This window comes from Pelecanus crispus, chromosome 7 (assembly GCF_030463565.1).
Source record: "Pelecanus crispus isolate bPelCri1 chromosome 7, bPelCri1.pri, whole genome shotgun sequence".
NCBI lineage: Eukaryota > Metazoa > Chordata > Aves > Pelecaniformes > Pelecanidae > Pelecanus > Pelecanus crispus.
The window spans coordinates 22,411,679-22,480,318 of NC_134649.1; the positions used below are offsets into that span (position 1 = coordinate 22,411,679).

The window sequence follows — 68,640 nt, forward strand, 5'->3', positions numbered from 1 at the left end:
ATCTCCTCAGCCCTCGCAGAGAGGGAAATGGATTTGATCTGCCCAAAGGTTGAGTTTTTGGGAGGGGTTTTGGATCCACTCCCAACCTGCAGACTTTATATTGGTTCTTTCTTCGCTGCTTTCCTTAAATTGGCAGTAAAAATTCAGGGAGACTAAAAGTCTGTGATTTGTACTTTGCACATGGGAAGCGGAACAATCTTTTGTTCATTTACTGTGACAACTGCAGTTCAGATTTAATTATTTACGATAATGTTCCAACGCGCATTAGGGAATGTTCTCTTAGTTCGTAAAAAATAATGACGCCTTAGTACTGAGTGGCACCTAGCTACAGGCTCTGCTATTGCACTGGTGGAGGCACGTGCAGCTCCAGGAGCAGAGCTGAGCCAAGTCGTCACCCCTTGCCTGTCCGGCAGCTGAAACCCATCCCTCCTGTGCCCATGGGAAGGGTGGAAGACAAGGCCCGTACAGCCCCTGATCCAAGGATGCTCACCTGTGGCTCACAGGCTCCCTTGGCTTCTGCTCTTCCCACAACCCCTCTTCCACCTCACAGGTTGCAAGCAGATTCAAAAAATAAGGAAAAATGACAGCACAAGATGTGCAGGCAAGGAGAGCAGCATTAGCATGCAAGGGCAGGCAGCTGCCTTCGTGCCAGGCAGTGCGCGGGGGTCAGGCGTGCTCCCAGCCCTGATGCTGAGCCTGGCGAGCCGAGGTGGTAGGCAGCCTGCTGCTCTTCTTCAAAGGCATCTCCCACCCCAGGGCTGGTCCTCCTGCGCCGTGGGAAATGCCAGCAACCCCCTGCCTCTTGCAGGGTCAGGATGAGAGACCATCCAGGACAGACTGGGCATCTGAGTATCAGGCCCATTGAAAGGGCTGTACGTCCTTACGGGCTTTTCTTGCCCCTCACAGCAGTAATACCATCTCTCTGCTGGAGAGACACCTCCCTGGTTCATTCAGAGGCAGGGTCTTTGCTCAGCGAAGCCTCCTCCAGTCCTGGAGAGCAGCACAGCCCTCCAAAGCCATCCCCAGCAAGCTGGCAGACATGCCATACCCACCATCCAGGAGAGCAGGGAGATCAAGATGGGGTCCCTACAGTGCTGGGAATCACAGCCAGGATAGAGGCCACCAAGGGAAGGGACATTAGCAGGGTCCCTCTGCCAGCACCCTGGGCTGCTGCAGCCCCTGCACAAGTGGCCAAGGCTCCTTTCCAATAGCATCAGCCCCAGCTTGATGCTCCCCAGGCTGGTTAATCCAGACAAGCCTCGTTGCCTTTCCCCCTCCCTCACCGCTTTATGGATTGCATTTGTCAGCTTTACTGCTGGAAAAAAAAAAATCATTCCTCTGTCTTAATTTTTCTTGGCTTGTTAAGAAGTACCCTCAGTGCTGGAGCAGCCAGCTGCGAGAGCACGGGCTGTCAGAGCAGGACCGCTGTGAAGGGACACCGAGGTGCTGGGGTGGCACCTAACTGAGTGTGGGGACTGGTGTGGCTAGCCTTCATTTTAGTACCTGCACATCTATAGCATGCCAGTGGGAATCTCTGCAGCCTATGGAGTCTTGAGAAAGTGATGAGAAATTGAAGTTGTCTCCATGGGTGTATTTTTATTCCCCACTAAGGCAGCCCCTCTCCTGAAATACAGCCCGCAAGCCCCATCCCCTCCCAGACCTGCTGGCAGCCCTTAGCTGCCCAGCTCTGTTGCACTTCATGTTTTGCTCTTTGTCCATTTGCACTCATATAAATACCTGCTGCCCCATCTCAGTATTTCTTCCAGCATTTAGTGCACCAGTGTATGCTGATAGTTTTTACTATGTCCTTCTCCATTAGTCACAGGAATTAGGAAAGACAGTTGGTATTTCATCATTAAATGTATCACATCCAATAAATTGATCATTATTCTCTGCTGATTAGCAGCTCGGTTTCCATCAGTTTAGAGCAGTTATGGTTTTTTTCCCCATCTTCAAGGAGTAGCACAGTTTCTCTTAAGATCTGTTATAATCAAAGGATTAGAGCTCTGGAAATGTCCTTTGCATATGCAGGAAGGTTTTTTTTCTGCTCTCCCTCTCTCAGAGAGAGCGTGCTTTGAAACCCTGGCTCCCAGCTCCATAATACTGCCCGTACCTGACCTGTTTTAATTTTAGTCTTGCCTGAATCTGCCACCAGCTCATTTAGTTGTAGCATTGAGAGCTCTCTACAGAGTTGGCCACAGGTCAGCTCACATACTTTTATTACAATTGCCAAATCCACCCGTGTCCTGCAGCTCTGACCCGGCTCCTGGCTGCCAGACGCCTTCCCATTCATGGCTGTAAACCCCTGGGTTCTCCTGCATCCCTCTGCTCCAGCCAGCCAGCACCTTTGGGATGGGAGACAGGAGCTGTACCCCAGGCAGATCTCCTCTTTTCTCACAGCCCCACATCACAGCACAGATGTTGACGGCAGGAGTTGCATCACGTCCGCAACTTCGCAGGCTGCAGAGAAAATGAGAGGTGGATATTTTCTTTTGGGACATTTCCAGCATTTCTGGCATGGCAAGTGATGCCCCAGAAAGAGCTGACCCAGCTGCCCGGCTAGAGCCATGATGGGCCAAGCAAGATGTAAGAGCATGAAAATTCCAATGAATATTCATTTTAAAACTTGCTCAAATATTCCCAAGGTAAATTCGGCTCTGTATTAATTTCACCCTGCACACTAAGCACATTGTTATTGCAGAGATAAAGCTGCACAGCCAGATAGAAATCAGTTTGGGGTTCTCTCTCACCAGAGCAGAAGGATTTAAATACCCCAGGTGGAAGGGCTCTGAAGCTGCATCCTACTGCCCTACACCTCTTCCCCCACGGATGTGACCATATGTGGTGGAAGTGCCATCTTCCCCACTGGCACAGCTGCAGCCAGGACTGGAGCAGCAGGTCCCACCAGGCTGTGGAGGAGCGGGTGCTTGCCCTTTCAGTCTTAATTTTTCCAGAGGTATGGAAAAACATGCTCTGAAAATAGCCACATAAGTACTCCCGCTGGAAATTCAATTCAATTAGTTTTGTTGACCTCCAAGGCAACCCTCGCCAAGGCTTTTGCTGAGTCTCACAAGTCATGAAGAACATGGCAACATAATTAGCCATCAGAGACCAGAGCGGTGAATCCCAACGGGAGGCAGCTTTTCCCCAAACACACCCATCCATGTGAGCTCCTCCTTCGATCCCAGCTCCTCCTTCACTGATGCTCTGGCTTTTCAGCACCCGAGGTCACCTCTCCTTGCAGCAGACCAGACCTTGCCCCACTTCATTGATGCTTCTTTCATCCATTCCTCAGAGCAAAATTCTCTGCATTTCTTTCCAGGCTGTGACTGGGACAATGGCCATGTTTGTGGACGTGTTTGTCATCAAGCTTGTCTTTCTGTCCACTCCATAATGTGAGACCCATGCGTATGTATACATTCATCATTCCTATGTGCTGCTCTGGCACTAATGTCCTCATGAGAGTCACTGGATTGCTTGGGAGATAATGATTTTGCATCTTTAATGGCTCCTTCAATATTTGTAACCGTCTCAGTCTTTGCCTTGGATTGAATCTCTCTCTTACTGGGAGGTCTCTAATTGTGGTATGATGTGTCGGTTCAGCCGGCTGATCATCAATCACTCTGTCAGCCAGGCCCTCAAAGCAGCACCTGGGGACCAATTCACTTTGGTGACATCTCAGACAGCTCTGCACGGTCCTGGGAACAGGGATGTGCACGGGAAGGAGGGGGACAGCAAGGACCAGGATGCAGCCCCACAGCTGACACAGCTCTCTGCAGCTGCATCCTGTTGCAGGGGCTCCAGCAGCAAAAAGAGACTGCAAGGATCAGAGCTGGGCAATTTTGGCCAGTGTTAGCAATATGCCAACTGAAAACAAGCAGCCGAGCTTCAGAAAGGCACGCGGCTTCTGCCTGGTATTAAGAAGTTTTGAATCTCTACCTCCTCTCAATCAGCCCTGGAAATCAATCCCTTCCACACTCAGGGTCAGCTTCTGCATGGCTGCTTGGCCCTTCTTAGTCCCCTTAAATAACAGTTCCTCACTTTCCATCTGTAAATTTGGGGAGTAACACCCAGATCTATGGGTAGCATTTAGGTATCCCTTTAAAGACACCTTGTATTTGTGATGGTGGTTGGGTCTCTCCATCCCATGCCAGAGGGAAGGTGGCCACCCCAGCTCTTCCCACATCCCATTTGTATCAGTATGAACTGGCACTGAAAAAACAACCCCAAACCAGGAGGGATGTGGGGAGGGGGCAAGTGATGAGCTGCCTTCAGGCCTCATCTCTGCCCCCTGAGAATGCCACAGCTCTTCCCCATCCTACTCCACTGTGTTCGGTAGCTTGTTCCGCTCCAAGCTCAGAGGGTATTTCAGCCATTTCAGTGCTTCTAATCTCTTTGGGAACATTGCTGAGAAACACAATTTCAAGCCTCCCAAGATGTGACATGACTTGTAATTCGAGGCCGAGGTGAGAGCCTACCACCCAAGGGACAGAAAATAAACAGCCTCCGCAAGCTTCTGCTCCCAGCCCTCCTCCTCATTCTTGGTGATCCTCATGTTTCCAGCCTGGGCACCAAAACCTCAGGCTGGGGTCCCTGGGCAGACCCCACCTTCGGCCCCACATCCTTGCACCCCAGCACCCTGGACACAGTAGGAGAGCAAAGCAGAGGCTGGGAATGCACCCGGGCAAGGAGGAGCGAGAGTTGTGGGGCACGGGGTCTGCAGGGAGGAGGTGCTGGCAGTGAGGAGGGCAGGGGGTGAGCTCAGGGAGCAGCCAGCCCAGAGCGGCTGCATGGAGAAGCCAGGGAAGCCATTTTGGAGCAGCTTCTGCAAAGCAAGAGGCTGTGCGGAGCATTCAGGAATGCCATCTGCTGACACCCAGCCCTGCTCCCCACCCCACTAAGATCCCCCCAAAACCAGCCTGGGTGCAGTTCCCCCAGAGCAGGAGCCCTCTGCAGGGATCCAGGCATCCTCAGACCCCACCGCACCCCAAAAACTAGCCTGTCCAGATGCAGGCAGGCTCTGATGCCCGCCCCCCTTGCCACTTCAGCTCCCACAGCTCCACTTCAATTAATGTCTCCACAAAAAATCAGTTGTTGTTTCATATCCATACTCGGACTCTCTCAGCCGCACTCTCCAGCTAAGCAGCTTGCAGGAACGCTGTGCCCCAAATTAAGCTATCTCTCCCTGCCCAGCCCAGCCCCCCAGCTCCCAGGGCAGGGGCTGCCCACGCCAGCACTGGGCGATGATGCTTACACACACCACCTAATTTGCCAGCGCTCAGGTGAACGAGGCTCAAACAAGAGGAGAAATAATGCTGGCAATTAGCCTTGACATTTCTGGGGCCAAAACGAGGGGGAGGAGGAGGAGTGGGAAACAAATCACAGACGCTAAATCTCAGCACCAGGCAAATCCAATTAAGCATCCCAAATTTCATTCTTTAAAAAAAAAAAAATAAATAAATCCATCATTGATTGTACTGGAGAACGCGATACTTTTGCAGATCTGAGGATGGGTGCCAGCCATCCCAGCACCTGAGGATTTGCTTTGTCCCCTCAAGCCCCCCGCGAGGGTCACCCAGGCCAGGAGAGGCAAGGAGGGGACATGGAGCCCACAGGGCAGCAAGGAGGAAGGAGCTGGCTGTGTTAGCACACACGTCTTTGTTTCGCAAACAGAGGAGGAGGTAATAGCCACACCGTGATTCTGCAAACTTTTGTTACCACACCCAGTGTTGCCAGCGATGCTCTGTTCACGGTTCAGATGTTAATTGCCAGATCCTTCCACATTTGTTAACAGAGCAGCACATGGAGCTCCCCAGCTTTTTGGCTGGGGGATGGTTTCATTACCATTTCCTATATGTTAGCTTTAAATCCCCAATAATCCCACACAACTGGAGCCCATTCCAAGTGAGCAGCGAAATCCAATTTAGGATCCTATTCTCTCCGGCTGTGTAACCAGAGCCTACTTCGTGCGGGCACAAAAATCCAATTCAGCTTCTTTGCCTCTCAGCAGCTGCCCCTGTGAGACTTGCCCAGATGAAAAAAAAAAAACCCACAAGAGCCAGATTTGGAGGTGATCCGAGCTGAGCTGACCCGAGCAGGCTGGCACTTGGGAAGCCAGCTGTGGGGCTGTAAGCAGTGCTGTTCCTGCATCCCTGCCCCACTTCCAGAGCTCTTGCAGGGTGTTTTCAGCAGGCAGGTCGTCTCTCACACCATGGCCCAGCTCCACTTACCACACATCCCCACGCCCGGCTCTGCGGGCTGCTCTGTACCAGACTCCATCACAGCCCAGGCAAGGATGTGCCAACACCACCACATGTCAGCACTTAGGAGATTTCTAATAGCCAGAGCCACTAACGACACGTAATTAGCTTGCACAGTGCTTGGGTCAGCAGCTGGGACATCTCCCAGAGGAGCTGCTGTCATCAGGAGCCAGGACAGCCCTTGGCTCTGGGGGGCAGGGGGCTCTTAACACCACAGGCACCCCAGTCCACATTGTCCTGGGCAGTATCGGCCAGGGAAGCCTTTCACCAGGGCTCTGCTGTAATTCCACAGAGCTAAGTACAGATCAACATCCACCTCTTCAGCTTTTTCCAGCCATTACCTCCCTTTCACACTGGTTTGATGTTGCATTGGGTAGCACAGGTCCAGCATGTCATGAGTGAGGGTGAGGAGGGTCAGGGAGCCTTGCACACCCTCAAAGCCCTCTGATGAGCCAGCAGCCCCCAGTCCTCTACCAGGACTGTATATGACTTTCAAATCGTACTTCACTAGCTGCAAAATACTGTGTACTCTGCATGCAAGGTCCACAAATAAGTAGCCCTGGCTGGCTCTGAGCAGAGCCCTTGCCTGCCCCTGCCATGCCCTGGGTTGTACCCCCAAACCCTGCCCCGCACCTCAGGGTATGGCTGCAGCATCCCCCTGCCCGGAGGCTTTGTGAAAACCATCATCCAAAGGATCCCGGTTTCCAGCCATCCCATACCAGCAACCATCTTGCCAGATACTTTCCAGGTAACACTTTCCCCCCCTTTAATGCCTATTCCCAAAGTAGTTTAGTCCTCCCAGTGCTTCTCTCCCATTCTTGTTTAATTCCCATTAATCCCTATTAACCACACAGCATTCAGAAGTCACCCTGGCACAGGCTATTTAAAGAAGATTCCCCCGATTTAGTGACTTACCCTGGCTTCCCCTGCGTGAGTGCCAGCCCTCCTGCTGGAGGATGCTGCTGCAGGGCTCCCACTACCTGCGCCCCAGAGCCACACTGGAAAAGCAGGGGCAGGGGCTCTGTAACAGTACCCATGAAACCAGAGCCTACATTTGCCTTGGGCAAGACACATTGGGCTTTAAGAATGTTTAAATTCCCAGTCCCCTGAGTCCCCCTCTTGGGCTTCCAGACTGGCTTTCAGCCACTTTCTTGCTAGAGCTGGTAGGAAGGGGTTTTGTCGCCCAAAAGGGCTGGTGTCCGCATGGGGCTGTGATGCAAGGACACAGAGATGGCCAGGAAGGGCTGTGAGGAGAGGGTAGGAGTCAAACCCATTATACCAGAAAGCACCGAGTGGATTCTGTCATTAGGTCTTGCTTCATTTTTTGTCTTTAGATGTTGTACTGCAAACTCACACTTCCCAGGCAAAAAGTCTTTTGAACCAACTCTCTCCCATTTCATCTGCTTACAAATCACCAAAATGGGACATTCCTGAGCATTTCTGAACGCCTGCTTTCAAACTGGGGAGATTTATCAAGTCTGACCTTCCCCACAAGCACTTTCTGTTTGACAAAGGAGCAGTTTCCAAAAAAACCCCCAAAGAAACAAAAAAAAAATAAAACCAAAACCAACGCACACCACACACCACCACCCAAGGCTACTCCGAAAATCCATCCTCATCCTCACAGCTGAGACCCAGCCCACTCCCTCCTCTTTTCAACATCACTGCCAGCTGGCTTATCCTTTCCTCTTCCTCCTCCAACTTGTGTTCTTCCTCTGTGGTTAATCCCCCCAGGGTCTGGGCTGGATGGGGACCATCCGCATCCAGCAGAAGACCTGATTTCTTGGTCATCTCTCTGCACGCATCCTGGCAGCCTTGGCTTATGCAGGAAAGTCTTCTGGGATGCACCTGGCCCTTTTAGAAAGCTAGAAAACAAAACTAATAATTTTCTGTGCAAGAATTAAATTTGATGCATCTTCCTAACAGCACGCAGAATGCGCAAAATCAGTAAGGATGGGGAATTTTCATCTGTTTAAGGAAACAGCATGGGGAAAGGGGATCCATCATTGCATGTGTCCCAGCAGGGCTGTGGGGAGCAGGTAGAGCTCCAGAAGTGGGGACTCCACTGCAGGGTAGGAGAGGATGGGGACCATGTATGGGGAGGTGGGCCCATGGGTGCTGGCTCAGCTGCAGAGATGGAGAGAGCAGATAGGAGCAGGGGGATGAGGAACATCAGCTGGAGAAGACTGAGGAGGTGATGGAGGGGCTGAAGTCAGCCCATGCCTTAGGGATGGAGGCTCTTCTTCTCTCATCCAAAACATTTTTCCCCCCATTTTCTTCCCCAACCAGTCAATTTCTTTCCTGGCTTTGCTCTTTTAAAGAAAATATTCCTCCTTTTCTATCATCTCTGTTTTCCTCTCTGCACCCCACTCCATCCCCAATCAGACCCCAGAAGCCCAGGCGTATGCCCAAGCATGCTCGGCAAGGGGTTTCACCAAGCAGCAGCAGCAACACCTCAAGTGGAAACACACAACAGAGGCTGATTTTTTGGGGGGGAAACAGCTCTATTTGTGCCATGTCAGCAGCTGACAGTTTTCCCAGGGCTCAGCAGTGCTGCCAGAGCTGCCAGTGGGTGGTGGGATCCCTGCAGGAAGTGAGCCTGACCCCAGGCTGCCGAGCTGCCACCCTCCCTGACATTTTTCATATTAGTCTTATTATCCCCGGCTCTGTAATGCACCCACCACCCACTGCCTGCTGAACCACTTCTCCCCAGTGCATTACAACCTTCCCATCAGGGGTCTGGGTTTATTATGGCTATATTGCTCACAGCTGCTTGGTTTTTTTCCCTCTGCCCAGTGGGGAGCTAAGAAGGAATGGGGGCACAAGAGGCACCTTCCAAAAATTGCTGCCATCATTGCAGCGTCTACCCATGCCCAGAGAGCAACTCGTCCACATCCCATGAGCATCACCTGCACTGACACTGCTGGTTTCAGCAAGGCTCCATGCGCACTTGCTAGGCGCTCCAGTCCCACCAGCATCTCCCCACTTGCAGCACATCCTTGGTTTCACAGTATTTGAAGCTTGAAGAGGGTCTAGATGACACAGGCATATTTTTCATGGCTAAATAGACCCATTATGAATGCCTGCCAGGGAATAAGGCATTGGTCTCAGTATGCTTATGAGGACACAGATATCCACATCACAGCCATTCCTGTTGCAACCATTGCTAACCAGCAGCTTCCACCAAGGGGAGATTTCCTTGCCATGAAGAAAAATCCAAGTGCCCACAGGTGCAAGTACTTCTGGGAGCATCTTCTCCACTGCCTTGTGCCCTCAACAGGGCAAAGCCCACAGCATGTTTCCTTCAAGTCAGTGCTGGGGTCCCACCAGCACAACATGACCAGGATCCTCCACATCACCAGTTTCTGCTGGGAGTCAACCCTGGCTGGGGCAGGGGGTGTTCAGAGAAGCTCTGCCTGGCTTGGGGAGAAACATATCTCCAGGATCATCTCCCTGGCTCTTTCCACGGATGCTATATTCATGGAAAAGGGTCAAAACCCACTGAAATGTGTCCTTGGTACAAGATAAGAAATATGCAGACTTCAAGGTTTGCAGTGATGTTTCCAGCTCTCACATTTAGATGTCTAAGCAGCCCAACAGTAAGCATGTGTTGGGCTTCACAGTTGACAGTCATCCTTCATTTCTGCCATCTAGAAACTGGTGCGCATCTTTGTAGACCGATACAGCTCATGGAAACTCCAACATGTCACCCTCCAGAAGGAAAAGCTGGTGGTTTGAGTAGAAACCAGCCTGTGACCATCTTCCTCTTGTGTTAGTTGAGTGCAGCCACCAAAGAACCCCCCAGATGCTACTGAAGAGGCAGCTGCTGCCCCAAAAGTCCTGGTTTTGACCCTGGATGGACGGGGCCTCCTTACTGCAGGATTTGGGTCCCTCTAGCACCGGTCCACATGCCCCACGTGTCCTCTGTGGGCACTGCACTGGAGAGGCAGAGGAGGTGATAGCAAAAAGCCAGGAGAGAAGCCAGCATGTGATGGGCAAGGTGAGGATGGTGGCACAGACGGGAAAAGGATGGCAACACAAGCACATCCTTGAGGAGCCACCACAGCCAGCCTTGCTCCATGGAGCCTAGGGATGAGACAGCCCCACTCTGCCACACAGCTGGGGGGGGACAGATTCTGCCAGAAATAAGGCCCTCGTTACTATGGTGATTAACATTGCCTTGCAAATGCGATCGTGTGCTACAAGATGGCTGTGACAGCGGTGGGCAAGCAGACAGACGGGAGACAATATCAACAGTCCCAGCCGCCCCAAGCCACCCCAATGGGGACAGTGCAGAGGAGACCTCCAGCAGCTTCCCTCCTCCAGCCCTGAGTGACATGGCTCGGAGGCTCCAGCTGACAAGCAGGTTTAATTGAATGTTTCTCCCTTTACATTTCTCTTTCCAGCAAATAAAACCGAAGTAAGATAAAAATATATGATGCTTAAAGGGGACACTGCCAAGGAATTTTTATCGGTTTTAATTTGCGTTTTATTCTTCGTTTGTTTGCAGCACTGTCTCTCCATGGCTGCAAAATAACATTTTCCCCCCTTCAGGGGTTTTGTCATATTTCCAGGTGGCAACTCTTGATCAAGGCCCCTTATCCCATCACTGTCCCCTGTGCAAAGCACCAAGGCCGGCTCGGCTGCTCCTGTGCCCGCAGAGCAAGGTGCATGTAACCCCTGCAAATTGCAATGGGGTGATGTGGTTTGTCCTACCCTTGTGATTATTATGGCAAGGCTGAAGGCTTAATTTATACCCCAGCTCCCAGAATTAACAACTGGAAGAAGAGTATTAGCTTTCGGTTAAAAGCTGGGGATTTGTATCCCCAGTGCTTGAGAGATCCCAGCTACTCTGCGCCATGTATTTTGACAGAGTTTATTGCTCTCAGCCCCATCAGGACCTGAAGGTGGAAATCCCCAGTACTGGTTTTCTGCTGGGTTTCTTTCTCAGGACAAACTAATGCCAAGCTAGAAATAGCCTAGAAATCTCTGCAACCTTTACCTACACCACCAGAACAACCCCAATTTCCCTCCTCCCTGCCCAGCCCCTGCTAATTTCCCCAGCTGCCATGATAAATGACTGTGCCAGCAAAGTGACATCTTTCTATCCTGCTCCAAGACAGATGGGTCCCGCTGCAGGGAGAGAAAACCCCTGGTGAAGCCTGAGCAGGAGTGAAACCACAGCACTGGGAGCTGGGGTGATGGGAGGGGGGCCATTGCACCTTCCTCTGTTTATTTATTCCCACCCACCCCATTAAAGCTCTGGGGGCTTCAGCACTTGTGTGAAGGAAGGAAAAGAAAAGCGGGTGCAAAGAATTGGGTCCCTGGTCATGTGTCACCTCCACCATGAGCCTGGCTGGAGACCAAGGTGTCCGCCACGGGACACCATCCAGCAGAAGGGTTTGGGGTGCACTCACCCTCCCACATCTCCCCTAAAGCAGCCACAAGCATCTTACCCTGCCAGCTCAGTGCACCCAGAGAAACCATCACCTTTCCAAGTAAAGAAGCCATCTCCATCTTTCTCCAAGAAGCTGGATGGAGAGGGGGAGCTCCTGGTGCCTCTCACATCACAAGCTTGGTGAGCACCAGGTGAAGCAGCAGCTGGAGCTTTCCAGGGTCAAAAGGCTTCATGCTGCTGCTGTTTCGGTGTGTGCTCCTGGCAGCCTGCAAACACATGCTTAGGAAGGAAGGTCACTGCAAGTAAACACCTGCCCACTCTGTTTTGGTGACACTAAAGACACACAACAAGGGGCCAAGCAGCAGGAAGGCTGTTTGGGAAGAAAAACAGCATGATAGCAAAAATGGGGATTTGAATGGGCACAGAAGGCTCACGTCTCTCCTTTTTATCTGGTCTCCCCTGGGGGAAGATGCCACCAATATCTGCAAGGTGAAAGACCCAGGACGGCACCTGCATCAAGAGCAGAGACAGGAGGGACCCAAGGGCTCTGGGGCTGCTTGTCACCCACCCCTGGGAGTCACAGGACATCACACCCCTCACCAGGATGCTGTCCTGGTGGGGATGAGCTGCCAGGAAAATGCCCTCCATCACCAGGCCATCTCCTCCCTTTTCCCTGTGGCTCAGCCCTACATCCCAATGCAAACACGTGCATCCTGCCCTCCCCAGGCACACGTCCCACCTCTAGCCATCACCAGTAGCCAGAAATTACTGGAAGACCAGCGCAGGCAGACCCTCAGCACACGGGCACCCCAAACGTCCGATTTCCTTCCTGGCTGAAGCAGAGGTATGCTGGAGCCCAGGCAGCCCCCCTGCTTGCTGAAGAGGTGGAGAAGCAACAGAGGCATCAGGAGCCCTGGGCTTACAAGCACCCTCTCTAGAGCAGGCTGTATCTGCCAGAGCAGTTCCCAACCCCCTCCCCATTTCATAGAATCATAGAATCATAGAATCGTTTAGGTTGGAAAAGACCTTTAAGATCATCCAGTCCAACCATTAACCTACACTACCAAGTCTACTCTAAGCCAATCAAGGGTAGACTAGACTAAACCATGTCCCCAAGTGCCACATCTACCCAGTTTTTGAACACTTCCAGGGATGGTGACTCCACCACCTCTCTGGGCAGCCTGTTCCAATGCTTGACCACCCTTTCTGTAAAGAAATTTTTCCTAATTTCCAACCTAAACCTCCCCTGGCGCAGCTTAAGCCCATTTCCTCTTGTCCTATCGCTAACTACGTGGGAGAAGAGACCAACACCCACCTCACTACAACCTCCTTTCAGGGGAGGGGGGGGGGGGGTGTTGCTGCAGGGCACTAGCCAGGCAGCACCGGGGGGGGCTCCAGGCCCTACATTCACACTAGCTTGGAGGGAAGACCCCTCCCAACTCAGCACGGGTGCCAGACCAGGAGTGGGGGGATCAGTCCCCAGGGTCCCCACCTCTGCTTAGCCCCAAGAGGGCCAAGGGCACAGCCTGGCAGCAGAGCCCTGCACGCCCCCGGTCTGTCCCAAAGCCCCCTGGAGCAAGGGCACCCCTCGGAGCAGGACTCCTTCTCCGGCAGGCTCGGGGTGAGCAGCCCCGCCCCGGAGCATCCGTGCCCCGGCCCCCCCGCCCCGGGAGCGCCCACCCAGCCCCCGGCCGGGGCCGGCGAGCGCGGTGCGCTGGTGCCATCTCCTGGGCTGCCGCCGCTGGCAGCCGCTCTCGGGCCCTGCCCGCTGCCTGCGCCCCTGCCCGCCGCAGAGCCCAGCAAGCCAGGAGCCTCTGCTCGGGATCGCAGCCAGCCGAGCCGGGCTGCTCCCGCCTTCCTCCCGCACCGGCACTGCCGGCGTCTTCCTCACCTCCCACCCTGCCCTGAAGCTCACCCTGCCCCCAGCGCCAGCCGGAGCCCTGCCGGCCCGACTACCCCGGGCCAGAGTTTGCCACGGTCTTGGACCAATTTTAGTGGGCTGTAGGTCTAGCTGGTGCTTGGTGAGAAAGAGCATCTCGTCTCTCAGCTCCGAGTCCAAGCCCAGCTCTGTCAGAGCCTGCTTAGATCCCGAGGCCTTGCTGGACACCCAAAATCAGCCTCAGCAGCCAGCACAGCTCACCACCACTCCCCCGGATGCTCCAAGGGCTTGCTGCAGCCCTCCCCATGCCCTCAGAGGGTTTCCCACTCACACAGCAGGGAACTCACTCCTTGAAAATACATCGGTCAATATTTATCTAGTGTTAAAAGCCAGTTCCTCTACCTGACAAGCCTTGTAGAAGCCAGTGAGCCTGCTGGCTCCAAATCACAGCTCAGTTCCTCTTCCAAAACGCCCTAAATCCAGGCTAAAAATAAATGGGCTTTATTGATTTCCTATTTTAAACTAACACTGGGGAGCAATGTGTTCAGTGCTCAAGGAAGAGCAAAGGGTATTAGTCACAGGGAAGTACAGTCACAACGCTCGGAACCCTCCAGGGGTGCAAATAAAGCCCATCTCATACCAAGCCCCTTGCACAAGGCTTGGGGAAAGGAGCAGGAGAGCTGTGGGTCTGGCCCACGGGGCTTACCCCATGGTATAGCACCGCTGCAAGACCCCAGCACAGAGGCAGCCCCCCAGCACTGTCCACTGCTTTTTGGGGACTTAAAAGCCCATCCCCATGCAAAGACGGCATGTGATGTGCCCAGGTAGGAACACCCCAAAGTAGCACCAAGTCAACAGAGAGGAGACATTTGCTCACTATGCTGTAGACACACCCTGATCCCCATCCTGGTCCTCAGAGGGCAAGTCACTGCAGGAGGGGGAGCACCCATGCTGGGCAACACAGGCAGCTGGGTAAGGGGTGCAGCCCCACCCACCCATGGGTCAGCCTTTCTGCCAGGGCAGGCAGGGCTGAGGACAGCAGGCAGGGGGCCATCCCACACTGCCCAAGGCAGACAGGGCCAGCAACAGCAGCCAGCATCAGCCCAGTGCCACAGCATATCCCCAGTGAAGGGGAGCAAGGGCTGACAGCACCTGAGCTTAAATGAAGCCCAGCGTAGGGGGCAGAGGGTGTCGGTGACAGCCCAGATGGGGCTCTTCAGGGCAGTTAGCACTCAGGGCCCCGAAACTCTGTGAAGAGCTGTTTGTCTCCTTAAATTAGCAGCATCACAAGTCTCTGCCAGACAAAGACTGTTTTGTTGGTGGTTGCAAAGAGACAAGAGAAAGACTTGGGAGGATGCAGGGCTGCACTTCTGCCTAATGCAGCAGGCAGCAGCCCCAAGTCCCTGCAGCATCCCCTTCCTCCTTGAGCTCGTTCCTTCACCCTGAGACAGGGCATGCTGGACATACTGAACAAACCCAGTGACGTCCCTCTCTACGCCCCTGGATGAGCCCAACCACAGAGATATTGCACACCTGCCCAGCTGTTTTGAACCACAGTCTCAAGGTTCACACCGCTTTCTCCCTGAGCATGTAGAGAGAAAATCTCCCCAAGGTGACTGCTGTCTGCATGGCACGTATGTGTCAAGGCAGGAGTGGGCTCCAGCCTGGCTGAAACAGCACCCAGCTGATGTCCCGCTCCTGGGGGAATGGGCACATGGCCGAGGCTGGAGACCCACCACCTCAGGCCAGATCCACCCAGCACCTCCAGCCAGGGCATTGCTTTGGCCAGGTCAGATCCAAAGGCTTTGCTTTGTTTCCTATTAAAATCCCTCCAGTGCTTGGGAAGACAGATGCTGAGAAGCTAAATCCCAGCAGCATTCATGAATGTGCTCCCTCCTGCCAGCACCGGATGGGATATTCCTTCCAGATGCTCACGGCGCGCTCCAAGCACGCTTGCTGCTCTCCTCCCTCAGACAGAGTTGCTTCCCCAGCTGCAGCCCCTCACCGCCATTGGGAACCCCTATCCTTTCTCCACACGCAGCCAACCCCCTCCACTGCCGGTGGTGGGTGGCAGGGTGGGAGCCCGGGGCCGGTGTGAAGCCCAGCCATGGTGTGGGAGGTTGCGTCGGTGGCAAAAGCCAAGCACAGAAGCTGAGCTCTGCTTGTTAAAGGGTGCATGGGGTGTCCCTTCCCTGCAGGTGAAGGCCAGCATCCCACTGCTCTGAATCGCTCAAGTCTCAAACAGAGCAAGCAGTGGGGTTGGAAGGGCTCTCTGGAGATTTATCTTGTCCTGGGTTATTCGCACAGAGGCTGTGGGACACAGGAGGTGGAAAAAAGCAGCCCATGAAATAGATGCCACAGACAGCTTTGCCCACGCCAAGCAAACAGGGTGCATTGCTATCCAGGGAAAGGGCTCCCGGCTTGGCCAGCCCATGCTGGGCTTGGATGCAGCAGACAAAGTGGGGCTCCCATGAGAGGTGGGGTGGCCAAGAGGTGCCTAGCAGCCCTCCACACCTCCCTCCACACCGGCTACCCTAGAAACACATCCGAAATAAAAGCTGGACTTGGATAAATAAATGCATCCGGAGGCCGGCGGGCCAGCCAGCACCGACAGGAGGCGGGGGAGCAGCCCTGCGTCGGGACGGACGGACACCACGGCCGCCTCCAACACCAGCCCACCGGGCTGCAGGGGAAGGAAAGAGTTTAACTTTTCTTGTATTTCCCCCAGCCCTCCTCAAAGCACCCCCCGGCAGGTTCCCTGAGCCCGCAGCCCCCTGCCCACCCTGGCAGCCAGGTCTCCCCGCGGTGGGCACTCACCAGAGGGCGAGGGCAGCTCCCCGCTGCCTGCAAATGGAGGTGGGGGCACCCAGGCATTGGCTCCCCACGCCGGCAGCGGGCAAGCCCCAGTCGGAGCTGCCTTTGCGGGGGAAGCATGCGGGTCTCTCCTTAGCAGCGCCGGTACCAGAGCGGGTTTCAGTGCAGAGCAAGGCTGCCATCCCTGCCCGAGTGCCCAGAGAGGCACCTCTCCATGCTGGCTCTGCCCCTCCGCCACTCGGCCAGATGTTGGCTCGGAAAGGGAAAAACAAATCCCCAGCTGCCGCCAGGGCCTGGCTGAGGGATAGCAAATGTGCTGGCCAGATGCGGGGCATGGGGGTGTGCTCGGGGGCTCCGCTGAGGGGGGCGGCCGAAGCAGCCTGCGGCAGGAGCGCGTGGGCTGCTGTGGGGACTTGGTGGGGACAGTTCTCCGGAAAACACAGGTTTGAACCAGAGGTTGTAATTTCCTTATTAGAGGGGGGGGAGAAAAAATAAATAAAAATAGCAGTGAAGGTTTTACTATGTCCTCACTGTGGCCATTTTTCTCTCTGATATTTTCCCACCAGCCTCCTCCCATTCAGTGCCGGGTGACACTGAAGCCAGCGTGGCCAGCAAGCAGCAATCCCTGCTGCCGCAGGCGGGTGTCCTGCTGCTGGAGCGGGGAAAACCCCACCTGCAGAGGCAGGAGAGGGCCAGTGAGCATCCCTGAGGTGGAGGATGCTCAGGGTGCTTGGAGCCGTCTTCTCCTTGCTCAAGCCATACCTGCTGCCCTTGCCCAAGGCCGATGTTCCCCTGGCAAATGGTGGCTCATCCCTGGTGCCACAGGGAGCAAAGCAAGCCTGGGGACAGGGAGCCAGGAGGAAACCCAGGGATGCTTGCTCGTGGGTTGGAGGTGGTGCTGGTACATCCTTCCAGAGAGGGGAGTGGGACCTCCTGTGCCAAGTGGGCAGGAGAGGAGTGGATGCGTTCACCCTGCCTGTTACCCATGAATAATGATGGAGACAGTTGAGTTCAAGCATCCACCCGAAGGGCCAAGCCCTGCAGGCCTCTGTCCCTCAATCAGCCCTTAACAAGGCAAAGAGCGGGGGACTGCTGAGGACAGACAGAAAGCAAAGTTAACGCAGAGGTCCTCAGTAAACCTCAAGATAAAAAGCAGGAAAGGGAATACTTAGCAAAATTGAATTTGTACAAATCAGCAAGTCTGGATAATATGTAACCCCCAGACTAAATAGAATTAGCTAATGAACTTACTGAGCCCCTGACAATTACTCATAAAAAGTTACTGAGAAAATGGCACATCCCAGGTTTATTTAATGTCTTCATTAATGATCTGAAAGCAAGAGTAAACAACAAATTAATTATGTTTGCAGATGACTGTAAGCTGGAAGGTGTTGCAAACACTGCCAAAGACGGCAAAGTCACACCAAGGGCCCTAAAGAGGTTAGAAATAAACCAGCAGGAAACAAGCCGCATCAGTGAAACACAGCACGGGGGGAAAAAGGACCTGAAATACAGACATCTAAGAGGAAGGAGGGGTGTGCTGCACAAGATCCAAGCAGGAGGCCAGGAGCAGGTTTGGAGGGGTTGGAGAGATGGGAGACAAGCTACACAGTGAAAAAGGAGAGCCCCGAAACCCACCAGGGCTCTGCGGGGCAAGGAGCAGGGACCCAGAGATGATGCATCTCTGAAAGGTTGTGACCGTGTCCTTAACACATGTGGCATTGGCTTTGCAGCGGGGGGAGAAGCTGGAAAGCTCTTTTCCCAGCGCCACGGTAGCACAGTTGGACCATTATGAACCCCAAGGGCTGAGGATCATCCTGATTGCCTTTACTTGTGCTGAGAGAGGTGTGAGTCCAGTTTTGGGCCCCTCAATACAAGAAAGACATTGAGGTGCTGGAGCGTGTTCAGAGAAGGGCACCAAAGCTGGTGAAGGGTCTGGAGCACAGGTCTTGTGAGGAGCGGCTGAGGGAACTGGGGTTGTTTAGCTTAGAGAAGAGGAGACTGAGGGGAGACCTTATCGCTCTCTACAACTACCTGAAAGGAGGTTGTAGCGAGGTGGGTGTTGGTCTCTTCCCCCATGTAGTTAGCGATAGGACGAGAGGAAACGGGCTTAAGCTGCGCCAGGGGAGGTTTAGGTTGGAAATTAGGAAAAATTTCTTTACAGAAAGGGTGGTCAAGCATTGGAACAGGCTGCCCAGAGAGGTGGTGGAGTCCCCATCCCTGGAAGTGTTCAAAAAACGGGTAGATGTGGCACTTGGGGACATGGTTTAGTCTAGTCTACCCTTGATTGGCTTAGAGTAGACTTGGTAGTGTAGGTTAATGGTTGGACTGGATGATCTTAAAGGTCTTTTCCAACCTAAACGATTCTATGATTCTATAGCTGCTTCAGCAGGCAGCAGGGAAGGTGGCACGGCAGCAGGCAGGCCGGCTCGCCGGGGGATACAGCCGGGGATGGGTAACATGGCTTTGGGACTGAGCCGCTCATCCCAGTCTGCAAGGACACCAGGAGCTGGTTTTGCTCCCCCAAGAATCCCTGGTGCCGGGGAGAACCATGGATGCCCCGCTTCGCCTGGAGCAGGCAGTGCCTCCAGAGCCACCCGTCACACCCCACGTCGGGCTCCTTCCCCCCTCGGCGGTGGCGGCTGCTCCTCCCTCGCCTCGCCCCAGCGGGAACAAGGGCGCTTTGAGCAGTGGGTGGGTGGCGGGTGGGTGGGGGCGTCTAGCCCTTTAAGAGAGAAAATTGACTTTGTAATCTGAGCAAATTCCTCCTTTCTGACAGGCGGGAGAAGTTACGGGTCCCTCCCTCGCTCCACTTTATTAAATATAGTAGTAGCAGCAGCCCTCGCCTGGAAGCAGGCGCTGGTGGAGGCTCTGCCATGCCCGGAGCCCGAGCCACTGCACCAGCCCTGGGGGCCACCATGGGTGCCCGAGGGGACATTGCCATGCTGCTGCTGCTGCTGCTGCTCGCCTGCCAGCCGCTGCCCCTCCGCGCAGGATCCCCAGCTGGAGGTAAGCCCTGTCCCGCCAGCCCACCCGAGGGATGGAGTGGTGAGAAACCCGGGGGGATAAGGCTCGGCTTCGGGTGCACAGGGTGGGCTGGGAGGGACAGGGACACAGCGGGGAGCGGTGTGGGCACCCATGGGTGCAGGCTGTCCCTCCCCAAGGTGCGGGGCGCCTATTGCCAAGCTGGCAGGAGCAAGGAGAGGCAGCTGCCTGTTTTCAGGCAGAGTGTTTGGGCCAGGGTGCCCTGTGGGGAAAGCCGAGGGAGGGAGCGGGGCTGCTCACCCACTGTGGCTCTCAGGGTGCTGTGTACCCTGGCCGTGTCTGATACTTGCCCCAGGGGCACACGCAAACGTGGTGCTGGGTGGGATGGGGCTCTCTCCCTGTGTGCATGCGGGGTCCGCGGGGCTTTGGTCTGCGTTGTGGGCAGCCCGCGGGAGAAAGGCACCTTCCCGCTCTGCCAAAGCCCTGTGCCATGGGGACGGAGCATGGGCACGTCCCGCAGCCCTAGTAGGGAGAGCCAGCCCTCCCTGTCCATGTTTGGCCTTGCTACAGTAGCTGCCTGTGAGAGCAGCCCCTCTTATCCGAGGAGCGGGGACTTGGACGGTGCTGATGGGAAGGAGGGAGCTGGGCAGCATTTGCCAGGGTCTGTGTCACCTCCCTGCTCTGCTCCGTCCGTCTGTCCTGTGCAGCCAGGGTGGCTGGGTGCATGGGGCGAGGGGCTTGCCTCTCCTGCCAGCACAGCCCCAGAGGGGTGCAGGATCACCCCTCGGGTGATGGGGCACGAGGGTCTGTCCAGGACTGAGGGTCTCTCCCAGGAGAAGGAGCCACGGTGCCACAGGACAGGCTGGCCCCAGGCAGCAGGGAGGACAGGGGACGGTGGCTGCTGCACAGGGACAGAGCGTGCGGAGGGGTTATTGCAGGGCACGAGCTGGGCGGGGAGCAGAGCGGGTGATTTATATCCAGTTTTCCCCAAGAAGTGGCCAGGTTTGACCACACAGCTCTTGGCATGGCGGTGTTCCCTGCCTCAGCATCCCAACGGCCATCCCGCAGCGCCGCTCCCACCCTGCTCCTCCTCCTTGTGCCTTCTGCCTCCTGCTCCCTCCCCTGCTCCGGGACGCGCGTACCTGCGATGGTCCGAGCCTCGGCAGGCTCGGCGGGGTCTGGACATGGGTCTCATCCTGCTCAGGACAGGTCTGCGCCTTAGCCTGACCCTCCAAGCTGCGCTCAGGGTCTAAACAACCATTTGCACTGGGTCAGTGGCATCCACAGCTTCAGAAGCGGAGGGGATTTAAAAAGCACTTTTTTTCCTAACTCACCCCAAAATAATATAACATCTCACCGAGCAGTTTCTCTTCCCCAACCCTCCCGCTGGGAGCCGGGGCTCTTACTAGCGGTAGGGCAGGAGCTTGCTTTGTCCAGGCAGCTTGCAAAAGACCACCTCTGGTCTTTTGCTCCCCAACAATCTTCTGCATCTGAGCCTGTGTCAGTGCGAGGAAGTGGAGGAGGAGGATGATCCCAGGGCCCAGCCCTGTGGCCCTCAGCACCTGCAAGATCCCTGAAGGTCCCTTGTTGTCTCCATTCCCTCCTCAGCGAGGAGGTGGCCTCCAGGGACACACTCCTCTTCTTCCCTCCCGCCTTGTTCCTTCTTTTTTTTCCATGCACCAAAATATGACGATGCCTGGAAAGCTGAGTGGAAAAAAATAATCCCTTTTGTTAATGAACAAAGTGGTCTTCTTCCTTCCAGCCCTGACCTTTCCATCCCAGGCAGGGATTTTACCACGTGGAGCCATTGCCCGCTCGGGTGTCCAGGATGGCTCCCGGGGCTGCCCTGGCACTCCCGTGCTCTTTCATGGTGAATGGGCTGGAGCAACCCCAAAAAACAGCACATGGCTTTCACTGGCACCTGGCAAACCTCCCAGATTCCCCCCAGGTAACACCACCCATGGCTGGGGCACAGCTCCAGGGATCAATGGGCATCCGCCTGGCATGGACCATCAGGGCTGGGAAAGGAAAGGGGCTTTACACCCATTTTCTGATGCTGGGGACTATTTCTGTGCCCAGCCCAAGCAGACATGCCAGCCGCAACCCCAGGTCTAGGCACTGGCCTCCCGCAATCCCCATCCCCCGGGAGCATCCCTGCTGAGACCATCAGTGCGGGTGCCAGGCATTCCCAGGGGGTGCCTGACCTGGGACATCCCTCCATCCCCATCAGGGAGAGCCACACCAGCCATGAGCAGTGTGCTGGGCATGGGGCTGGGGCAGGCTTGTTTTTAGGGGTGAAGCCTGTGTTTTGCATTGCCTCAAAGCCCAGGTTCAGGGGTCCGGGCATTCTGCCCAGCCTGAAATGGAGTCACCATGCACATCAACAAATACAAGATTATATAAAGAAGAAAAAATACTCATAAAACTTGTCCTCTTGACATCTGAGTGTGAAGCTTTAGTAAACTGTTTTTAGACAGCCTGGCTCTCCTCCAGTTCCCAGGAGATAACCCACAGGCTGAGCTCCCCCTTTCCCAAAAACCTTCTCACTGGGGGTTTGTAATGAGGAGGGATGCGGAGGGGAGAAGGAATTGGATGTGGAGTGTCCCTGTGAGTAGCGTTCACCCCGAGCTTCCAGCATGGGGGTGCTAAGCATGTGACCCCCAAGTCTCAGGTGGACTCCCAGCAGTGGTGATGGGGGTCCCAGGTAGGCGAGAGTGACCCCGGCTTGTCCACGGCTGCCCCGTGCAGAGTGCCTGCTCGTGGGCAGGGAACAGTGTCGGCCCCAGGGTACCCAGCCGGGACCCTCCTGCCTTATCTGGGGTTATCGGCTCTAGGGAGCAGTCTCGGCTGTTCCTCTCCTCCACTTTTGGAAATCTAACCGATTTATTCAAACTTTCTTTTTTGTGAATGCGCCACATGTTTTGAGGTCATAGCTCCAAGCAGCTGGAAAAGTTTCCAGCTGATGGGAAAGAACAGGAAAAAGGCTGAAAAGGGGGGAGAATGCAAACTGGTATCGTGGGAATCGGGGAGGAATATTCTCGTCTCACTTTTATATTTAGCAATAGAGGGCTGTGGGCAAATATATAAGCACATTCCTCCAAGATTGCAGGACAGGGTTAAGCTCACCCGGAGGAACTAACGTCAGGTTGAAGGCTGGACAGTAACAGGACTTCAGAGGCGGTAGGCTAATGCTGTCTGTGTGCCTAAATAAAGCTCAAAGCACAGACTGTTCGCAACAGACGTTGGCTCAGCCCAGCCTCTGCTCCCAAGGGCTGCTCCCTCAGCCCTTTCCAGGTGCCTGGAGGAGCCGGGCTCCAGCTTGTCTCCTTTTTGGGAATCCAGCCTCCCTGAGCGTTAGCATCACTCCCAGCCCTCAGCTGGGAAAGTCCTAGAAAATCTCCGACTCATATTTATACACTTCGCAGGTCTTGCCTGGGCATCCAAGTCACCCCAGCAGGTACAAGGCAGGTCTGCAGGCAGCACAGCCCAGTTTGCAGTCAGCCCCTTCACCACCCCATATCTCCAAACCTCTTGGAGACACAGAGCAAGGAGGCTGCTCATCAGAGACCCCTCATTACCAAACCAGCCCTTCCCTGAGACATCTCCATCGTGCCCAGTGCTTGGTTGCACATTGCCATGCTGCACATGGATGGGATGCCCTGTAGAGTTTTTCCAGGGTAAATGTAACAGAAAAACTGAGGTCAAGAGAAACCCGTTGTGATCTTTCTCCCTGAGCTGCTGCAGTGGGAGTGGACATGCCTGCATGATGTTCATTCTGCTTGTGAAGTTTGCAAACAGACCTGAGGCTTTTTGTTAATGTGCCACAACCAGAGAACCCACTTTGCCCTGATGCAAAGCCAAGGACTGCTTTGCAAAGCAGAGCCCAGAGTCAGGACAGCTCTGGATTCTGCAAAGCCAGGCTTAAAAACAGAGGAGCAGGACTGCTGCAACTCTTCTCGACCCTGGGATGGGGAGGATGCAGGTTTGCCACCCTGTTTGTCACTTGATAGCTGTCACTCATCCTCAGGACAGACCAAATAGGGCCTCTGAGCATCATCCTGACAACTGGCAGCGAGGTGGGGTGAAAGATGTTTACATCCTGTGCCCTGGATCCAAAAGGGTGATAAATTCCCATTTTCCATCCTTCCTCCCCGGGTGTGTCACCTGCACTAGTTGTGCATCGCTCTGTGCAATACCTCTGGGAGCTGCCCTGCGCCCAACAGCTGCTCTTGGCTGCCTGACAGCCGGACAGACAGTAGGAGACAGAAAGCATCCTGGGGAGGGGAGGGCGCTGCCAAAAATTGATGGGAGCGGCAAAAGTCATGGGGCAAACAGCATGGTTTGAAGGTGGCCGGTCCCATCGTGTGCCTCTAAGCCAAGGAGACAGAAAAGCAACATTCATCCATCACCGTGACTCACTGGCTGTTCAAGGAGCCTTCATGGGCTGTGAGTCAGCTCCGGACGGCACCCGTGATTCCTTGCTGATTCTTTTGCCCAAATCTTGGCTTTCTGGTCATTGTTTTTCCTCCCTGCTGCGGGCCGGCAAGGGGAAGGTGTGTGTCAGGGTGGGGGTCAGAGCCCCCAGCTGCATGCGGTGCCATCGCCAGGTGTCTTAATGGATGCCCCCCATCCTGTTATCATGCCCCTAAGTCCCCCCAGTGCTCTCCAGTGCATAGGCAGAAAGCGGGAGAGGGGGGGTCAGGAGGAATTTGCCATTCCCTTTCCCAGCCTCCAGCTAGGCTTCAGCCAGGCTTTGAGGTTTTTGTACATCCCATCCCACCCCACAGAAATTTCTGGGGCCCACCAGGGTCATTTCCTCTGGGAGCTGGGGAGGAGAGAGGAAAGTTTTGGCTCGAGGTAGATGGGGCTGAGAAAAGCCTCCTGTCCTGCCCTGCAGCCCTGGGAGGGGATGTGCGCGCCTGCTTCCACACCCCCACAGCCCCACGCGGCCAGATATATGTCCCCCCTGTGCTAGAAATAGAGCAGGCATTTATTTTCTCTATAAACATCACCCTGCTGCTTGTTCTCATAGATGGAAAAGCCAGGGGGATAACAGGCGTGAGGAGGAGGAGGCAGGGTGGAGAGGGGGGACCTCTGAAAACATGGGAAGAGGGAGAAAGAGAGGAGAGGGGAGGAGAGGAGAGGAAGAGGAGAGGAGAGGAGAGGAGAGGAGAGGAGAGGAGAGGAGAGGGAGAGGAGAGGAGAGGAGAGGAGAGGAGAGGAGAGGAGAGGAGAGGAGAGGAGAGGAGAGGAGAGAGAGAAGAAAGAAGAGAAGAGAAGAGAAGAGAAGAGAAGAGAAGAGAAGAGAAGAGAAAGAGAAGAGAAGAGAAGAGAAGAGAAGAGAAGAGAAGAGAAGAGAAGAGAGAGAAGAGAGAAGAGAAGAGAAGAGAAGAGAAGAGAAGAGAAGAGAAGAGAAGAGAAGAGAAGAGAAGAGAAGAGAAGAGAAGAGAAGAGATTTTAGCTCTAGAAAGGGGAAAAAAAAGAAAATACTCATTTTCTTTGCAGTTAGAACTGCAAGGCAGACAATTTAGCATGTCAACCCCCAAATGAGAAAAAAACCTCCTCTTTCCCCATCCACACTGCAAACACCCCTCCCTGTCTGTGGAGACACTTTTCTCTGCCCCTCACAGCACTCAGCATCACCGAACACCCATCCTGGCCATGGGCCTTGTGACCCTGCAGGTCACAGGGTGCTGTGGATGCTGCAGATGCTGCCCTGCCAGCATGTATGTGGCCAGATCGCCCTGAGCTGCATATTTTAAAAGCTCCTTCCCTGCCCCTGGATGCTGAAATTAAAGCCGGCAGGTAGCTCCTGGCAGAGCTTCAGCATTTCCCTCCGTGCGCTGGGCTGTGCGCTGCTCTTGTGCCTGTCCTTCCCTGACTCGCCCCGACTTTGGCCGATAACCTCCCCCATCTTGGCACTTCAAGAGCCGTTTGACACAAGCAAGGCTGGGAAACGTCTGAGCCCGGGAGGCTGGAGACGGGCCCCTCTCCAGCGGCGGCCGTGCTGTTTGTTGACAGCAGGCGAGGGTCTCTCCGGTAACGTCCAGCCGTTCCAGGGATGCCTGTGCGTATCCCCTGGCCGGGCTCTGCTGCTCCCCACCGCTGGCTCCCGGGAAGGCTGCTTCCCTCTGCCAGGGCTGGAGATCAGCTCGGGAACAGGCAGCGGCTCTGTTGGGTGGGCAGGGATGGCATTTGGGGATCTGCAGGTGGGACATGCGCCCGGGGTGCCCCGCTCCCGTAACCCAGCCTCCAGTCCAGGCTTCCCTCGAGGTCCCCCTGCTCCTCCAGTGCTGGGCTGGCTGGGATTGTCCCCTCGTATGCCACCGCGTGCCCCCTGCAGCTTTGCAAGCCCTTCCCTCGCTGGGTGGGAAGCAGCCAGCACAGAGCCAGAGTAGGCAAAGCTGTGGGAGCGGGGGCCGGGATGTGCAGGGTGGAGCTGGAAAACCTGCCAGACAGCAAGAGAGGGAGATGGCTTGGGAGAAAGAAGAAAGAAAGAAAGAGAAGGGGAAAAAATAGAACAAAACCCGACTTGGGATGGTTTGGAAACCATGTCCTCTGGGGCTGATACAATATTTCCACGACAACTTCTCCTGGCAGCAGAAGCCTGAGCGAGCCTGAGTCACCCTGCAGGGGATGGCACAAAAGCTGCATTGAGCCTCCCGCTTTCCCAAATCCTCCCACTTTGTCCCCCCGCTTCACTTCCCAGGGCAAAAACTCCAACCACTGCTTCCAGCTCCGGCTTATTCCTTAAGTCCCTCCGGAGTCATTTAGCCACAAGTCATTAAAAGCTCTCCATCCCCGCTCCCACTCATGTCAGGCTTCGGGGGTGCTCACCCTGGGGATGCATCCCCCCAGGTCTTCCTCAGAGCACCACAACCTTTGTAAGGGGGACGCAGCCGATGTGCAGCCAGGGCCACGGCAGTGCCAGCTATCATCTCCTTGCTCTCCCCTCCGTGGCTCTGCATCTGGCTGAGCAGGAGAGCGCAGGAAATACCATCAGCTTTAGGGCTGCTTGAATCATCGTAAAACCACGCTGGATAAGCGAGGGCTGGAGCTCCAGAGCTCCAGCCAAGCCTCCTGGACCCCGCTCTATGGGCTCCAGCTATAGCAGCTCCTTCATGCTGCTTTGTAGGGATGGGGGAGGCAGGCAGGAGCAGGCACACACGTTGGGCAGGGGGTTGAGGGCTGGCAGGACATGGGGTGATACTGCAAGCCCCCCTCCCAGGCAGTGCAGAATTAGCAGGGGGCATGTTTTTCCCTGACCCCAAAGTCCATGGGCTGCAAAAAGGCATTTTTTTCTCCCAAAGCTGTCAGGCAGGAGCCAGGAGAAGGCGAGCGGGAGAGCAGCTGGCAGGGGAACAGGGAGAGGAACTGAATTAATAAACACAGGCGGAGGTTTTCAAAGTGGTGCAGTTGCAGCCAGAGCTAGGGGCGGATGGTCTGCTTTGGGAGGCAGGGGCCAGCGGGACGGAATGGGGGCAAAGCAGAGCACCCCAGCCCAGGGGCTCTCCTCCTGTGCCTGAAACAAGGGTGATGGCCTCTTCTGGCAAGCACTTGGCTGTTGGCAGCCCTGAGGAGGGTGATCGGCCACGGCTTTGCTGGCCGTTTCCCGGGCGCTGCTTTCCAGCAATCTCTGCTGGCCAGCCCTCCTGGAAAGCGCCGGCCCCAGGGAGACCCACTGCGAGGGAGGGCCAGGTGGAGGGTGGGAGGCGAGAACCGGAGCTCTCATTCCCATTGCCGAGCTTTGAAAACCACGCACAGCCCTGGCTCGGGGTGTGGGAGCTGCAATCGCAGGCTGCAGTTGCAGAGGGTAAAACGTGGAAGTGAGGATAAAGAGAACAAGCCCTCCTCCATGGTGGGAGCTATCACAATAGGGATGGATACGTGCTGATGCCACCCCACCCTGTAAATCTCAAGGCTGAACCCCAGGAGCAGGAGAGCAGGGCGAGGCTTCTCCCACGGCAGGGGCTGTTTGCTGGGCTGGCTCTGCCCTGTCCCAAGTGCCTGAGTCTACCCTGGAGGCAGCCCCGTGCTGCCTGCAGGGGAGGGTCCTGCCAGCATGAGGGGGACCGCAGGGTGTCCCCAAGGTCCCCACCAGGCTTGGATGCCATCGCTGCAGCCCAAGACCGGCTCACATGCGACATGTCTGCATTGCACTGCGATTTCCTCGCTGTGGAGACCCGGACGGGCACTCAGCCCTCCTGCTGCACCCAGGCACCCGCTCGGGACTCTGGGCGCGCCTGAAGGCAGCAGCCCCCCCAGTCCTCCACCCAGCACCCCCTCCTCCCAGCAAAGCCCCAGCCAAACCCGAGGGCCGCTCCATAGTGGCTGTGTTTGCCTTAGCCTGCCTCACAAGCTGCTCATTTCCTTCCCCAGCCATAAATAAAACCACGTCATAAAACGAAGGGAATGTGTAACATAATGAAGCCTTTCTCAGAAAGCCCATTGGATCCCTTTCTCCCCTGGCCCCTCCACCCTGCACAGGGACGGGGGCACAGCCCAGCCCTGCCACCTCCCGGGATGCAGCCAGGGCACGGGGAGCCACGGGTCCCCTCAGGCATCGCAGAGCCAGGCTCAGGATTAGGGATCCTGAAGCCGGGGGCCACCCACGGCGGAGGCAGGAGGGCTGGTCCTGCCCACCCTGCCTGCGCTGGGAGTGGGGACAGGAGATCATGCACATGCTGCGGGGGGAACCAGGAGGGGTTCAAGCTGCAAGCAGCATCCCCAGGGCTGGGCGGCTGCCCCCAAGCCTTTCCAGTGTTTGCATCTCTCCAGCCCCTCCGGTGTTTGCACAGCGGGTGGGCGCAGCGCAGCGCGGCTGGCGACGGCCGAGCTTGCTACCTTATAAAGTCATTAAAATAAAAAAAAAAAACCAAACAACTCAGAGGGCCTCGAAACAAGCTCCTGACGCCGCAGAGGAGGGCTGCACCAGGCTGGCCATGGGGCGCCTCGGCAGCACCCCATGCCGGTGGTGGGGGTTCAGCAGCACCGGGCACGCTGCAGACACAGGGGCTGCTTGTTGGCATCGGCCAGCGGGCGGGAAGGAGGGCAGCCGGCGGGCTGGGCTGCACCAGCAGCCGCACAAGCCCGGGGCTGTTCGGGCAACAAGGAGCCTTCACTCCCCGGCTGTTTTTCCACCGTCAGAAAACCGGTGTGGCCGGGGCGGGAAGTGGCTGCGAACACAGAAAGCCTTTCAGGGGGGCGCGTGTGTCTGCACGGGGCTCTCCTGGCACCCGCTCCAGTAATTGAAGAGCTGCTTTAATGAATTCCAGTCCTCTCCCTGCAAACACACACAGGCCACCAGCCCTGGCCCCCACCTGCCCCCCACCACAGCCTGAATGAAGCCTTGTTGAGCGGCCAGCCCCTCCCCGGCGCTGTGCCCCCTCTCCCCAGGCAGGGTTTGCTCTGCTCCTTCCTCCTCGGCGTCAGCATCCTCCTCAGGGCAGAGCTACAGGAGTCCCTGCAGCCCCTCGGGGACTCGTTTGTGTCCCCCATGCACCTCCTCATGCACACCCCAAAATGCATCCAGCTGTCCCACCGGCAGGCCTGGGGATGCCGCAAGCTGGGGTAGGAGCCTGTGGGCGGGAAGGCATCCATCCACCAGCTCACATTTCCCCCTGCACACTCAGGAGATGTCTCCCCACTCCGAAAAATCCTTGCGTCCGGCACCGGTTTGCTCTCCAAACTCTCGTGCTGAGCTTTGCAAGTGCTTTGCCTTGCTGGGGCTGGGAGTTGGCTCCTCTGTCCTCCTACGTGCTGGGAAGGAGGTGCGAGAAGTTTATGTGCTGAGATGTTAAAACATGGAGGAGAGCCCAAACCAGCCCCGCTGAGCCCCAGAGCACTCCGGGATCCCCCCAGCCCGGAGCCCCCGGGGCAGACAGGGATCCCTTCCCCCCCGCAGTGCCTCCCAGCACCAGGCTCTGCTCCCCGGGCTGCCGGAGTCGGCTCAGTCAGGGGCTAGGGTGCCAAAAAACTCCCTGAACACCAAAAAACAGTAATTGGAGAGGCCAAAACTGCTGTGTTTTCAACTGGAGGAGCAGACAGAGAGGGCCAAGAAGTCCCGGACCCGGCGCGTGGCCGGAGGCTGGGGCGGGTGCTGGGACGGGTGCCGGGGCAGCGCCGGCTCACACAGAGCCCTCACTTGTTCGCTGGCCCCGGGAGGAGCCGAGCACGCCTGGGGCCTCGCTCCCAGCCCCTTGCTCAGAGTTTTTGGCTCGTCTTGGGTTTTTTTTCAATGCAAAAAAAAAAAAAAAAAACCAAATGACACTGCAGCCTATAATCTGCTGGCTGCTGGCCGGCTGCTTGGAAACTGTGACTGAGGCCCTTCTTGCCTCAGCAACGCCTTTCCATCGGCCTGGCAAGGCAGGGGCAGCGATTTCCTGCAGTACATGGTGAGCTGGGAACATCAATTAATTTTAGCCGGGGTAAGCAGGACAGCCAGGGTGCCCACCCGGACCCATGGCCAGGATGTGGAGACCCAGTGGTCCCCAGGACAGGGGAGGGAGGGCCAGCTCGGGCATCCCTATCCAGGGATGAGGCTCAGCTTGGGTCACGACATGCCTGTGGCATGATTGTGGCACCCTTAGATCACCTGCAAAAGGTGGTTTTGGGCCACGGGAGTGCATCTGAATGGGGGTGATGCCGGGATGCTGAGCTGCAGCCAGCCCACAGACATGGCTGGATACCCAGGGGGGGTCCCTGCCCTCTCCTTGCATGCCCAAATTGGAGCCACCGTCCAAGTGATCAATCGGGGTGGTGCACCCTGTGCCGCGAAGGCTCCTCCAGGGTGAAATGCATTTGAAAAAGACCCCAAAAATCCAGCAAGCCACATTTTCTGCATCTTTTGCAATGTGGAGGGTAAGGAAGAGAGGAGAAGAAGGTGAAAAGCTGCAAGTCTCTTGTGAAAGAGAAATGCCACAGGTCGAGTGGCTTTCGCATCCTAGCTGGGCTGCAGAGTAGAGGAGCAGAGCGGCCCTGAAATAAAGCAGGAATTTGGGAAGACAAACAGCAGTAATTCACACTGCTCTGCTGCTGGAGAAAAAACCCAGCACCTCTTGGAGCTGGGCAAGGGTCCCTCCTCCCTCCCCCAGCAAACAGCTTCATTCCCCTGGGCATCTGCGCTTTTGGTAACTTTATTGGTAGTATTTTATGAGAGAAAGAGAAGAAAAACATCTCTGGCAGCTTCGGGAGAATGGAGGCGGGACAAAATGTGCTGGCTGCAGGAGCTGCTGCCCTTTGTCACACTGGAAAACAGGCCGGCTGTGCTGGACCGGCTCCTCCAGCCCCCAAACATGATCGCCAGCTCCTATGGGAGATGCTGCCTGGCCCCTGGGCTGCCAGAGGAGCTGCTGGTGGGTCCGGCCCCAGCAAAGCTTTCCCTCCCCATGAGAGCAGCTTCTCAGTGCCCATCTGAAGAGCATGTTTTTGGGATTAGGCGAAGCCACAAAACCGAAACGTAGCAAAATCCTGGTGGGAGCTGGAGCACAGAGCATGCACACATGGGGGAACCTCGACAGGAGCCAGCACATAACGTGCATGCGATGTCTCCAGGGTCCACAATATATTGCATGCATGTGTGCATGCCTTGCTAGGGCCCGAGCATGGCCGCCTGTGTCTGTGCAAGGAAGGAGAGGAAGATTCCCTTTTGCAATGTGCTGCGTCATTCCTGCTCACCAAATGCTAGGACAAGGTGGTGCCGAGAGCCCCAGGCAGCGCCTGGCAGAGCACCCACCACCCTTGTCCATCAAGCAAGGCATGCCGGGGCTGGCTGGTTTTGCAAGGACCACTGGAAAGAGGGAGCAGGTCAGGAGAGGACAGAGCCCTTCACGGCCGTGCGAAGAATAGCAAACCTCCTCTGAGTCACTTCGGCTAGGCCGAAGAGGACAAGGAAGCCAAAGTGCCCCATGCCAACTGCAGGCACGAGGGCCAGGAAATGAGCAGGCTTGAGTAAGGCACGCTGGAAGCCCTGCCCTGGGCTGAGCAAAGGGCTTAGTATTGAAGCAAGCACTAGATATTTCCATGCTGCCATTTCTTCCCTGCGCAGAGCGGGTGGGGTGACGGTCCTTGCAACACACGCATTATTCTCCCAGACCCCAGGAGAAAGCCAAGGTATTTTCTCTGCTGCCAGCGGCAGGAAATGATTTTTCATGGGGTGTGGGCAAGGAGTCTTCTCTGTCCCTGAAAGGCTCAGAAGAGCATCCTCTATGCAGGACACTGCAGAGCTCAGCTCAGAAGAAAATGCAAAAAGCCAAAGCAGAGCGCTCCAACTCTGCCCATGCCAGGCAAACTCTCACTGTCACCTCTAATGATGGGCTTGTTTCAAACCCTCCGTGACTGTGGCTGCTTGTTGTTGGGTTTTCACTTGCTGCACCACCCCATGAGCAAAGCCTGCCTGCTGGAGCAGGGTGACCCTGCCCAATTCCTGCCCATTCCCACCCTGGTCAGCCCCACAGAAATTTGGGCAATAGGAAAAAAAGCAGCTGTAAGAGCACACATGGGTGTTTACACCCAGACTTCGTCATACAGGAGGCTGGTTTCATCCCAGCACCCAACCTCCATCCCTGCCTCCTCCAAAAGAGAGCAGGGGCTGGGCTGGGACCCTGGGAGAAGCCCAAGCCTCATCCTTGTTGTCGCATGGCACCTCAGCAAACTGCACGTGGGACCCCAAACCCAAGCATGGGTCTGATGACAAAAAGTGCAATAGTGAAGTATAGCAGGCAAGCTCCGCACGTATAAACTCGAGCACAGCGGGCTTTACGGACTGTGACTACATATGAACTGAAAATACGCATGTTCACCCACACACACCCCCCCGACATATCGTCCCCAAATATTTACAACTTACAGGTCTTCTGAGTGTTTATGCCTTGCCCTGCAAGCACAGAGTTAATTTTGCCATGAGTTGCTCTGGAGCTAACCAGAATGGGTGGCAGTGCATCGCAGACACACACATTTAATGTGCACTGAGCCAGCAAAAAAGTATAAGCACTGTAAAATTAAGCCTTGCCACTCCCTGTGTTTTTAATTCTGCCCTCTCCCACATATGCCCTGTGACACAGTCTTTCATTTCATGACCACATGCCATTGCACTGAGTTCCTGCAAGGCTGATGTATACTGGGTGTTGAACACGTTCCAGTTGCAGCTTCAGGCACCCTGTTTGAGCTGAGGTTTCCGTACAGTCTCACATCCACATATGGATCACAGGCACACGCATTTGTTCCTCCAGCACTGACGGAGCAGCCACCTTCAGGGTGAACATCAGCAATGCTTGGATGACATGAAGAGCTTTTAGAAAGCCATGTAAAATAGGGAGAAGGGCAGAACATGGTGTTGGCTCACCCAGTGGCATCCCGGGGGCTCCCATACAGCATCAGAGAGTTCAGCAGTGATTGGCACCAGCCGGGGCATCCAGCCAAGGCATAACACAGCCACCACTGGAAGGGTTCGTATTGCTCCAAAGGGAGACAGCTGTGGCAGAAGTGGGAAAGACTCATTAGGGTAATGTCTTGCCTCCTAATGCTCAGGAACTCAGCCTGATGATAGGTGCTACTGCATCTGCCCTAACCACGTGACATGGAGGAAGGTTCCTCTAAATGCTGTATGTGCAAGGAGAAACACAGCCTCTGCCTCCACACACCCAGCCCCTAGAAACTCCTTCCCCTAGGAAAATCAAAAAACAGACTCCCCTGAGGGTCTTTCCAGGCTGCGGGGCTCCAGCACCCTGTCACAGGACAAACGGGGAGCCCAGGAGGGCAAGGACTGATAGACAGGCTCAGGGGGCTCCAGATTCACAGCACCCATGCAGACAGGGCTTGTGGCGGGGGTGTCCTTCCCTCCCTGACCCTCTCTCTTTTCTCCCCAGCCTCTTTCTTCGGGGACAGCTTCGTGGAGATGCCGCTGGCGGATGCTTCTCACACGGTGCGGCTCCACCTGCAGCTTTACACCAGCCAGGGGAGCGGGCTGCTCTTCCTGGCCGCTGGCCAGCCCGACCACCTGCTGCTCCAGCTGCAAGCCGGCACCCTGCAGGTCAGCACCCCCCCCGCAGGCTAGGGTCTATGTGTCAGGGCTTCATTCAGTGCAAGGATGAAGGGGCAGCACCTGAAAGCAGCAGCCCATGGGGCCAGATACAAGCCCGGACAGCTGAGCTGTCAAGACCCCTGCCAGGGAATGTTAAAAAGTTTAAGAAGGGGGTGGACACAATCTTGGGAGAATCAGTTAAATACAGAGAAACAGGCTCCAGCTGGGAAGGTCCTTACCCACTGCCTACAGTGATACTGAGGAGCATGATGGAGACACCCAAACACTGGCACCCCATGAACATTGCAGTCAGACATGGTGCACAGCACCCTCAGGGTGCAAGGGGTTAGTGAAGAGAAGGGATAAGCCGAGAGGATCCAGAGAAAGGAGAGGTTTCCATCAGCAGACTCCCCCATCCCACCGTGGGCCAAGCCCAACTGGGGCATGGGAAGGGACAGAAGAACAAAATTCCCTCTTGTGGTTGTGGTGTTGGCATCCACCATGAAGGAAAAGAGCAGGGAGCACCCAAGGCACACACCCCACCTCTCCTGCAGCCTGGGCTGGGCCACCAACCACATCTAAACCAAAGCAGGAGAGCAAGCAAGCAGCTGGCCAGAGGTCTCCCTAATGCAGACCGTGTGTCTCAGGGTCCATCAGCTAACCCTCTACTTAGGCAGGCTCCAGGCTGCTGCTTGCGGGGAGCAAAGCCTGCTATTTCCCCTGCCTGTTCCCAGGGCAAGGGCTGGAAGCAGCCCAGGCTGCAGGGATGAAGGGCAACAGGCAGGTTGGAGCAGGGAAAGAGGAGCCAGCATCTGGCAGGGCTCCTCCATGGGGGGAGAGGGAAAGCCCAGCAGTGGGGCAGCGGGACTGGGAGATGGAGGACCCCAGGGAAATAGCCTTGAGACTGGAGTTTGCTGAGAAAGAGTGAAAAAGGAGAGAAATTCAGAGAGCAGGACAGAAGGCATGCCCACAGGGGTATCTATCTGGGGAGGGAAGAACATGCACAGAGGAGGAAGAGGGCAGGATGAACAGTAGTAAACAGAGGGACCAAAACACTTGTGAGCCCCCAGGAACAGTCCACACTTCAGTGGGTATTTCTGATAGGTGGAGTGTCTCCTGTGCTGCAGATAACACCTTGCTTGAGCTGAGCACTTTCCATGTCCTTCCCTGCAGGCCAGGCTGCAGCTGGGCTCAGAAGAGGTGATGCTGCAGTCCCCAGCAGAGCTGCAGCTCAATAACCTAGTGGTGCATGATGTGGAGCTGCTGGTGGAAGATGGCAGGATGATGCTGACCATCGACGGCCTCTTCAACAGCTCCGTGGACATCACAGGACCTGTACGGGAGCTGGACATCCAGTACGGCCTCTATGCTGGTGGGACAGGCAGCCTTGACCTGCCATACCTCGCCAAGGCCAGCTCACCCTTCAGAGGTTGCCTCCACTTAGTGACATTCAATGGCCTGGATGTCCTCTCCCCATTGTCCTCTGACGGCAGCTCCAAGATCTTCCACCAGGTCCAGGAAGGGTGCAGCACGCAGTTCTCTGCAGACCCCGAGGACCCCTTTGGGTTCCTGGGGCCACACTCCTACATTGCGTTTCCCATGTGGGATGCAAGGGAGGAAGCAACCATTGAATTTGTGATAACAACAAGCATCACCCAGGCACCCCTCATCTACCACGCAGGGCTGGAGAATGACTTCTTCTACCTGGAGATCTCCAATGGGCGCCTGAGAGGGTTTGTTGAGAAGGGGAACGGCATCATTGTCCTGCACAACAACGTCTTCATCAGTGATGAGCAGCAGCACTATGTCAAAGTCTACACGGACATCCACAAGTTTGAGATCCTGATTGATTACTACGCCTCATCCACGTCCAACCGGGGCATCAACAACTACCTGGACCTTCAGGGACACCTCTTCATTGGAGGTATGAATGAAAAAGCTTTGCAAAGGCTGAGGGAGCACCATCTTGCTTTCACCTCTGTGTGGACCATGACCAACAACTCATTTGTTGGCTGCTTGGAGGACCTGCGGATAAACCTGCAGAGGATGAGTCTGCAAGATGCCGTGATCACATCGGGCATCACATCAGGCTGTGGAAAGCAGGAGCACTACTGGGACTATGACGAGGTGTATGAGCAGGATGAGGCACCCACCTCCCCATCTCCAGATGTCTGGTCAGGAGCACCAGGCCTGGTGGTGGAACCATGCCAGCCAGACAACAGCTTCCCACCTGCCTTCGCCAACATCAGCAGGCTGCTGCACATCAGCCCCATCATCGTCTCTGAAGGGGGCATGGCCTATCTGGAGTGGAAACACGCCCAGCCAACAGTAGATTTGAGCCTTGCAAACATCCGGCAATCCCAAATACTCTTTAGCATCACCAATGACCCTAGGCACGGCCAGCTGGAGCTGGACATTCCTGGGTCCAGGAGCAGAAGGAAGTTCACCTTGTTGGACATTGTGAATCGGAAAGTCAGATACGTCCACGATGGCTCTGAAGGGCCCATGGACCAGCTGATGCTGGAGGTGACAGTGACTGCCCAGCAAGGGATCCCAGAGTGTTTGCGGCAGGGGCAGATGTACCTGCTGCCCATCATGATCAACCCCATCAATGATGCCCCACAGGTGATCTTTCCCCATGGGAACCACATGACAGTCCTAAAGCACACACGGAAACACCTGACCACAGACATCCTGCAGGTCCTAGATGATGACACATCCTGTGACGACCTCGAATTCCAACTGCGTGGTGGCCAGCAGATGGAAGAAGGTTATGTGGAGTACGACTTCCACCCTGGCGTGCCCATCGAAGAGTTCTCCTGCAGCGACCTGGAAGCAGGAAACGTAGTCTATGTGCACCAGGGTGGGACAAACTTACAGCTCACCTTGCAGGTGAGCGATGGCACAGTCCCAAGCCCCATTGCCACCCTGAGGATCCTCGCCATTGACCCTGACATCCGCCTGCACAACAACACTGGCCTCTCCATCTCCCAAGGAGGGGCTGCACGCATTACCACAGCCAACCTGTCAGTGGAGACAAATGCCGTGAAACAACGGGTCGCCATCCTGTATGTCCTCACAGAGCCCCTAAGGTATGGTGAGGTCCAGAAGCAAGGGAGTGTGGGAGGGGAATGGAAAAAAGTCGAGTCCTTCCACCAGCAAGACCTGGAGCAAGGGCGCATCCAGTATTTTAGCACAGACTCGGATCACTGGCTGGAAGATGTTGTGGAGAAGCTGAGATTCGAAGTCCAGGTTGGGCAGAAGATCTTGCAAAACAACACCTTTCTCATAAGGATTAAAAGAGCCACCATTAAGATGAGGACCATGGTCCCCCTCCAGATGAAGAACAAGCGGCACAGAAATATCACCAGTAAGGAGTTGGAGGCAATGTTGGAAGATCCAAACTCTGCCCCAGTCCCCTTCCACTACATGATAATCCAGGCTCCCAAAAAGGGAAACCTGGAGCTGCTCGGCAACAGGCTGACCGAGGGTTTTGGATTTACCCAAGATGACCTGCAAAGAAACCACCTGAGCTACAGCTCAACCATCAGGAACTCTCAGCAAGCAGAGGACACCTTCCAGTTTCGTGTCCATGCTGGCGAGCAGCACTCTCCTGTCTATACCTACACAATCAGCATTGGTGGGGACCCTGACGCACCAGCCCTGACCAACGTCCTCCTGACTGTGCCAGAAGGGGGGCAAGCCATCATCTCCAAGGACCACTTGTTTGTACAGAGCATGAACAGCATGGACTACCTCTATGAAGTGATTGAGGGGCCAGCACATGGGAGGCTGGCCTGGGCTACATCCCATGGCTGGGCCTCTAGAGAGGAGATCACAGAGTTCACCAACGATGACATCCTCCACCGCCGGCTGCTGTACCAGCACGATGACTCCGAGACACTGGAGGACGACATCCCCTTTGTAGCGATCAGGCAGGGTGAGGGCAGCGCTGAGCCTGATGCGGAGGAGGTGAGAGGTGTTTTCAGGGTCTCCATCCAACCCGTCAATGACCACACCCCAGTCCAGGTGGTGAACAAGGTCTTCAATGTGGTGCGCAATGGGCAGCACCTGCTGACGACAGATGACATCGCCTTCACTGACAAGGACTCTGGCTTCTCCGACACACAGCTAGTGCTGGCAAGGAAGGACATTTTGTTTGGCAGCATTGTGTCTGTTGATGACAGAAGCCACCAGGTCTATCGGTTCACACAGGATGACTTGAGGAAGAAGAAGATCCTCTTTGTCCATTCAGGGGCTGACCGGGGCTGGATCCAGCTACAGGTCTCAGATGGTCTTCACCAAACCACAGCCCTCCTGGAAGTACAGGCATCAGACCCCTACATCAAAATAGTCAACAACACCGGTCTAGTCATCCACCAAGGCAGCCGAGGTAGTATTGACTCCTCTGTCCTCAGCCTGGAGACCAACATGGACATCAGGTCAGATGAAGAGATACGGTTCCTGATAACGACCCCCCCAAGGTGGGGGACTGTGCTGAGAGGGGAGCAGCCAGTCATGGCCTTCTCCCAGAGGGACCTGCTAGCAGGAGAGATCTCCTACCACCACAACGGGAGCAGGAACACCCGGGATGAGCTCCAGTTCACTGTAGAAGCGAACGAGGTGGCGGTGGAGGACACATTGGCCATCAGCGTGTTCTTGGGCACCCATCCCAGCCCCCTGCGCATAGTCAACCACAAGGAGATCCACGTCTTCCAGGGGGAAGCGGCTGGGATCAAGGAGGAGTACTTACTGGTGAGTATCCCCTTCTCTAGTCATTCCCTAAGCCAGCATTACTTCCCTGACCACCAAACCAGGACAGCCACTGGTGGCACTCCATTTTACTTCCACCTGCCCAGAGCAAGGGGCTTGTGCCTATGTCAGTCTTTGCCCAGGGGTAGAGGCAGGGTTCAGGCATAGCCTCAGCAAGAAGGGCACTCTTGCAGCTCATCCCACAGCAAAGCCTTGAGGGATTGCACAGTGGTGGGCTGTGGAGCAGCCCAGCCTTACACGCACCAGATCCCTACTCATGCCTTGTCTCGCCCGTACTCCCAGGTGACCCACGAAGAAATCCCTCCCCAAGACATAGTCTACCTGGTGAGCAGTCCCCCGGCCTCCGGCTTCCTGGCGATGCTTCAGCATGGCCAAGACTCAAACGAGCAGCCCAGCCTGGACCCCATCCAGTCCTTCACCCAGGAAGACATCAACAACGGCAGAGTCCTCTACCTCCACTCCAAGCCAGAGGAGGACCATGACCGGTTTGTTGTGGACATCACGGCCAGCAGTGCAGACCCGCTGGAAGGGGTGGTGGTGAGCCTGACCGTGCTCCCCATCACCATCCCCCTGGATGTCCACAACATCACAGTGCTGGGAGGTGGCTCTGTCACCCTCTCCACGGGCACCCTCAACATCCCCAACGCCTACTTCACAGCTCTCGGCATGGAGTTCAAGGTGCTCGAGCCCCCCCGGTTTGGCACCCTCCTGAACAGCGAGCGGCCCGAGGACGGCGGGCTGCACAGCTTCACCTGGAGTGAGGTAGAGCAGCCAAGGGTGCCCGCTTGCCCACCACGCTGCTTTCCCAGGGGATTTGGGAAGAGCCTGGGGGCGGGCTCCAGCCCCCAGCGGCACTGGGAGGCTGGGGAGGACTGCGGGGCTCTTCTCCCCAGCAGAGCTATTTGCCCTCAGGATGGTGGGGTTTGGGGTGGCGGGTTTGCCCTGCGGACAGGGAACACATAAACCCCCAAGGTGTGTTTAAATGTCCCTGGGGATACAGGGTGGGAATGCAGGCAGAGCACCCAGGCTGGGCTCCAGGTCTGCTTCCCATGGGGATCCCGCTCCCTCTTTGTGCTGGATCCATCCCGCAGGGATGCTGCAGAGCAAGTGGTAGGTGCCCAGCTCCCTCCTTCCTCCCAGGCTGGTGCACAGGTCCCCTCCTCAGCAGGGCTGGTGGCCCATGTCCTCCCAGGAGGGTCACCCAGCCCCTGCCCCTCAGGTGGAGAACAAGCAGATCCAGTACAGGCAGGACGGCCCCCGGGCCCAGGCCGACAGCTTCACCCTCCTGGCCAACGCCTCCGAGATGGACCGGCAGAGCCAGCCCAGGACGCTCTTCATCACCATCCTGCCCCGCAGCTCCAAGGGGCCGCGGCTGCGGGTCAACGCCGGGCTGCAGGTGAGAGTGGGATGCCACGGGGACGGGCAGCCACCCCAGCGGGCCCTGGGTGCTCAGCGCTAGGACACCCCGGGGCTGGCCAGCCCAGCGTGGGGACCCCACGGGACCCACTCCGAGCCTGGTCACGCACCCCCGGGAATTCGGGCACAGCAGAGCTGGGGTGCAGATCGGAGGCAGGCGATGGGCTCCAGGGAAGGGAGGGGGTTTCCCAAAGGGGCGAGGCTTTGCAGGAGGTGGAGACCGGGCTGTCCCTCCCCGCCGCCGATGCTGAAACCGTCCGCAAGATGGGAGCATCGCCCCGCAGCACCGCGCCGTCCGCTCGCACGATGTGCTCGGCGGCGCCGGGCTGCCACGGCGGCAGGCAGCTGCCTGCTGGCAGGCAGGCGGGCAGCGGCTCCTCACCTCCACCCTTCTGCGGACGGGCACCCTGCTTGCCCTTCCCCAGGTCCCAGAGTAATTCTTGGGAGCACGAAGAACAGCTTGCCCAAGTCTCATCAGCACAGATTGGAAATAATTATTTAGGCAGCCTTCACACCTGTCCTTATACCCAGGTTTCCTATCCCCTCTGCAGCAGCATGCAGTGCATGAGATTACTGATATGGGCTAATGCCCGTAAGTCAGAAGCAGATAGGTCTCACCTGCTGCTGGAAGGCCGACCTGCTGTTTCAGACACCTCCCTGCCCCATTCAGGATCACTAATGCAAAATTGCAGCAGAGAAATTATTAGAAGACCTGTAGGAGTGCCAGCCCAGCAGGATCGTTCCCCTCAACCCCCCCAGGCTATCCTCACCCATCCCGGGATTTCCTAGGCTGGCAGCAGGGAAAGCAGCTCCTTCCATCAGGATCACCACACCAGGATCATCACAGTGGCTTTGGGAAGGTGTCCGGGAGCCTGGGCTCTGGAGGAGATGCCCAAAGGGAAGGGTACAGGCTGCCCTGCACAGGGCCAGGCACCACCCAGAAGCGGGGAGAGGGGCCAAGGCTGCCAGCAAGGCCTGGGGGGTGCCCCCATCTACAGCCAGCCCTGGCTCTGTGCCTGCCCATGCTGCCCTCAGTTACACCCCCAGCCCAGGAAACTTAACCTGCTCCCAGCAAATCCCTCTTATAGCACATTAAGTGGTACCTCCAAAATCTGCCCCAGCTGTGCCAAAATCCTGCACTCCCGACAAAGAACGGTTACCCTGGGCTGCTGGGCCCACGGCAGACCCCTATGCCCACTCCAGTGGCATAGAAAGTCCTCTCCGCTCGCTGAGGACCAGCACGTCCCTAAAGGGCTGCTCTGCACGGGCTCTGGCAGGGTGGGCCCGAGGCGGGGGAAGCAGACAGAGCAGGCAGCTGTGTCCCCCATGCCATGCATCCTGCCCAGGGCGCAGGCAGATGCACAGAGGCGGCCCTGTGCAAGGGGAGGAGGAGGCTCCCTCCCTGCCTTGTGTTTAGCCAGCCCACTGGCCCAGTGATTGGAAGGCACTTAGGGAAGCGTGTCCTTCCCTCCCAGCCACCATGCTAAAAAAAGGGTGAAAAGAAAGAAAAAGCTCCCAAAATAAACTCTGAGGCAGCAGTCCATCCGCCTTTCCATTGGGATCCCCCCAGGCCCTGGGAGGGGTAATCGCAGCCGCCCGGCTGCCTGCAGGAGGGGCTCTGGAGCTGGGAGAGGCTCCCTGCTGCGAGCAGGAGCAATGCTAAAGCAGCCCGGGGCTCAGGAGGGGCCCGGCCCTGCTGTGTTTGTGCTCTGGCGAGAGATGACTTCAGCGTTTAAAGGTCAGGCGGGGTCCAGGAGAGAGATTGCACAAAGCCTTCGTCTGCTGCCTGCGCTTGCCAGCGCCAGGGGTGCAGAGTCCACGCAGGGCTGGGGAGACAACGGGCAGGGTTCAGACCCTGAAGCGGAGCCCCCTGGAAAGGACCAGGCAGATTTGCCCCAAGCAGCTTTTTGGGTTGCATCAGGAGAAAGGATGGCTGGATGCCATCAAGAGAAAGGCTTCCACTGCTGCACTAGAACACACGGCCATGCTCCCGGCGCTATTTCTCTGCCTCCCCGTGCGCTCTCCTGGAGAGCAGAGGCGACACGGAGGCTGAGCAAACATAATAAGCCAAGTAAGCGAGAGCAGGAACAAGGCAGAAGGCTTTAATAATTCAGAGAGGATGGGGAGCATGGCGAAGCAGGTCAGGCCAGCGGCAGGGTCTCTGGGTGGCGAGCAAAGGCGCTCCAGCCACCACGTGTGCCCGTCCCCAGCAGGCAGCGATGCTCTGGGGCTGCCAGTCCCCCCTGCCTGCAAACACCTCTGGGGGCTTTGGCCACGCAGAGGTCCCGTGGTTTCCTTGGCACCAAGCCCCAGGTGTAATTGCAATTCACCAGGCACTGAAGTGACCTGGCTGTGGATGCTGGGGACGGGGAGCAGCCCAAAAACCTCGGTGCATGCACAACAGAGCAGCAGCTCCCATGGTGAGGGCTTCAGCTCTCACACCAGCCATGTGTCTGGCAGCACTTCCCCCATCCCGTCTCTCCAAAGCTGTGTTTTTGAGCCTGCCTCCCGCCATCCCACGGGGACTGCCGAGGGATATTAATTTCACTGTCGGCACCCACACCCACTCAAGAAATGTTCTGGGTTAGGCCAGCTGAAAACAGCAGAAAAGAGCTCATCTAACCCAACACGGCCAGCTGAGCAGCTCCTCCAGCGCCCGGGTGTTGTCTTGTGGGTTTGCAGGATGCGGGCCAGGCTTGCGATGCTGTGGGATGCAGCGCATCCTGCCCCTCCACCCTGCACGAGCTGTGGGAAGGCTCGGTCCATGCGCTCCGTGATTTTGGGGCATCCTGAGGGCAAAAGGCAGCTCTGGGAAGCATGGGCAGAACCTGTCTGGCAGTGCAGGATTCATCCCCGTGGTCTGCTGAGACTGAGATATGGCACAGGATTAGGAGTGGAGAAAATTGTTGCTTCCAGCTGGAGAGGGGAGATGCCAGGGCTTTGGTGTGGCAGTGTCCCCGGGGGATGGGTGGGCACTGTTGGTTTGGGGGAAATGGCCCTGAGAAGCTGCAGGGTGGCCCTCAGCTTGGCCACATACTTGTCATTCCTGGAAGGTTTTCTGGGTCTGCTCTTGGCCTCGCTGCAGCCTTGTGAGGGGGCGGTGGGAAGGGTGCTTTGCTGGGAGCACAAGCTAGGAGAAACACCCAGCTGGGGAGAGATGGGGCTGCAGTCATCACGTACACAGCAGTAGTGCAGGGAGTTCAGGGCTCAGGGACCCAAACAAAAAGCCCTTCTCCTGCAGAGCAATGGGGAGAGACACATCAAAGGCACAGCCTCTACCCCAGCCCCTCAAGCCGCACCAGCACCATGCCGCCTTCCATCTCCAGCACTTGGGGAAACTGAGGCGTGGAGTGGTGAGCCCCCACCTCTGTCCTGCATATGTCATGCAGATGCACAGACCCAGCAGCACGGCACGTGCCGGCAGACACGGCAGCGGTGCAGGGTGACGCAGGGCTGGGAAGAGACCAGATGATAGGGCATCAGCCAGCACACAGACAAAGCACCCTTGTTGGGCTGGGATGTGCTCAGGCACCCAGCGAAGCGGTCTGAGCTGGGATGGGGTCCGGAGCAGGCTGGGGAAGGGGACAGAGGTGCTGGGGGCATCCCAGGGGGATTACAGTCTCTCCCTATCCCCCAGCTGCGGGAAGGCGCCACAGCTGCCATCAGCCCCCACATCCTGAGTGCTGAGGACGAGGACTCCCCGGTGGAGGAGGTGACCTACTCCATCCAGCCCCCAGCCAACGGGAAGGTTGTGCTGAGGTCCACGCCTGGCGCTGAGGTCCGGCAGTTCACCCAGGCTCAGATAAACAACGGCCTCGTCCTCTTCGTGCACCAAGGTAGGGCAGTGCTGAGGTGCCCCGGGCCCCTGGCGTCACCCCCAGCCCGAGGGAGGGGACACCACCAGAGGGGAGCTCTGTGCCACCAAGGCAGGTGCTAACCCCATCACACAGCACCCCGGTCCAAACTGTGCCAGGTTAATGGGGGGCTGCAGCCCCCTTGCCCCCCATAAATGCCCAGCTCTGTGCTTTCCTCAGGGCCCCTGGATGGGGGCTTCGCCTTTGACCTGTGGGATGGCGAGAACCTATCTCCCGGGCACTTCTTCCTCATCAGGGCCCAGAGAGAGCCCGTCATCAGCCTGGCCAAGAAGCAGAGCCTCACTGTCTGCCCAGGTGGGTACAGGCATGTTTCCCATCCTCCCAGTTTGATGGCAAACGAGGCCCTTGGACCCTTCCACCACCCCCTGCCCAAGCACTGCCAAGAGATGCCCGTGGCAGAGGCTGCAGGCGGGTGGCGAGGCGATGGATTAAAGTCCGTACTGGATGTGTTTTCCAGGTGCCCTGCAGCCCATCACCAGCCAGAACCTGCAGGCAGTGAGCAACAGCCCTGCCAGCTCCACCACTCTGTATTACAGCATCGAGCAAGCCCCACGCCTGGGCAGGCTGAGCACCTTCCAGGGGGAGGAAGTCAGGAACTTCACCCAAGCCCAGGTGAGCTTTTGCCTCCCCCAGGATCCCAAGGCACAGCCCTTCACCACTCCCCACTGCAGCCCAGGGGTCCCAGCCCGACCCTGCTGCCACCATGGGCAGAGGCACCTGAGCCCTGGCAGGAGGCAGAGCGAGGCTGCAGCCACACAGTAACTTTCCCAGCTCTGCCAGTGGCTGCTAAGAGGGATTAAGAGCTGCCGCCCCAGCGCCGGCTTTACCACAGCCACCAGCTTTGGATTTAGTGCTGGGGGAGGCTCAGGGAGTTGTAATCCCCTTTTCTTAGGCTACCTCCCTGCTGCAGACCCAGATATCCTGGCTGCTGCCTAAGGCAAGAGCCAAACATGATGCTTTCACCCCAGCTCCAAGCAGATTATTGCTATCATGCTTCTCCTACATAGCCAGGCTTTTGCAGAGCATGGTGAAGGGCTTATTTCTAACCCTCCATCAGAAGCACACAGGTTTGCCCGCCCTGCAAGCTACCCCATGCTGTGCTCACCCTCGGAGGCAGCTCGGCCTGACTCATGAAGATGCTGGGCAAGCTCAGCCCTTCCTCTGAGCCTCAGTTTCCCCAACTGCTGGACAGAAACATCCCGGCAGAGAGGTGCCATGAGCTCTCGATGGTGGCTACCATGCCATAGCTGGTGATGATCCCCATTTCTTACCTAATTAGGGCTTGGCTGCTCCTTCCTACAGCCAAGACGAGCTCAGGGTGCACACATTGGCTCTAACACAGCATCACCAAGGTCCCCCCTAGTGCTACAGTGCCCATAACACCAGGGATGAGACAGATGCACCCATCTCCCACATGGTATCACCCACTCTGAGTATTTATTTTGCCATTTAGCAGTGCTCAATGAGTTTTTTTTACTTTAGGTGGACAGTGGGTTGATTTTCTACCAGCATGAGATGCCAGAGAAGCCCTTCTGGCTCACCCAAGATGCCATCCGCTTCCGCGTGGTCGCTCCTATGACCATCTCAGATTCCTTCATCCTCCTTGTGCTGATCTCCTTCGAGGCCAGGTGTCCCCAGCGCTCAACTCAGCTATGGAGAAATGCAGGTAAAGAAGGAAGGGAGAAGCAAGGGACAAACAAGCTCTCCTGAAGTTTGTACAATCCCCCCACAAACTTCGGGAGAGCTTGTTTGTCTGAAGACACCACCGTGCAATTTCCCACAGCCACCCAAGCGCAAGCTTTGATATCATGTCAAGCAACATCTAAAACTGCATCCATCCTTTTGCTGGCTCTCTATGCAACTCCTTCCTCCATCCTCTTACCAAATGAATAGGTGCCAGTTGCATTCTCATCCCTCTCCACTTCTTTGCAATCCTTTTTCTGCTATATCTCATTCTCCTCTCCAGCAGATCCTGGCTCTTCCTAGGGATGACAGACCTTTGCATTTTCCCTTGTCCCCCCAGGTCTCCAGCTCACAATGGCTCAACGGGCCAAGATAGGCACCTCAGTGCTGGATGCTTCCAACCTCCTAAGCCAAATCCCGGCCCCTGAGAGGGCTGCACATGATGTTGTCTTCCTGGTGATAGAGCTGCCAGCTCATGGGCAGCTATTTGTGGCTGGTATGCCCCTGGAGCGGTCACGGCCATTCTTCCTCCAGTCAGACCTGGCCACAGGGCGCCTGGCATATGCCCATGGTGGAGATGGTGTCTCTGATGACCATTTCAGATTTAAGGCTTGGCTTCGGCCCCGGGTGCAGCAGTCCATCCGTCCTCCACAGGAAGGGGTGGTCATCTCCGAAGCTTTCAATATAACAGTGACCAGGAGCGGCAGCAAGCCACCACAGGTGGTAAAGCAGCAAGAAGTGCTGCGGGTCCCACTAGGCTCCATGGTGACCTTGTCCCAGGAGTACCTGGACGTGGCAGACCCATCGGGGTCCCCAGAGGAGGTGGTGTACAGTGTCCTCCAGAGACCTCTTGCTGGCCACCTGGCCAATGCACGCAACCCACAGGAGCCCATCAACCGCTTCACCCAAGCAGATGTCAACACAGGCCGCGTGGTGTTTGTTGCCACTGGGAGCCATGCCCCAGTGTCCTTAGCCCTGAGCCTCTCTGATGGCCACCACCTGCCCACCTTGACCTCACTGGAGATCGAGGTGCTGCCTGCGGTGAGCACTGCTGCCAGCCCGGTGCCACTGGAGGTGCCCCAAGACCTGAACAGGGCCTTGGTGTCTCACCATCACCTCCTGGGAGCCTCACAGCTGGGGGCAGGCAATGTGCTGTACAGGATCACCAGGGACCCAAGGTTTGGCCAAGTGCAGGTCAACCAAAAGCCGGTGCGGGGCTTCTCGCAGAAGCAGCTGGACCATGGGGAGGTGATGTTCACCTTCACCCGCCTCACCTCTCCTGAGGACAACTTCCAGTTCCTTGCCATGTCACGGGCAGCCAACAGAACCGGGGTGGTAAACGTGACCGTCCGCGCCTTGGTGAAGGCTCAGCCAGGCAGTGTGTGGCCCAAGGGCACCACGGCACTCCTAGACACCAGCATCCTCGACGCCAGTGAGCTGGCCAACCGCACAAAGAGCATCCCAGTCTTCAAGATCCACAGGGCGCCCCATGGCAGCCGTCTTGTGAGTGTCTCCAGGGACCCAGGACAACCCACCACCCCAATCGAGACCTTTAGCCAGAGCGAGCTGGAGCAAGGGCTGGTTGGGCTGGAGGTGCTGGACGCTGGGGAGAGTGACCAGCCCCTGCAGAGTGACAGCTTCATCTTTGAGCTGACAGCTGACAGCGTGCCACCAGCACTGGCATCCCTGGGGTACAGCATTGAGCCCTACAATGCCTCAAAAGCCTACAGCGTCACCCTACTCACAGCCCCCCTGGCACCCTCACCCCAGGGCACAGCATGGAGCAGCCCCAATGCCAGTGAGCTGGGCATGCCCCCCACTGTCTGGCTGGGCCCCAGTGCTACCACTAGCCCCAGTCCCACGGAGGGGGGCACCTTCCTCAGCTTCATTGAGGCCAACATGTTCAGCATCATCATCCCCATCTGCCTCATCTTCCTCCTGCTGGCCCTCATCCTACCCCTGCTCTTCTACCTGCACAAGCGCAACAAGACGGGGAAGCACCACGTCCAGGGCACAGCCTCCTCCAAGGCCAAGAATGGGGCCGTGCCAGACCAGGAGACCTTCCGAAGGACGGACCCCAACCAAGGCATCCCCCTAACGACTGTCAATGCCCTGGAGGGCAAGGGCACAGGTCCCCCGCCCCAGGGCATGGGTCCTGGGGCACCACCAGACCCCGAGCTCCTCCAGTACTGCCGGACTTCCAACCCCCCCTTGAAAAACAACCAGTATTGGGTGTGAAGGGCTCGGCACGGGGGCACGAGACCACCTGGGGGTCCAGACCCTCCCGGAGCACCACCGGCCACCTCCTCCCGGCTCTCCTCCTCCTCCCTGGGAGCTGGCATCCCACAGATGCAGGAGGACCCTGGGGATACGGGGGCTGCTGGTCCAGCCCACCCAGGAGCCCCAAATCTCCAGGTGGCTTTGGGCAGGGGAGGGGGGCACTGCATAGGCAAGTGGGGGCAGGCAAAATGCCTGATCATCCCTGGGGATCACTGACTTCAGGTGCTCATTTGGGCCACCCAATGGTGGCCACAGTGCTGGATGGGACTGATGGCACCAGTCCCAACCGAGCCATTGGTGTCTCCTCTATAGGCAGCACCAACTGCCACAGGAGTGTTTGCCACAGCTCTCGGCACACGAGGGAGGATGAGGAGTGGCTTGGGCTGAGTCAGGCTGGGGATGAAGCTGCCCAAATCCCCCAGGGCTAGGCGGGCTGAGACACTGGAGCAGAGGCTTGGAAAAAACTCTGTGGCCAACGCCAGGGGAATTTAAAGAGTCCCCACCCACTTGGAAAAAACCCGCCTCACTCTTTCTCTGCGTGCTTGCTGTGTGTTTCATAAAGCAGATTGCACCGAGCCCCGGGGGGGTTGCACAACAGGTAGGATGCCCTCAGCAGGGAGGGATGGCAGGCGCTCACCTGGGTAGTGTGAAACCAGAGAGGAAGTGGAAAACCAGAGCCAGCGTGGTTTTCCACTGTATACTCCAGTACAGCAGAAGTAAACAGAATAAAGTGCCTTTTCCGAGGTGCATCACAGTTTTCGTAAGCCATCTCCCTCATGTCGCCACTCCTTGCCAGGCCTGTTTTAAGCCCAGTGAGCTGCCTAGCGACATTTGGAGGTAATGGACCAAATTCTGGGCTCTTGCTCAAATTTTCCCCAGCCTGGAGTCTAAAAACTTAAATAGAAATTATCTGAGGAAGACCAGAGGAAAAACTGAGCGCTGAGCTCCGGATGGGTCCCAACAATAATACCCTGCATTGCTACAGCTGGGAAGCTCATCACAGGGCACATCCCACTCTCACAACACCAATGGGAAGCTGAATTGAGCCTCCAGGGACCACAGGAGATGCATCACACTTGCACCCCTCTCACCCAGGGTAAAATCCATCCCCAGTGTCAGTGCACAATCTCTCCCAAAACCAGCACCCCAGGATAGTCCCACTTCAAGGCTCCAGCAGAGCCATGATATTTGCTTGGACCATGCTAGCAGTTTTCCTGGCTGCATTTATGGTGCCAAACATTTGCCAAGCGGTAAATCACACCTGCCCTGCTCCAGCTGGTGGGTGCCAGCACATTCTGCCAGGCACCCACAGCCATCAGGGTGCAGGCAGGCAGCCATGTGTGTCCCCCCCCCGCCCATGTGTGCCCCAGCCCCGACCTGCCCCACGGCATGGGCGAGACAGGGCACAGCAGAGGCAGCCCCGGCACCTCCGAGCCCTCTTGGCCCAAGGCAGCCTGTGCTGATGGGTGCCAAGCCTGCGTACTGCTGCCTCCATCCCTGCTGCAACCTCCCCGCCTCCAAAACCCTCCTCCTGCCCCATCCGGAGGGGGAAAAAAATGATGTTTCCTTCTGCTCAGAGGCAAATCACGTCCTCTCCCCTCTGTAAAATGGGGACAGTGCAACTGGGCTGCCCACACCTCTTGCCAGGGCGGTGCTACTCCCAAAAGGTCAGGACAACCTCTCCCCAAAGAGCAGAAGAAGTGCCATTGCTTCCCTCCCTCTTCCAGATTAACCCCAGCTCTGTGCCTTCCCCGTCACATTCAAATGAGCACATTTATTATCTTTGCTAAGTACATACACTCCAGCAAGGGATGGAGGTTTGCAGGGAAGCCGGTGGCATCCACTGAGGGCCCCCCTCGGAAGCATCTGTCGTGTTTTCCTTTCGAATGATTTTTGCCTCGCACCCAGGGATTAAATAGAAGGAACGTGGCCTATTTTGTAAGGAGCATTGAAAGCGAAGCAGGTTATTTTTAAGGCTTGTGGTTGTATTCCCACTGCTGGGAAACATCCACTTCCTGGGGTCAGGGGAGGACAGGCAGTAACCTGGAAAACACCAGCACAGATCTCAGTTCTCCAGGGCCAAGCTCTGCTGGCAGGGTTTAAATCCTGAACAAAGCTGCTGGCTCCACTTGGGATATTCAGAGTTTGCAGCAGGATGGCTGGGGCAGGTTCAGGCTGAGCCTTGGTGCTGCTCACTGCCAGCCACCCACCTGGGGAAGGGCTGAGGGTCCAGCGGGGGCTCCTCCCTGGCCATGTAGCAGACTTAAACCACAACCTGAACATGCTCAAAGGTTTCCTGGCCCGGCACTTTGGCTTCCCTGCACTGGGAGCTGGCGCAGCATCTCTGCCTTCCCCAGAGCCCCATGGGCTCTGCGCCCAGCCAGGGCACAGCACCAAAGCTGCCTGCTCACACAGAGGTGCAGGTCACCCTCCTCACCCTTGTTTGGGCCAGAAACACTCTGGTCTGGGAGGTTTTGGGGGCAACAGGAGCTGGGCTGCACCCTTCCCTGCCAAGCTGGTTGTAAAGATCGCAGAGGTTTATGGAAGATGCTTACAGCTGCTCTGCCAGATGTGCTGTCGTGTGTCCCCCCCATGGGCCAGATGTGCACAGCTGGCTGACAAGAGCCAGCCATGCCCATAAACTCACATGCCCTATTCCCAGGGAGCTGCTGCCAGGTCTCCCCCAGCACCTCCCAACCTCCTCCTGCACTTACAGCTGCTGGTGTTTCCCCAGGCTGGGCACATCCTGGGCGTCACACTTGCATCCCTCCTCTGCCTTCTACCCACGGTTTTAAAGCAAGAAAAGCCACCCAAAGCGAGCCTGCTGTCCCCAGGGAGCCCCTGCCCCAGGACATAGCAAGAGCCATTTCTTCTGCAACACCACCAGCCAAGCTCTCTGGCTCACCCCAACCCCAAGCTGCAACCTTGCTGCCACGGTGCATGGCTCTCCCAGTCCTGCCATGGGAGAGGGGCTCACAGGTGGGTGCTGCCCAGGAGGGAGATATCCCTGCTGCTGTGCCAGGGAGGCATTGTTGTGCCCAGCCTGTGAGTGCAGAGAAATGCAGGGCTGGGGTAGAATGGGGACATCAGGCATGGAAGCACCAGGAAGGGCAGAAGAGGGGCTGTAAGAAGGTGCTGAGGGCACCTGGGTCAACAGGTCATCAAGACGCCCATATATATCTACATGCAGCTTCTGAGGACACCCAGATCAGGGAATAAAAAGCAGGCCAAGAGGAGAACCGGCCCACAGCCAGGCTAAAGCAAAGCCTCAAGTCACTAAGAGAAAACATGGGGTGACAGAAAGCAGGGCAGGAGCCAGAAGACAGTGAGCAAGTTGCAGTGACTCACGGAGGTGTGACAGGATGGAGGTGACAGACCATACCTGCCACCACCTCCTAAATGGTAGGAAAAGGCATAGCAAAAGCAAGGACATCACCAAGTAGAGCCACCCAAGTGTGAGGACAACTCAATAGCCGATGTCCCTTGTCCTCTGTGCCACCGCTAGACACCCCAAGGGGACCACCTGGGTAAAAGCATCTCAGTGCCAGGCCACCAGATTACCCAGGCAGTCACATGGGGGCTCACAAATAGCAAAAGTGCCAATGAGTTTCACTTCTATTTTGTTCTTAATTAAGAAATCACTCTTGCTTTCTACAAGCCCCGGAAGCAGGGAGCTTCTCCTCTGCTGGGAAGCCCCCGCAGCTGGATCCCAGGCTGGATTTGGCCTGGGCTGGATCAGTCAGGAAGTCTCTGCAGCCATGTGGGGATTTCAGCCTGGCACTGGGGTTAAACATCTCAATTTGAGCTCAGATCGGCTGCGGCAGGACGAGCAGCACTGTTGCATGGCTTAGTGAGAAGGCTGCCCCGCTGGTCGCCAGGCAGGCATGGCAGGGCCAGGCTGTCCCCGGCTGCAGGGAGAGGGCATGTTTAAATGATGCCCTGATGCACAGTCCAGCCTGGAAACAGCAAGGAGAAGGGAGTAAGAGCAATTTTCCCCTGCCATTTCCTCAGCAGACCCACAGTGCCTTTAAAGCAGCCAGGAAACCTCCTCTTGAGTTACCTGTGCTGGCCGTGGGTCCAAGTGCTGCAGCAAGGCACAGCTTCCCCAGGCCACACATAACTGCCTCAGGAAGAGAGAAGGGGACCATAACCCCACAGCCATCTCCCAGGCATCACATCTGCGGCAGGCTGGATCCGACACCTCTCCTGGGTTAATAACGATACCTGCATTATGGTACCAGCTCACGGAGGACCAGCACTCTGCAGGAGCCGGAGACACCAGGGCTCACAGGTGGGGATGGACACAGAGCAGGAGTGGGGTCTGTCACAGCTCCAGTGACATGAGCCAGTTTCCAGGCACCTATTCAAATGCAAACAAATAATAGGCCAGACAGGTTTCTTTCAGCATCCACTGAGGACAGATAGGATCATTTGGCTTCGAAACCCTCCCTGCAAGCTTTAGCCGTACAAATGCAGGGGTTCAACAAATGAGGGACTTTATTCCTAGCCAAGCTTCAGGCCAGCACATCCAAGCCCTGCACACGAGACTGGGACCCATGTAAGCATCATGTTCCCAGCCTCCAAACTCCTCCACTGCTGTGGATCACCACAGGCTGCAGGACCTTGTGACAACATTGTCCACATTGCTCCTGGGGATAGAGACACAGCAAGCACATGAACTCCCGGTGCTCACAGGCAGCCCCCCTCTGTTTTGGGGAGGCAAAGCATGGTCCCAGGGCTCACACCTCCCTGTCCCCATCCCAAAACCTCCCTAGCAGCTCTCACCAGCCCCAGGAGATGCTCTGGATTTTGCTGGGAGCCAGGAGGAACGTGCAGGGGTGCCCTCAGGGGGCACAGGTCCTGCTGCCTGATGGCAGGCAATGAGGACAGATCTGCAGGAGACCCCACCTGCGAGGGCAGGAGGACACCTTTTCCTCCCAAGGCAGGTGAAGGGGGGGTGGCCAGGTCCTCCTAGCAGCTGCCCCACATGGGAAACCCAGAGCCAGATCTCAGGCTGTCTGCTATGTAGTGTGATGAGGCTGAGCACTTCCGCTCGGCTCCAAGCCAAGCCCAGCGCACCTGGGATGCCAGGAGCCCTCCCTCCCTGCTACGTGCCTGCCTGATTTCAGCAGGCCATGCCCACAGCCTGCAGAACAGGCTCAGCTGGCAGCAAGCCTTGCAGGACAGGACAGAGCCTGGGGGAAGAGCAGGCTGCAGGCACATCAGCCCGGGAGCACCTCATGGGAGGTGGGGGACAAGGAGCCCATGCAGGGATAAGGCTGTCCCCAGGAGTCTGGCGTCCCCACCACCACCTTGCCCACCTGAGATAAAGCTTCCCAGGCCCTGGCAAGCAGAGGAAAGGATGGAGAAATGAGGACCTGGACACCAGAAAGCATCTCCCAAGCAGCTGCTGCCTGCCATGGCTCTTCACTCAAGCAAGATTGAGCCTAACCTCCATTTCCACACCCAGCAACTCCAAGGCAGACATACAATGATGGAGGGACAACCACATCCCAGAGCCTGGGCCATCCACCCCTCCTGCAAAAACAACACACCCAGAGATGCAGCTTGCCAGCAGTGCAGAACCTCCCTCCCCAGGCTTAGCACCTTCCCAGGGACCGGAGAGTTTATCCATCCTGGCACGGAGAGCTGGGACAGAGTCTGCCCCAAGCATTGCCCCAGCTCTGGCTGGGCAGGGACGAGCCCTTTGCAGAGCACCAGGGTTGCAGCATGCAGCAGCAGGGGAACGAGGAGGGCTGGCAAACCCCAGCTGTAATTAAAGATGGTTCCCAGCTCATTCCCCTGGTACAGACACTGCTGACCCCCAGTAATTGCCCTGGGCTGGGAGCAGAAGGAAGCATTTATAGCCGCAGCCAAGGGAACCAGCTGGTGCTCATTGCCTTGCCTGGAGGAGCCGAGTCAGGGTCACGCTTCAGAAATATTCGAGAAGTGCAGTGATTAAAAGATTTGAGCTGGCAGACTGAGCTGTCTCGCTCTGCCGCTGGTTCATTCCCGTGCCGGTGCCCTCCCATGTGCATCTGCCTGGTCTTGCTGCCTCCACGCAGGTACCCGTGCATCCACCTCCCAGCACAGCAGGGCTGGGTCTGGATGGGACCTGCGAGTGATTTCAGGCAGCAAAATCCCACTCAGCTCTATCCCCTGCGCACGCAGCCCCAGAGCTGCTGCCAGCCCCAATGAGCAGGCGTGACTCTGCTCCCTGCTCCTCGCTGACAGCCGTGCCTCTCCAACACGCTTGCTAAGCGCGCCGGCAGAGTAGCATGCCCGGCAGGCCTGATCCTGCCCAGCAGGCCTGATCCTGCCCAGCTGTGCTGCCAGGAGCTCCACCCCATGCTCCCCTTTGCCATGGGGAGGAGCAGGGTCAGGCCACTGGGCTGCTTTGGTGTCTGATCCCAACTTATTGAGCACTTGGGGCTGGTAGGGGTAGCCATGCGGCTGACAAGCCTCTGATCAGCAGCTCTGCTTGTCCCAGCTGCGGGGGCAGGAGGCACCCAGCACATCCCCAGCCTCCATCCGCTCGGCTGGTCCCCGCGGAACCCCAGCTGCTTCTGCACCCAGGAAGGGGTCCTCCCACCCCAGAGCATCCAGCCCTAGGCTGGGCTTGGGGGGCACACTCAGGGGGGACACCTTCATGGGGTGGTGGAGGATTGGTTTGGCTGTGGAGGTGGCTCATTCCACTGAGCTGAGCCTTGCTGGTCTGGGGGATCCCTAGGGATGGGTTGGATCTGGGTTGTCCCTACTGCCTGCTGGCCCAGCCCGCATGTAAACCCCAGTCTCCCAGAGGTCAAACCAAGGATGCCGGATTTTCTTTCCACAGCGAGGAGAAGCCCAAAGGTAGGAAGCAAGACAAGATTGCCTGGAAGCCTCCTGCCAGAGCGGAGGCAGCAACGGGCCCTCCCGTGCCAGCTGCGGTGGTCCCTGGGGAGGATGCACCAGCCGCTGCTGCCACCTCCCCACCCGGCCGTCATGCCAGCAGGGCTTGCGGCGGTGCCTTGGCCTTGGCTTTCCCACGCGAGAGCAGCCTTGGGAAGTGGGAGGAGGAAGCGGACCTGCCCCGTGTTCCCAATGTTTCCTCTTGGCCCCACGTGCCCTGGAGTTTTTTTTCTTGCCGTGACCCTGAGCAGAAGCAGGGAACAGCCTGTGTCCCAGATAAGGACAGCAACCAAAACCACTGGGGCACGGGGACCGCTGCCTGCACCCCCAGCCCCCTCCTCGCCACCACCCTGCACCCCAGCAGCGGGAGCAGTGGGGCAGCTGCTGTGATGCCCAGAGCTGGTTCCATCACCGAAAGCTTGCAGGATGCCATCAGAGGCGTGGGGGGCAGCAGGAGGATGCTCGAGCCCTCCGCCTGGCCAAGGCAGACCCCAAAACACCCACCAGCGGGCAGGGAGGGCCTCAGCCACCCGCTGCCAGGCGGCGGAGGCAAAACAGGAATGTTAATGGGAAGCAGGTTTTCCCAGCTGATGGGTTTACTGTGCTGAGCCAGCCCTAGGAGTGTGGTCCAGACATGGGGGTACACAGTGGGGTGGCTGGTGAGGCAGAGACACCTCTGTGGGTGCCAAAGAGCCACAGAGCGCGTAGGTCCACACTTGAGGAAACTGAGGCGTAGCCTTCAGAGGGGGTGCATGCAGCCCACAGGGACCCTGTCCTGTCCCTGTCCCCATGCCAGGACACCGGAGCGGAGGATGAGCTCCCGGGGTGCTGGGACATCTCCCCACTCCAGTTGCACACCCTGCAAGCAGAGGTGGCTCTTCGCAGCGTTCAGCCTTCGCCAAGGGTGTGACCAGCCTGGCTTTGGGGCCCAAATCTGCAAGCGTTTATCGGGGTGGCTCCAAGGAGTATTAACTCCTTCACTGGCGCTGCATGCACCCTCCCAACACCGCTATCGCCTCTCCCACCCTCCCAGGTCCTTGTCCCCCACCCCACACCCAGGCCCTCCAAAATCGGTCTCCAGGACATCCCAGGGACTGTGCTGCAATGGGGGATCCCAGGCAGGGCATCCTCCTGCTGAGCCGGGTCCAGGGGAGCTGGGATGCCGCAGCCAGGTGCCGGCATGGCTCCATGGGCTGGCTGCCCTCCTGGGGACGGTGGTGGCAGGCTCAAACTCAGTGCCCATTGCGCTCCCGGGGGAGAACAGGCACCAGCAGGGCTGGCAGGGGGAAGGGACGTGCCGTCCTGCGCAGCATCTGGCCTCAACATGGGGCCAAGGCAACCACGGTCATGCAGCACATGGCCAGCAGGCCGGGGACAAGGCATTAACCCCTGCGGGGTTAACACAGGGATTAGACACCCTATTCCCACGGCTGCTGCTGCTGGAGGGGCTGGGGCAGGATGGGGCCGGGGTGGGATGGTGCCACAGTAGGATGGGGCTGGGTGGGCTGGGGTTGGGACAAGATGGGGCCAGGGTGGGATGCAGACAATGTAGGATGTGGCCAGGGTGGGATGGGGCTGAGATGGGATGGGGACAGGGTGGGATGGGGCTGGGGTGGGATGAGGCCAAGGTAGGATGCATCCAGGGTGGGATGGGGTTGGGATGGGATGGGGCTGGGGTGGGATGGGGCCAGGGGGGTATGGGGATGGGATGGGATGGGATGGAGTTGGGATGGGGCTGGAGTGGGATGGGGCCATGGTGAAGGGGACCATCCCGGCTGCAGGATGCAGGAGGAAATGCGTCCTGCCTGGACGGAGGCTGCACGACGCCTCCGGGTGTATTTCAGCATGCTTGTCCCCGCAGGCTAGGGCCGGGGAGGGCTCTGGGAGGACAGAGCGCAGCCCGCCGCATTCCCAGCGCCGCTGTTATTTTAACAATACCCCGCTGGCCTGCATGCCGGGGCTAATTTTAACCCTGGAGCCATGCCAAACCGGCCCTAACTTTCCTCGCTGTGATTTATCCCAGCCATTTCCCTTCGAAAACAAGGCCCCCGTGCCAGCCCGGCTGTCTCCCCAGGCAGCGGCACGCTGCCATGAGTCCTGCCCCACCGGGCAGGGCAAAGCATGGCAGGATTTGCCCCTTGGCAGGTTGTCTGGAGAGTGGGAGGGTGGCCGGTGCGGGGTCCCCCCTGGCGCTCAGCCCATCACCGCCCACGGCATGGGGATTTTTGGAAGCTGGCTGGAAGTTGGGGGATGCTCAGATGTAGAGCCTTCCCCGGGATCCTGGAGCGGTTCCTTTTCCACAGACACCTCTGGGAAGGAGGTGGGTGTTTTTTTCTACTGACGTTTTTATTGAAAACGCTGTGGGGCGCTTTATTTTTTGCCTTTTTTTTTTCTCCCTTTTCCCAGTCAACAGCCATGCTCGAGAAAGAGATTTCCCTTCGCCTCTCTGTGTCTACTTAAAAAATGATTGGTAAAAATGCTGCAGAAACATTTGCGAAAAATGGAAAACATTGAAAATATCTCATGACAAAAAAAAAATCATCCTCTTCCAAATAAAGATCTTTTTCTTCTCTTTTTTCCATCAGAAAAGCTTTTAGTGTGCAAAATGTCGACGGCTTTGATTTCTTCTCCCAGGGGGCTGGGATGCACCCACCTCTCTGCTCCAGGAGGATGGGTTTTCAGAAAGCTAAAAATCACTGTGCGGAGATACCAGCACCATTACCTCCACGTCCATCTCTCTTGTGACCCGCCCCGTGTCCCCGCCAGACCTGCAGCAGGGTGGGAGGTCCCCAGGGAAAGAGGTGGCATGGCCAGCCCGTGGGCGAGCCCTTCCCCACAGGACCGCAGCCTGCCTGCCCGGGAAGGGGGAAGAAAGCCCAAAGGTATTTGGTCACTAGCGTCATGAGTTCCCATTCGTTCTCAGCCCATCACAAACAGAGGAGGTCTGCAAGGCTGCAGATAGAGAAGTGCGTGATTTCAGCGGAGCAGCAAGCGGAGGCGTTAGAGGTTGTCGTACATGCGTAGCGTCTTCTCCAGCTGCTGGCTGACACGCTGGTAGAAGACAATCTGCTGCTTTAAGTAGGACTGCATCATCCTCTTGAAGTCAGCCACGCGCCGCTCATGGAAGTGGTTCATCTCGGCTTGCAGGGCAAAGCCCACCACGCGGCAGCGCTTGCGGATCCCATCCGCCTCCTCCTGGTCCATCCGGCCCTCATCGCTCATCCGCTGGCTCTCCTTCACCTTCGCAAAGGCACCTGGCGAGGCAGGGGAAAGGGTGAGAGGCTGATGGATCTGTGTGTCCCTCCGTCTCCCTTCCCCTGGCACAGGCATCCCCGGGCAGCACTGGCGGGTCCCATCGCCCTCCGTGCCAGGGCACCAGCCTGGCCCCGCAGCCAGAGGTGCAGAGCTGCCCCACGTTAATGAGGGAGGGATCTGCGCGCTCCCAGGCTGTCATCTCCCCATGCCCATGAATCCCCATCCAGAAAAGACCAGGAGGCTTTTCCCTGTGGATTCTCACTTCCCCGATTCCTCTTCTGCCCCTAGGGGTCTGGGCTGCTGGAGGTGTGCCACTCAAGGCTCAGGGTGCAAAGCTAACTTGGGGCAGTGTGTGCCACCGTAGCCAAGCGCCCCGGCCAAGCCTGCCCTGCAAATGTTTGATGTCACCCCATGGATGGGGGTCAGGAGCAGCCCTGGAAGACCCCAGCCCGGGAGGTGGTGAATCTGGGTGTGGGAAGGGTGTACAGCGCCGGCTGGAGCTCGGCTGGGAAAGCATCTCCCTATCTCAGAGGCAGCTGATGCTCTGACACCAGTTTTTCCCCCTCCTTCCATTTATTTTTACAGCTCGGTTTCGAAAGAATCCTGCCTGGCTCCAGCCCTGCATTCCTGCCCCCTCATTAGCACAGAGGCTGTTTGCCTGAAAACAGGATCTGGCCCACAGCTCGCCAGGCTTTTTTCCCTTCTCTCTGCTCCTTGCCGGGAGCGCCGGACCAGGGGTTACGGTGCTCCCGCCGCTCCAGCCCTGCTCCCAGTGGAGAGGAGGAGGAGGAGGAGGAAGCAGCAAAGGTTGGAGGCCAAATCCTGCCTTCCGCTCTGCCCACGCGGCCTCCCTTCCGGATGGGATCCAGCCCCTCTTCACCCGCCGTGGTAAACAACGCGGGGAGGGAAAGGCAAGGAAGCAGCCGGGGCTGAATCGCACCCTTCCCTTCCCCCTTCGCCTTCCCAGCCTCCCCCAGGGGTGCAGAGCAATGCACGGACACCCCCAGATGCTCAGACACAGACAGACCTGTCTTCACCCCAGGGAAAACTCCCTGCCTCCCAAAATCCGGGCACGCCGGCACAGGCGTCCCCTCCCCGCTGCGGGCAGCCGGGCTGGGAGGAGCGCGTGGACTTTGGCCCCACTCTCACACCCGACTCCCTGTCTGCGTCACACCCCGTTGACTGGGTGCAAAGGGACACCGAGCCCTGCCTGCCTGCTGCCCTCCCCAGAAAGGGCAGAGCAGACACCTCTTGCCCCCTCTCCTCCCTCCTGACCCCCCCAAATACCCAGGGGACCTGCGAGCACAAGGGGATGCAGGGAGCCTGGATGCCCCGGGGGTGCTAAACCCACCCATCCTGGGCTCAGAGGGGGAGGGGTGTACTCTTGAAGAGTTTGACCCCAGTTGTCCCCAGAGGGTCCAGCATGTCCCCCCTGGACAGAGTGCAGTGAGACTGGTGGGAAGAAGGGACACGTGCATATCCCGCCTGCCCTGCACCCTGCCCTTGGCCCCTCTGACCGACCCGAGGTCATGTCCCAGCCATCTCCCAGCCCTGGGGGAGAGAGTTCAAGCATCCCTGCTGGCCACCCAACCACTGCCTTGGCTGGGGAGGGAGCATGAGGAGGGACAAGCAGTGGTCGGTGGGGATGCGACACAGCCCCTCGCTCATGAGGTGCTGGGTAGGCCATCCTGGAGCCAACAGCAATGGTGCCGGCTCCTGGTCACAGCTCAGGGGGAGCGACACCTGCGCTGACCCCCACCAGCCAGTGCTTTGGGCAGCAGTTATGGAGTCCACGGCATCACTTGAGGCAAAATCTGATCCTGGACCTAACAGCCCTAGCAGCCTCTCCCAGGCTGGGGTGACCAGGGAGCTGTGCCAGCAGGGACCATGCTGCCTCCCTGGGAGCCACAGGCAATGGTTCCCATCCTTATCCCCATCCCCATCCTCATCCCCATCACTGCATAGCACAGGATTTCCTCATTGCATCCCCATCCCACTCTCTGTGCTGTTCCCACCCATGTGGGGCCATCACGCAGAAGAGGTCATCACCAGGGGAGAAGAAGTCACCCTTACCTTTCTGGAGGTGGATGATATCTGGGAAGTTGGAGAGGAGCCCTTGGTACAAAGAGAGAGTGTCCAGCATGAGGAACAGGTCGTTCTTGGGCTGCTCAGCGAACATCTCCCCCACAGTCTCGTATGTCTTGCCCGTGTGGGAGATGGCATTGTTGAGGGCATCCGAGCTGTAGGGGGGGTCCATGTGGAAGGAATGGCTGATGGCTTGGAAAGCATTGCCCAGCTTCTGGAACTCCTTCCGGAAGCCCCCCACGTGCTTGCGCACCAGCTCTGAGGCCACATTGGTCAGTTGCAGGACACTGTCATCCATCTTCTTGCTGAAGGCCTTGAAGGCGTCCACGCGGTCCTCCACATCCTGCAAGTCCTGGTGCTCCGTGGGGATCTGGATGGTGAGGAGGAAGCTGGCACCCACCATCTCATCCTTCTCTGCCCGGCGTTTGCCCAGCTTCCACTGCTTCTCGTCGCGGCAGCAGAGGAAGTGCTGGAAGCCCTCATACTGGGAGAGGACGGGGTGGCTGGTCATATGGTCCATCCAGAGGATCAGCCGCCGCTTACGCTTCTCGATGAAGTCCTCCTCGAAGCGCCCAGTGGCCTGCTTCTCAGGCAGATGGGGCACCGAGATGACCGTGAACTTGTGTAGAAGGCGGTTGTAGAGCCAGTCAAAGTGCTTGTACCGCCGGTAGACGGGTGAGTTGATGTTGCTAGGGGTCAGCTTGTAGGAGATGTAGCTCTTGATGCCCTTGAACTTGGTTTGTTTGGTTGGGTCCTCCACGGAGCAGATGAAGGGGTGGGGGTTTGCCCTCCACTGGGGACCTTTGGAGCCCATCTCGATGCAGTATGCTTCAGCAATCTTGGACATCAGGGGCACGTCACCCAGGATGAAGGCTTCCACCCCTGAGCGGACAAAGCAGGAGAAGCGGTTGAGATTCCTCCCCACCACACTGCCCCTCTTGGAGGAGCTCATGCTGTCCTGCCTCTCCAGTGACGGCTTGGGACAGTAACCGGCATGCTGGTGGTGGCCGTACGCTGCCGGGTACTGCAGGCTGGGCGAAGGGTGCCCGTTCGTGCCCGGCGTGCTCCGGGGCTCCTCCACCACCGTGCAAGCATCATCCCAGTCATCCCAGTCATCATCATCATCGTCCTCAAAACTGCCCTGGTAGGAGATGCCAGGGTTGGGGGGGTCTGTGTAGAAGGAGGATTCGTGGCTGGGGGAGCCGGCCGGGCTGCTGGAGTAGTCCGTGTAGTTGGAGCCCGACCGGGAGCGGAGGATTTCAACATAGGAGGCAGGGAAGAGGCCGGTCTCCCCACGGCTGTTTTGGCCCTGTAACCACCCGTCCAGGGAGTTCTCGCTGAAGATGACGAGCTCCTCGTTCTCCTGGATGCTGATCTCCTCTCTGTTTTCGCTCTGGAAGTTGTAAAGCGCTCTAGCTTTCAACGCCATGGCCGGTCCCGGGAAGGGGGGGGACACGGCGTAACGCAATCCCTGCAGCCAAAAAAAAAAAACCCCAGCGATACCGCAAGCTCACTCGGCACTGGGGCTGCCCTGCACTGTGGGAAAAGGCTTGGCTGGTTTCTCAGGGAAATAAAAAAAGTTGGAGAAGAAATCCCCTACAAGGTGACGCCAAGGTCTGCATGTCCAAGTAACCCCCGTGATCCCAGCGCCCCAGTTAAAAACAACATTCCCCGGTCAAGCAAGCGGCGTTTTCCTCACTCCTACGGGATATAAACCCTGGCCGGACCAAGAGCCGGGCTCTGCCATGTCCACGCAGGTTTTATCTTGCTGGGACGCTGATCCCACGGTTTCACTTTCCGGGAGGAAAAGATCCGGCTGCCAGCAAAGAAATAAATCCAAAACGCCTTTTCTTGGGGCTCCCGTGGATAAAACACCCCAATTTCCTCCCGCCGGCGGCTGCCAGTCGCTGGGTGCCAGGAAAGCACCAGGAACCCCAAACCCAGCCCAGCCTCCCAGAGATCCCAGCCCGGGGATTTTGCAATTCCTTTCCGGGCCGACTTTCCCGGTATTTGGTGGGTTTTTTGTTGTTGTTTTGGTTTCTTTGCCCTGAAATCCGCCAATCTCACGCAGGACGGAGGGGAAGGGCCCCGCAGGCAGGGCAGCACCGGGGCCGGTACCGGGGGCAGCCCCCGCCGCAACGGGGGGGGGGAGGGCCGGCGGCTGCCGGTGCCGGTGCGGGCGGCGGAGGGAGGAGGGAGCCCGGCCCGCCGCGCCGCCGCTACCGGGGCCGGGGAACCGAGCGCAGCCGCGGCCCGGCCGGGCCGGCGCCTCCCGTCCCTCCGCGGAGCCGGCGGGCCGCCCTCTCCGCCCGGCCGGGCAGGGGGCCGGCGGGGCCGCCGCTCGCTGCCGCCGCCCGCGCTCGGGGCCCCGGGGCCGCTCTCGGTACCGCTGTCCGGTTCCGGTGTCGGCGCCCGCTGCCGCTGCGCGTTGTCGGTGCTGCTGCCCGGTGCCGGTGGCGGTGGCGGTGGCGGTGCCGGTGGCGGTGCCGGTGGCGGTGCCGGCGCCGGCGGTGGCGGTGGCGGGGCTGGCCGCCAGCCTCCCGTGACGCACGGCAGCGCCGAGCTCCCCGGTTCGCAGTCGGGGAGCCGCGGGGAGCGGCGCGGCAGGTCGCACGCTGCCCTCTGCAGGCAGCCGGCCCGGGGGGCACGGATCCCGCCCACGGCCACGGCCACGGCCCGGCCCGCGGGGGCACGGCTCCTGGCACCGGCTGCTCCCGCGTCCCTGACCGGGAATCGTCCCGGGTATCCCTGCCCGGGGTATGCTCTACGTGCCGGCACGGCGTGTCCCCCTGCATCCCTCCCTGCCCACGGTGTCGCCTCCATCGCTGCTCGGGATGGTCCCCCACGTCCCTGCCCGCCGTTGCGGGTGTGTGTGTGCGTGTCCCCCCGCCCTGTACGACCCCTCCATCCCTGCCCGGGGAGTCCCCTCCATCCCTGCCCGGGGTGTCCCCTCCAGCCCTACACCCGGTGGTCCCCGCGTCCCTGCCAGGGATGTACCCTACGTCCGTGCCCCGAGTGTCCCCGCCCGCTTCCCGGTCCCCGCCCGCCGGGAGGGGAAACTGAGTCACGGGGGGGGAGGGGGGGGGGAGATGCGCTGCCTCTGGCCAGGCGGGCACCCAGCCTCCGCGCCGCCAGGGGGCGCGGCGGGGCGCCTGCGGCACCGCTACCCCTCGCCGTCGGGCGGAAGTGCGTCATGGCGCGCGGCCGTCGGGCGGGCGTTGCCATGGAGGAGCTGAGCGCGGCGCTGGCGGCTGGCGTGGCCTTGGCGGCGCCCAACAGCCCGGCGGCCCCGCACCCCCGCCTGGCCGCCTACAAGGCCCGCGGCGGCCCGGGGCAGGCCGAGCGCCGCCAGCGCCTCCTCCGCCTCCAGAGAGAGTGAGTGAGCGAGCTCCGCTGGGGCTGGGGCCGGGGCCCCCGGGGAGGGGAGGCCCGGGCCGGGGGGCGCCGCTGGGGGCGGGCAGGCCCGGGCTGGGCCCGCCGGGCGGCCTGGGCTGTGGAGACGCGGCCCAGGGCCCTGGGTGTGGGGAGCGGTGGGGTGGTGGCCTGCCTCTCGCAGAGGGCAAGCCGGGCTGTTTCCTCCCCCCACCCCAGGAGGCGGCTGGACTACGTGAACCATGCCAGGAGGCTGGCAGAGGACGACTGGGCAGGGGTGGAGAGCGAGGGCGAGGAGAAGGAGGGGGAAGATGTGGAGGAAGAGGAGATGGACGTGGATGCTGGCAAGAAACTGCCCAAGCGCTATGCCAATCAGGTGAGGAGCTGCTTGCCGGCCCACGACGGGGTGCAGATGTGAACGAGGTGAGGGATGTGGGGTGGTTGAGGCTGGGCTGAGCATGGTGAGCAGCCATGCGCATCGAGGCTGAGAATAACATGTCCTGCCTGGCTTGGTGCTCAGTGAGGAACCGTGCCTCAGTTCTGCGCCTGCGATGTGCTGTGTTCAAATGGAGGACAGGCGGAGATGGGTTGCCTGTGTGCTTTGGGAGATTTCAGCTCAGCTAGCAGTGTTTGCATCCCATTGTGCAGCAGTCGGTTAAAGAATTCCATCTCTCCCCATGTCTGGGACACCAGGAAGGAAGAGAAACCTCAGCTGATGGGGTTTATCAGCCTTGGCTGCAGTGTTGGTCCTAAAAGACACACAGCCTTTCAGATGATCACAGCCAAACAGTCTATGAAGAGGTCAACTTGTGTGGGCTCTTTACTCCTAGTATTTAGAAATTTCTAAGCTCTGCCATGTGTTTATAAATAAATATAAACTGCTGGAGTGGGGACCGAGGTACAGAGGTACCCAAGTGAGGACTGTGAGCCCTGTGCTGTAGTCTGAAGCTTAGTCAGCAGCTGGGAAGCAAAGGAAAGACTTGGGGGAGAGTCTGTTATGCAAGTTGATTAGATAGAGGGAGGGAGCCCCTTTGGCACTGTAATGTGGGGTGACGAGCAATGCAAGTTGCCTCTGAAGCACCCAGTGTAGCCGTAGAAGCCAAGTCAAAACCTTCTTGCTGTGAGTTTTCTATTAACTTCAGGACAGTTGTTACTAATGTTTTGGTTTGTTTTTTTTTTTTCCCCTGGATTTCTCCATAGCTGATGCTGTCTGAATGGCTGGTCGATGTCCCCTTGGATCTGGAGCAGGAGTGGGTTGTAGTGGTGTGTCCCGTTGGGAAAAGGGCACTAGTTGTGGCATCCAGGGTAAGCGGCAGCAGTGGTAATGTCCCACCATTTGGTAAGGGACCTGTACCTGTTTCTCAACCAACATAAGATTGGCCCATGTGTCTTGCTTGACTTTTTTTTTTTCCTCTCTCATTTCCTCACAGGGCACAACAGCAGCTTACACCAAGAGTGGCTTCTGTGTCAACAGGTTCCCATCCCTGCTGCCAGGTGGAAACCGGCACAATTCAACGAGTGAGAAAGGTAATGGTGTGAGGAGGCTTTTGGGATACAGAGAGGAGAACTGCCTGCTTCTCCCTGTGAGCGTGTGTGCTGGCAGGCTCGGTGCTGCTCCTCCAGCTCCCTGGGTCCTTAAGCTGTGCAGGGAGAAGTTAGCTTCAGGCCTGTTTGTGTATCTCTGGGCATAACTAGACATGGACAATCTCAGATACTTTTATGCTAGATAAGAACATATTTTAATTAACTGCCTGGTTAACTCACACTCTTAAACCTCAACATCTTATCTGTCTTCCAACAGAAAGCTGTGTGCAGTGCCGTCTTTCTTACTAGCTCTTGCAGTTGCTTTGCTTGTCCTGAGGAGGGGTTACTGTTGAATATAAATGCCTTTTTCTGAAACATGCCTTTGCTTGATGTACCTCTGGCTGGTACCTTTGTAGCCTTGTTGGACTCCAAGTTAAAGGCTTTCTGTGGTCGCAGCTTCTGTTAGCAGAAGGGGATCTCTCTGCACCTCTCGGCCTTACATCAGGGAAGGCTTAATGCAGGAGAGATTTGATCTGGCAATTGCCTGTTGGGTTGGGCAGTCTCTGGAGCATGTCAGGACCTCCCTGTGTTTGTGTGCACAGTGTACTGCATCTTGGACTGCATCTACAATGAGGCAAAGCAGACGTACTATATCCTCGATGTGATGTGCTGGAGAGGACACCCTGTTTATGACTGCCAGGTACTGAACTTCCCCCCTCTGCCCTGCCCTCCCTTTTGTTCCCTGTTCTGTGAGCTGCTTTGCAGCCAGCACTGGACATAGCCCACTATGCAGTAGGATGGCTATTTCATCTAAGCACCAGCACCTTTACAGCTTGTGGGCTGCTGGCTACTGGAATAATTGGGTACATCTTTTGGGGGTATAGGGGGAAGTAGCAGAGTTTGGGCTGCTGGCTGGTTCTGCAGGTGAGGCTGAGTTTGTAAATCTCCCAGGCAAGTGCAGAGGAATGGAGATGCTCACCAGGTGCTGATAGGTGATGTGTGGTGGCTAGTCACTAAGTCTCTGCCTCCTTTCACAGACCGACTTCAGATTCTTCTGGCTTTTCTCAAAGATCCAGGAGGAGGAAGGGCTGGGAGAGAAAAGCAGGATTAATCCAGTAAGTTCTTTTGTACTGGGAGGAGAAGGAGGATGTGGGGTAAGCTCTCCTGTTCAGCAGGCTTCAGCACTTTCTTTCACAAGCAGAAGCTTTTTTTTCTTTTTTTTTCCCTCCGCACAGATCAGGCTTCAAAATGTACTTCTGATGAAATGGGATGCCGTGTTCAGGATGTAAATAGAACCACTGAGTATTGTAAATAAGTGCGGGGTTGGGTTTTTTTTTTCTTTCCCAGCCAAAGTGCCGAGGGAGATGAGACTGCAGGGTATCAACTAACTTCCATGCCGTTTTTAGCTTTCCCTTGAAACGCAATGGAAAACCAGTGCGGTTTCTACAGGGGCAGCGTTGGTCAGCAGCCTGACTACAATGGGACCTATTCTTGGGCTTATGAGGCAAGGGGAAAGACTTGTAAAGATTTAGCCTTCCCTCCTGCTTAAACTAATCATTGAAGTTGTCGAGATAGATGCTGGATTGCCACCCAGAGTCCCTGCTGAGCAAGGATAAAAAGGCTTGCAAAGACTTACACATGGAGGTCAGACCTAGAACCCACAGCAGCTTGGAAAGTGATTTTTGGGGACAGACATAAGAGATTTGGCAGCCTGGCTTACGGAGCAGAGTTTGCAAAGCGGGACCTGATTGCTGTGCGGCCCGTGTGTGTGCGCTCAGACGCAGCTAAGCAGAGCAGCTCCTGTGGCTTTGAGCAGATCAATCATAAATGAGGATGACTGCTCCTCTGCCAGCAGCTAAAGTATCTGTATTTGAAGAATACCCTGTTCTGACTGCAATGGGACTGTCTGGAAGACAGCTATCTAACGAAGCAAGGGGGTCATTTCAGTCTTCATTTCCTGGGTGGAAGATTTGCTTGGCTGAGCCAGCAGCCTGGAGCAGACGTCTGTCTGCTTTGCATCCTGCCCAGAGGTCATCATTTTCTATTTTGGTTAAAAGAGCATCTCAGGGTCAGCTCTCCTGAAAAGTGCTTCCTGCAGCCTTAGATGTGTGGAAAAAAGGTATCAGGAGCGTGTGGGAGCAGTGTGCTGAGTCTCTGCCATCCACATCTCTCATTAAATGCCAGAGTGGGTCATTTGGAACTGGGATGATAACATACCTGAAACAGATCTTTCTGGGCACTCTAGATATCATGCTGTCTGGACATCGTGGTGACAATCCCCTGGTCTTCTTTTAAAGGTCATCTTCTGTTACTGCAACGAGATTTGTAAAGTTGCAGCGATGTGCATGCTTTATCCAGCATTGCTGGCGGGGATTATCACTACAGACTTTTCCCATCCCATCCTCTCTGGTGGCTAGGGTGATTTTTGGTAGGTTTTCGTGCAGGCACTTCCAGTTATTTTAGTGGGATATGATCGGCACCGATGGACAGCTCGGTCCTGTCGTTTTGTCTCTAGCTCTGGGGTTTGCTTATGAATTGCTGTTCTGAATCGCATCGGAGGTCTGTCTGTCCCAACAGCCCATGGTAATCGCAGAGACCAGTCGCTGTGGAAAGAGTAAGGAATTGGGGATACCTGTCATGTTCCCTCTGACTTCCATCAGCTAGTGGTTGTACCTAGACCGTGGAGTTAATGGCCACCAGGGGACCTCCCTTTCAGGAGCTGGTCTAATCCTCTTTTGAGCCTATTTTTTCTTTTGGGCCCCCGATGCCCTGTGGCAGGAAGGCCAGCAGTTTAATGAAGTGGTCCCTGATTGAGATCTCCTCTCTGGTTGCTTTGTCTGATGCCTGTCTCTCTCATGCTGGATCTTGCACTGGGGGAAATCCTTCCTTAGCTACCTCCACACCAGTGATCGATTCAGTGACTTGTTCTGCTTTAGGCCATGCAGTTGTCTCTTCTTAACCCTCTCTTACTCTTTCAGTTCAAATTTGTGGGCCTGCAGAACTTCCCCTGCTCCTCGGACAGCCTGTGTAAGGTGCTGGCTATGGACTTCCCCTTCGAGGTGAGAACATGCAGGCAGGGGCCTGGACCTCAGCCTTAGAGACAGCCCTGCTACGCATCTGCCAGTGCTTGGAGAGAGGTGCATCCCCTTCGCTCGGGAACTGTGCTCTCCTGAGGCCTGCGGGAAGCTTGCTGAGCTGCGCTGTTGTTTCTCTGTATGGGGAACGGATGCCTTTTATGCACGTGGCTGATCTGTTACCCTCTCGCCAGGTACAGGTGGCGTCTCGCCAGGTACAGGTGGCGTCCCACCAGGTACAGGTGGTGTCCAACCAAACTAATTAGCAAGAGTTAAACTGTAGCATTCCCTGTGTTTGGGCTGCCTTTTTACTGCTGTTGACTGTTGTCTGAAAGAGCCCTTGGGGAAGAGAGGGCTGATACAGACACCCAGACTACCTCCAAAAGCAGCATAGCTCGCATTCACGTGGCAGCGTGATGGACAGCTGACTGGCTTAGGGCCAAAGCTGGTACTGCCTGCTGCCCCATGTGGGCTTGCGTGGATACAGGCATGAGGATCTCCACAGTGTGTTCCCTCACGTGGTGGTGTTTCTCCAGAGGTCTGTGAGGTGGGCAGTGGTGTCTTCCTCTGACCTCTGTCACAGGCTCTGTGTTTCCTTAGCCTAGCTACTTCCATCTGTCTATGTGCAAGGCACCCAGCTACCGTGTGTCTTGCGGGGAGGAAGGAGAAGGGTGGTGGTAAGCTCCTGACGGTTTCTGAGGGATTCGGGTGTTACTGGTGTGCACCTGAGATGTATGGGAGCTGGGGGCAGATGGCTGTAGCAGAAATGGCTGGGAGGGGTTCAGATGAGTCTGTCCTGCTGCCATTGGATCTTGTGGAGGGGATAGTACGAGCTCTGCTTTTTGCTTTGGTACAGAACCAGCAGCCTCCTGCCTTTGGCTCCTGCTGCTCTTGGCTCTCTGAGGTGGCTGGTCTCCCAGCAAGAGTGGCTGAACAGGACACCTGCATTTGCTTCAGCAGCTTTAGAAGTAGGTGCTGTTCAGGTCTCTCTGCTGAGCTGTGGGAGAAGGCCAGGACAGGCAACTCGATGTACCACCCAGTTCAGCTGTCTCTGGT

The 68,640-nt window shown here is 57.2% G+C and overlaps 3 protein-coding genes across 5 annotated transcripts in view; 2 read left to right on the forward strand and 1 right to left on the reverse strand.

Annotated features, from left to right (window-relative positions):
* Positions 1-19,269: 19,269 nt before the first annotated feature.
* CSPG4 (chondroitin sulfate proteoglycan 4) lies at positions 19,270-47,341 on the forward strand. The gene is made up of 10 exons (XM_075714189.1): positions 19,270-19,360; positions 33,145-33,365; positions 34,530-38,111; positions 38,412-38,891; positions 39,349-39,525; positions 43,183-43,381; positions 43,580-43,714; positions 43,878-44,032; positions 44,903-45,086; positions 45,444-47,341. The coding sequence occupies exons 1-10, from the start codon at positions 19,270-19,272 to the stop codon at positions 47,339-47,341; spliced, it is 7,122 nt and encodes a 2,373-aa protein (XP_075570304.1).
* A 9,933-nt stretch (positions 47,342-57,274) lies between these two features.
* SNX33 (sorting nexin 33) lies at positions 57,275-61,043 on the reverse strand. Of its 2 annotated transcripts, XM_075714390.1 has the most exons (3): positions 59,869-61,043; positions 59,603-59,646; positions 57,275-57,528 (listed from the first exon to the last, which is right to left on the reverse strand). In XM_075714390.1, the coding sequence occupies exons 1-3, from the start codon at positions 61,041-61,043 to the stop codon at positions 57,275-57,277; spliced, it is 1,473 nt and encodes a 490-aa protein (XP_075570505.1). The 2 variants fall into 2 exon arrangements, with proteins under 2 accessions (XP_075570505.1, XP_009486385.2); XM_009488110.2 differs by having other exon boundaries at positions 59,603-61,043.
* Positions 61,044-62,807: 1,764 nt separating this feature from the next.
* SNUPN (snurportin 1) overlaps positions 62,808-68,640 on the forward strand; it is a 10,602-nt gene continuing 4,769 nt past the window's right edge. For both annotated transcript variants that reach the window (XM_075713982.1, XM_075713981.1), the window contains exons 1-7: positions 62,808-62,989; positions 63,206-63,362; positions 64,187-64,291; positions 64,417-64,513; positions 65,113-65,210; positions 65,548-65,625; positions 67,489-67,569. In XM_075713982.1, coding sequence (XP_075570097.1) covers positions 62,808-62,989; positions 63,206-63,362; positions 64,187-64,291; positions 64,417-64,513; positions 65,113-65,210; positions 65,548-65,625; positions 67,489-67,569 — 798 coding nt within the window. The remainder of the gene's footprint in view (positions 62,990-63,205; positions 63,363-64,186; positions 64,292-64,416; positions 64,514-65,112; positions 65,211-65,547; positions 65,626-67,488; positions 67,570-68,640) is intronic.

Excerpts from the sequence above, each read along its gene's own strand:
- SNX33 (XM_009488110.2), bottom strand. The coding sequence starts at position 61,043 with ATGGCGTTGAAAGCTAGAGCGCTTTACAACTTCCAGAGCGAAAACAGA. Across the intron at positions 57,529-59,602 it reads TATCATCCACCTCCAGAAAG|GTGCCTTTGCGAAGGTGAAG; the intron begins GTAAGGGTGACT and ends CTGCCTCGCCAG.
- CSPG4 (XM_075714189.1), top strand. The coding sequence starts at position 19,270 with ATGGGTGCCCGAGGGGACATTGCCATGCTGCTGCTGCTGCTGCTGCTC. Across the intron at positions 39,526-43,182 it reads GGGTCAACGCCGGGCTGCAG|CTGCGGGAAGGCGCCACAGC; the intron begins GTGAGAGTGGGA and ends CCTATCCCCCAG. Across the intron at positions 43,715-43,877 it reads GAGCCTCACTGTCTGCCCAG|GTGCCCTGCAGCCCATCACC; the intron begins GTGGGTACAGGC and ends TGTGTTTTCCAG.